Source organism: Genypterus blacodes, unplaced genomic scaffold, assembly GCF_046128005.1.
Source record: "Genypterus blacodes isolate CSIRO-AG114 ecotype Tasmania unplaced genomic scaffold, CSIRO-AGI_Gbla_v1 ptg000156l_1, whole genome shotgun sequence".
NCBI classification, from domain to species: Eukaryota; Metazoa; Chordata; class Actinopteri; order Ophidiiformes; family Ophidiidae; genus Genypterus; species Genypterus blacodes.
In genome coordinates, this window is record NW_027466957.1 from 1,022,011 (window position 1) to 1,094,099 (window position 72,089).

At 42.8% G+C, this 72,089-nt stretch overlaps 1 protein-coding gene across 1 annotated transcript; it reads right to left on the bottom strand.

Moving 5' to 3' along the window:
* Positions 1 to 18,267: 18,267 nt before the first annotated feature.
* zfp64 (zinc finger protein 64 homolog (mouse)) lies at positions 18,268 to 22,071 on the bottom strand. Its single transcript, XM_076166119.1, has 6 exons — positions 21,865 to 22,071; positions 21,170 to 21,328; positions 20,933 to 21,079; positions 20,729 to 20,791; positions 20,389 to 20,640; positions 18,268 to 20,308 (listed from the first exon to the last, which is right to left on the bottom strand). Exons 1-6 carry the CDS (start codon positions 21,893 to 21,895, stop codon positions 18,870 to 18,872), a joined length of 2,091 nt encoding a protein of 696 aa, XP_076022234.1. The 5' UTR covers positions 21,896 to 22,071; the 3' UTR covers positions 18,268 to 18,869.
* Between the last annotated feature and the right edge of the window lie 50,018 nt (positions 22,072 to 72,089).

Below are 72,089 nucleotides of genomic sequence, written 5' to 3' on the forward strand. Positions count from 1 at the left end.
CTTAAAGACTCATGTAATAAATAAAAGATTTTGTATATTGAGAATTATAAGTAGTCCATACCAAATCGTTTCCCCTTTGACACAAAGAATCCATGTATGATGATGTAAAAGAATACAATTCCATCTTGCTGTTCTATGTATCTTCTGAAAAAGCCAATAAACACTTTGATCCTTGGCTTTTTCCAGCCTTTTGTTAAAGAGAGGTCTATTGTCATAGTGTAGATTATGTACTGGCCAATGTCAGTTGTGTCAGTTTTGAAAATAATAAGAGCAAAATATTGTTCAATCACAGCAAAGAAAGCAACGGAAACACAATTCAGTGCCCTTGACCGGGAGATGTTTGTGACAACAGTGAATCCTGTATAGAGTACACAGAGGTCTCTATAGAGCCTCAGAAGAAAGTATAGAGGTCACAGAAGAAAGACCTCAGCATTGAGTAACAGTGCAGATCGCTCATGGTTTTCAACGATAACTTTCTATGTCCTGACCTTTTCTCATTGCCCCTGAAAAAACTGAGATGGAAAGTAAATGCGAGGTTCTCAGATGTGTCATTTACCTTTACGACAACCTTGTAGTGCACAGACAAACAATAACAGTCTAACACTTGCTGAGGAATTGTGAATTGAACATGTGTTTTTTAGGACTCTGTAAAAGATGAAAGGCACAGACCATTTCGGGAAGGACGGGCTATTTCACATCAGTGTGATAATCATAAATGCTGTCTAAGACAAGGCCAAGACTGCTTTACTCGTATTGATTTGTATGAGAAGCTATGGAAACGACGCTGTTTCCTGGCCTGAAGTTATTTAAGCACATTTGTTTTCAGATGTTTTTATCACTGCAATGTTTTTCTTTCATTCAATGTCTGCTGTTGCATTGGACCACACACTTGGAGAAAAAATAACATTGAAGAGACACAATTAAAACAACCTCCCAAATGTCTTATTCTTGACCTTTCCATATTCTGTCATTTTGTCCTCCCTTTAGAGAGTAGCATTACAAAGAGGTTAGGTAGGTCTTTAAATAGTCTCTTGCTCACTGAGTTCTGATTTTGTCTACTTAGATCCTCTTTTATTATATTTCCCTCTTTGTCGCTTTACTTCAGGTGCTCACAGAAAACATTTCCTCCAGGTATTCATACATAACGTAATTAAACTCAGACAAAGGACAAAGGAAAATGTTTTCAATGGGTTGGTTGCTATGGAAAAGCTTGAAGTAATACACGATTACCAATTACTTTGAGTACCTATATCTAGATTTTTATCAGTATTGATCAGCAAAAAGGTCTTTGAAATGCTCTCCATTTCTTGAACACATGCATGGAGTTCTTTTGTTTGGTACCATCAGCTTATAATAGAGACATTGAGCATTGAGCATGCAGTATACTGTATATGCAGTAAAAATATGATTTCCTATTGAATGTTGTTGCTTTGTATCTGACATCAGCATTGAACTGCTTTATATACACATTAGTATACTGGGCCAAAACAGAGCTTATACGTTTAAGCTGCAATGCCTCGTTTGTATATGAGGGTTTCAGTGGCACCAGGGTATAACACCTTGGTGAAACAGGAAGTTTATGTGGCTGTCTTTAAAGTAGTGATGTGAGTCTTTAGAGATAACAAGATGACTGCTTATTTGTCTCACACGTTTGCCGAGAGTCTGGGGGAGGGGGAGTAGGGGTCAGAGGAAATTATGTGCCAAAGCATTCCACAAACAACCTTTGCTCTGAGAAGTGATCGCTCAAATTTTAGATTTGATCATTGTTTTTTGGTTTAAAATTTATTTCCAATTTTTTGTTGTTGATGGTAATATGGAGATCGGAGGAGAAAGTGAATGTGTGTGTCTTGGGTAATGGTGATGGTCACAGCCAAATATCCTGCTCTGTGTGTGTGTGTGAGTGTGTGTTGCAGAGGCAGGCGGGTGAGGGGAGAGATCAGTGGCCCACACATGGCTGTAATTTAATGGAGAATTGCTCAGTGGTTCCTGTGCAGAGGTAAACACACCAATAGTCGAGCTTTTGTTATTGCATGACTATGACAACTGCTTCCATCAATAAACAATAGAGTGTTGAGGGAACAAAGACGCGCTGTATGAAGAGAGCCCCACTGTGCCCACTTCACACTCTCAATCAGCCACACGGCGACTAGACGCTCAAATAATGAATCTATCAAATAAAAGGTCACACTTAAAGTTAAAATGAAATAAAGCTGATTTAATACCAGTGGAGTTCTGTTTTTAGGCACAAAACGTCACAGACATTTACTGTAACCGCTATCGACTAAACTGTTCCTGTAGGTTCATTGAACTAATTGTAGCTCAGGGGATGGAAGGATAAAGAAAACATTCAACTTCAAGATTCTGAGACACAATAAACAGAGAGAGTAAGGTTAGAAAGTAAGAGAGTGAGAGAGCGAGAGAGAGAGAGAGAGAGAGAGCTTGGTAGTGACCATCAAGCTGTGAGTCAACAGGGGGCCAATCCTTCAAATCTAAAGATGCAATCTGGACCAGGGTCATAAACATTTACAGGGTGGGAAGTGCTGAGGAGAGCGGCTGCAGGATATCGGCTCTCTAGCCTCTAATTAGCTTATGAGAATGGCACAAACACACAGTAGTTTACCGTTAACTCCATGTTAAAGTATCAACATGCTCGTCTACACGCTGAAATTATTAACATTGTTTTATCAAACCCGTTTTGAACTGCAAGGTCACTCTGGATTGAGGGGTTCCACAGTGTGCACAACAAGTTCCCTGCAAATAAAATCATAGGGAAATTTTCTCTCAGGAATACAAACATAACCTGAGTACACAGCTATATCTCTTTGTTTTGAATCGCTGCTTTATGCTACTGCAACTGTGAGTCCTTATATCAACAATAACCTTTTGTTCTTTGCGATTGGTCTATTATTCTTTAATAAATTGACAAAGATATCGAAATAATGTAACAGATTGCTGGATGCATCCTGAAATCAGATATGCACCAAAATGTCATGGTAAGTGCCACACCCTTACACAAAGTTGAATCAAAATCAATTCTTAACTTTTTCATTTATTATGGATAATTTTACATTGAATTACAGTTTAGATTAATTCCATGAGATAAAAGTATTCCCAGTTATTGTGACTGAGGTTAACCTAGATATTACAGGACGATTGAAAATAGGAAGTCAAAAACAATGGCAATGTTCAATAAAGGAACCATATCTACAATTACTATATATATAAGTTTAAGTGTTTTATATTATCTTGAACAAAAGCCCTCAAATATGCCCTTGTAGGTGGCAAAGAGGAAAACTGCCCTGAATATAAAAGCAGTACACAGCATAAAGCACTTGACAGTGATTGTGGTCATTCTTCTGAGGCTCCGAGACCATAAGACACCTGGAGGGTTTCAAACTCTTCAATGTAGGTTTACAGCGGCCTGGGACAAAGACGGCTTGGACCTCAGCCGCGCTGAATGACCACTAAAAGAAACTCTTAATCCCCACTGCCACTGTATTCCATAGTATTCTCTCTGAGACACTTAACGTCTGTCCCACATGTCCTGTAATTTGAGTTAAATGTCATGGAGGACTGCAAAACATAGATCCATCTGCTTATTTGTTTCATTATGTGTGAAGAATTATGGTAAACATTTGACGATTTTACACTTAAAATGATTTAAAGCACCCCTGTGATTGTTATTGGCTTCTTGTCATGTCAATGAAGTCTATCAGAGCTCATACTAGCATGTGCGCCATGCAGGGACATGGATAAGAGTGTATTATGGTTGTCATAGCAACCGCAGAAATGGTTTCTATGCTGAACAATGGTCAGATGGGCCTTGGGGAGGCCGGTGGCAACCCCCTCCTCATCCACATCTGCTACCCCCCCCAATTCAGACTTATGGGATGTTCTGCTGATTATATTCTGTCCTGCTTCTCCCTTTCAAAACTGACAGGCTGAGAGAATTAGAATGAAATTAGGAATTCCGCCAACATCTGTCCGGGAACAGTGATGCGGTTTAGCTGCGGTAGTGCAGATTTGAGAGGAAGTGAGGAAGAAAAGACAGAGATATGGGAGACTGTGGATGTTATTCAACTCAGTGGGGGAAAGAGTGTGTGACAAAAGTTCTTATATGCTTTCCAGGTTTACAATGGCAAACTGACGCAGCGGAAGAGCCAGGGCCATTCGGCTGTATAGGCTTTAAATAATAACAGCACATAGCAACCGGAAAGGTATGCAGATGCAGAGGTAGGGAATGGACGACTCCAAGACGTATGGCTTATTTATGCTTCATGCAACACAATACCACTTATTATCTAAACTTGTCATTATGGCTTAGATAAGTTCAGGAAATTCCTGAATGTTATGATGAATTTTAAATATCCACCTGAATTATGAACACAACAACTTTTTCCTCACCCATGGAAAAAGAGAGAGAGAGAGAGGGAGAGAGAGAGACAGAGAGAGAGAGAGAGAGAGAGAGAGAGAGAGAGAGAGAGAGAGAGAGAAAGAGAGAGAGAGAGAGCGTCTTAGGGCTGTGTTACTTTATGGGAGGCCGAACTGTAAATCATGAGCCAGACAAAAAGGGAAATCTCTTCTAGTGTCTTTTGTCCTTTGATTCCTGGTGGACAGCAGCCATGGATGAATTGGATTGGAGCCACCTGCCTGCCTGTGTGCACGGAGCTGATAGACTGAGAGACGGCTGTTGCTTTCCTAAATGATGGAGCACGGATTAAACTTCTTGTGTTTAATGGATTCAGAAAAGCTAAGGAGTTTTATTTTACACAATTGTCATTTCTAGTTTAAAATAAATATCAAAATAAGGACACTAAAGTAGGGAAACAGGAATTTAAGCGCCTCTTTGGATCCCTTCGATGCTTTTTCAAGTCCTCTCCTGATCAATATGCTTTTTTTCTCTTCAGCCTTCAGCCAGTCTTGTATTGAACTCACACACAGAGACGTTTAAAGCCCAGCGTTGGCTCTGAGCTTGGCTAATGCACACAGTGACCACTGGTGAAGTAACAGCAAAGGGGCGAGAGAAAGACTTCTGTTCCAGGAGGTATCTAAACCCCCACATCCATATTGATTAAACTAATTTGCCACAAATCATTTTACAAATGCCCAGTGGGGGGCTATAGAGGTTGGTGGAAATACCCTATTCATGCTCTGTCCTCCCCCGCAGGGCTGAAGCCGCGACTCTTGGCTCGTTTAAGCGTGCTGACAGCCTCTGATCCTCCAGCCATCTGCAGGGTGGGCTGGCCTGCACCCAGGGGCCGGTGTGTCCTCAACTTTAGGGAGTCTAGAGCAGTTTTCAGAGGTGTATTTACAGAAAAAACATATTCTAGGTCTTTTGGGAGGCACAAATCAAGTAGTGATTATTCAACAGGTGTCAAGGGGAAGAAAAGCATTTTACAGCAAATATATTGGAGTGGAAACATACAGGTATTGTGAAAGATTGGTGAGACTAACATGTAACTTCCATTGCTCAGATGCCTAGCCTGTTCTTTCACTGACTCATACAAATTTGGGTCAGCAGCATTAGCTCCGCCCTACCCGGCCCCCCCTTCCCAGGCTTCTCTTTGTGAATGAAAATGGGTGGGGACAGCTATGTGGAGCGTATGTGTGTGTGTGTAAATATTTTTGAGAGCAGGCGCATGTGTGTGTGTGTGTTTGTGTGTGTGTGTGTGTGTGTGTGTGTGTGTGTGTGTGAATGTGGGTGTACATGTGCTGAGCCCAGGAAAAAGCCCTGCAGGGGAAAGTAAACAGATAGCGTGTATTCATGTTTAGCAATATAAACAACGTAAATATGACCACAACTTAGGAGAAAATGTGAAATGTTATATCAACAGTTTCTGTCCTTGTAAGTGTGGATTTGTTTGCAATTTGGACCAATTCTAGTTCTTATAATATGAAGAGCTAGATATGCTACTGAGTCAGCATGGGCTCCTCCATATAAGTGGTTGTTGTATGTTTTGCCCTATTTGCGACTGATCTGCACCAACATGTAACGGTTGTTCCCTTGGGCCATGCCCCACCCTTCTGTCAAGTTTTGTTAAAAATGCTTCCGAATTCTTTTTTGGGAGTAATCCTGTTAACAAACAAACCAACCGTAATAACATATACATGTCGTAAAGCCACCTAGAGCGTTGAGACCTTCCCTGACGGCTATAACTGCTGTTAATCCTCATAACTGATGTTTTCTCTTGATATTTTCTCCAGATTCTTATGATGTTAAGGGAGACTGCAGCAGTTCCCACCGCGGCTGTTTTGGGGTCTGTGTAAGGAGGCCGTCCCGCCCTTTCATATAACCTCAAACACATGGTCAGCTCCTATTATTTTAACTGCTTCCAGTGACTTTAGATCTTGCTCGACCTCTGAGTGCAATCAAGAGAAGGAATGGCCGCATTAAAACTGCCCGGCCCGGGGATAGCTTAAGTTACCTTATTTTTGATGGGTGGAGAAACAAACTAGATATACTTCAAAAGCTACCAACGTACATGAATGATTGATAAGTGTCTTTTTTTGAATATCTGTCTTACAGGAGAATCATCAGCATGGATTTGTTATTCTGTTTTTTGCATTGAAATGACCTCATATGTTCTTTATGCATGTATCTACCTGTGTGTCCTGTTTCACTCATGGAATACATGTCTCCTCTTCATACAGAAGTCAAAAAGCATGATATGCAGCCTCAGAGGGAGCAGCTGAGTTGGATGTAATGCTTACAGCAAACACATAATGCTTACAGCAGCTGTGTGAAGATGCATGCGTGTATTAGAGGGCTTCCACTTCCTGCTCAGTGGGGTCTTCACCGTGACAACACAGAACATTGATGTCATTTAGCTCATACACATGACCAAAGTCTGCTTTATGAACATACGATTCATATGATCTGGGCAATTATACTCCAATCTAAGTGGTCACAGTTGAGGTAACATTTACTGGCTTCTTGAATCTCGTGCTTATGGAGTCTAAATGCTTCTCCAGAAACCTAATCCAACAAAACTGCCCATTGCTCATAAAGACGCCACAAGTGATGTGAGCAGAGCGAGTTATAGTGACCCTGGGACACACAACTCTTCTCTTTCCCAAACACACAAATTCCACTGATTTGCGCTCATGTATGATCCCAGGCAACCATCATATCAGTAACAGGGTGGCATTTGTAAAATCTGTTCAGAAACTGGTTTTACATTACCTGTAAAAAAAAAAGATAAGGAAATGCAGCATTATTTCATGACAGACTGTAAAAACAGTTTTTGTCATTCTGCTTTCTGATAGCCGCTCTTGTCAAGGAGCTGCATTTGACATAAAATCCATATCTTTTGATTGTTTGCTGAGGCTGTTAGTGTCAGCTGGAGATGAAAGACTAAGGGCCTGATGTATGTACATGAATCATGGGCGCAAAATGCATAAAAAGCGTGAAATTAACATCTAATTTTCTATGGCTGCAGCTAATTACGCAGTTAGCACATTTGCCCGCCTACTTATTGCATTTGCCAAAATCTAAGTAATAATTCAAATGCTGATCAATGAAAATTGTCTTAACATTTTAGAGGGGCGCAATTCCACTTAAGCTGCTATAAACCGGATTTGAGCATGACAGAAGAAGACATTTGTGTTTCGTGGAAGTCTTCGCTTTCTATAAACAGAAGACAGAAGAGGGGACAAGTGGTATGGGAGTACAATCTATGGCTCCAGTACCATTGGGAAAATTGAAGAAAAAGATTCTCTCATGGCGTCTTTGAGGCCGATACCAATGCCTGCTGCCATTGTGAGAGGAAACCAAGCCACAAGAACACTCTAATAACGCATATTTGCTAATTTCCACCTGTTCTTAGAATGGGGCGAAGAAATTTCACGCAGAAATATCTAAAAAAAAAAAGAACAGACGTTATTACTTGTTATGAATCCAACATCCAATAATAATGTACACACATAGTGCTATTGGTTGAGCCAGTGGACACACACACACACACACACACACACACACACACACACACACACACACACACACACACACACACACACACACACACGTCTATTTATCCAATCCTTTCTCTATCCACCTCGCCTTTACCGAGACTCCGTCCTCCACACAATGAGATAGATATACTTCTCCACTCTTGCCTGCAGATTTTTCTCATAAAAAAGCCTTTGATAGTTTAGCCATCTGGCCGGAGCCGAAAAAAGTCCTCATAAAAGAGGCCCAAATAAGGTCAGGGGTCACTCCCTCCCTGGGTCAGGGGCCCTGGAAGGTTGTTATAGTGGACTTTACTAAAGTTGTCAGCTCAGATCCCCTTGACAAATTAAAGCACATTCTTCTCATTTTAACAAGTATTCCCTTACAGTGGGACATCTCCAAAAGGAAATGTTGATTGCGGGGAGAGAGGAGAGCAAGGTGGCATAGATATGGAATATGAATTAGGTTTGGAGTCGGACAGGTTGCTAATTCATCAGAAATTATGAGAAGAATGGTTTTGACCACAGTACCAGATCAATCATACAACAAACCAGTGATGTATGTATAAAAATACACATATTTGACTTTATTTTCTGTTATCACACTCCTTTCATGTGTCACGTTTGATGTTTTTGTCTGCTGTGCAAAACCCTGATCCATATGTGGATGAGTAAACGGCCTTTACTCAACACGTAGTACATTAAAGGTGCATTGACAGCCTGTCATTAACCCTGACCTGTCTGTGTCTCTGTCCCAACGTCCACAGGATGAAAGGCTTTGGGAGGACTTATCACACAGACACATTTAGCTGGCTGCTCTCTGTGTCAGCAGATAGAATCTGCTCACTAACACAGTACAGATACTGTGGAGATACGAGCGCCTTTATTTCAGACTCATCATTCCTATTTCCGTGTTTAAAATGATGGACCTGTCTACAATCTGGATGCTGTGGTGGAATGGTTCAAGCTTCCCACACACTGACTTAATTACAGCTGATATCAAACTTTATAGTTTTGTTGACGTCAAGGAGTTGTAGGTGATTAAATGAGAAACCAGCTGGAGCGTGATATGAATTACAATATTACAATTTTAAAGGATTACAATGTCTTATCCAAGGCTGGAGTAGCTACAGTTACAGCAGCAGAGGCAGAATATGTCTTCACACCCTATCTGGCCTTGTCTTTTAACTTTCACACACATAAGAATGTGTTTTGTTCCACCCCACATGCATTCAAAAACCCATCCAAAACAGTCAAACAAATGCTTGGCATATGACAGCCCCTATGCCACTGTGGGGAAGGATCGGACAAAGACCAGCGTTTCCCACCACACAGCTGGTCATTTAGAAATGTGTCTTACGCTCATTGTCTCACTCTTAAAAGAGGTGTTAAAGCTGGCACGCCATGCTCCAGTCGCTTCCTAAGAAAGGTGCTGTTGGGTGATACATGGGCAGACGTGTCCAGTTTCAGAGGAAATGGTGAGAGAATTGGTGGAGGACGATGAGCTTCATTAAGCACCGCTGAAGAAGAGGAGCTCGCTGTGAAGCTTTCGGAAAGCAATCAATACTGCACAAGCTACAGGTGGGGTCAGGAGAGAGCGAGGACACACAATACCAAAAACCAATCTTTTGTCACGATGGAGTGAGATGGAGCATTTTTAATTCCTCCCCAGTTGCTCCCTAAGTTACTCCCAGACTTGAATAACCAAATTTTCAGTTTGAATCCAATTTCTATTTAAAATCTAACATTTCATAAGTCCTGAGTGAAGACGATGAGGTAACTGACCCCCTGTGCTTTCTCATAGAGGAAGACAACTGCAAGAAATTCCATGTGGTGAAGAATGCCACGTCTCCAGTTTCTTATAATCAGCATGACTATGAAGGGCGAAAACAAACAAACACTTATTTTCTCACAGAACTTTGCCTGGGGGTCTCAGTATGAGGAGGGGCTTCATCACAGCACACTGTTATTAATCTTTGTTAATTGCAGGCTTCTCTATTCAAACATCGGGCAGCTGTATTTTTCATCATTAAGCCTGTGAGAGCGGTTCCAGGAAATGATCCACCACATTAATACCAGTAAAGAAAATCGCTTAAACTTCAAGGAAACACATATTTGTTGTGATAGCTCATGGACAGTGATGTGAAGATTTAGTTTATCATCACTAACCATCTGGATATTTATTGCCAAATCTGGGAAAATAGGTTTTAAACAGAAACAAACAAACCCCACAAGCTATTAAGTAGCAAAGATAAGCATTTGCTCATATTTTTGGAATGCATGTGCAGTATCAATTGTTGGTTTTGAATTAAGTTTGTTCTGAAATTCGATTATGAGGAAGATTTCCATCCCGAAGCTTTGGGGAAAACAGTATCATTTACATTTTAGGAACTTCTCCTATACTTTCCTGCGGTGACATATGATGGTTTTGCGAGCACCTGTTTTGATGTTTTGATGCACATTTCTATGTTTTTCTCAGCGGCAGAAAGATGTGACATTCCTCCAATGTCCATAACACGGCATGCATTCCACGTGTTGAGCAGCGATGGTATCCTCTTTTGAAAAGGAATGCATCATGGTGGAATAATTGCCCTTACTCCTCTCTGGCCACTTAGTTAAAAGGGATTCAGATGGTTTGGGATCTCTCTCCACCACCCCTCCTCCCATGGGGCAGAACACGAGGGGGATGGGTGTATTTAACTTAGGAGAGCTGAATTTGGAAGGGGGTGGGGGCATCTACAGAAAAGCCTAAAGGTTTTTTTTTGGCCTCCATGACTCATCCACAGTGAGTAACTGTTTGGCTATGTGACAAACATTGTTCTTAAAAATCTTTTCAATCTAAAAATGCTCCATCAAATATGACAGAACCTCAACTTCCCCATAATCAACTTTACAAGTTGACCCACAGAGCAGACATGGATATTGGATTAAAGTGGCATTGTCGTGGTCACATGATCCTCGTGGATCACGTAACGACCCGGCTTCTTGTCACCTCTTGTTGGCAGAGCTGTGAGCCGGTGGGAGGTCCAAGTGGTCCAAGATACAAGTGTGATGGAGAGACAAGTATTTGCATGCAGCTTGGGCTTATCTGCTAATACACATGCATGTTCTCATACTTGTGTACACAGCAACATACCACGGGTCACGGTCTGACACATCCTGTTCGCTTAGAATGTCAAAAATTGAGTTGGACACATTTGCTAACTGAATCATGGACCAGCAAGTTTAACTGGTTTGGCCGTGAGGGAATATTTGTTTTTGGACTCTGTTTACATTTATGATTTGGAAAGCCATTTATGAGGTATGCACTGTTTATTATTGTTGACTCACACTCCTGCCTAAGGGAGATCTGTGAACAACAAAAAGCTTAAGCTTCATTTCTGAGGACTTCGAAATGGGATGGTGAAGATTCTACATAAAGATAATACAGATCTCCACCAAACTGGGCAACACCAATCCAAAAATCTACATGACATAAAGTTGTTGAGTCTCCTGTGCGTTATGCTAATAAACTTAAGCAAGGCTGAAATACAAGGTTTCACCTGACAAAAGCAATATTTTATCTCATGCTAAATGGAAAGTCAGCAGTTGTCAGATAAATACATTGAAATCTATCAATCTACAAATGTATTCATAAAGGTTGACTCTTTGTCGCTGCCCTTGTTCTTCATTTGTGTGACTATGAGACACTTAGTCCCATACAGACATCACATGTCCAAACCAATCCCGGCCTGTAGTATCATGCTCCTGTCTTTCTGACAATCCTATTGAATCTGTCTTGTGCTCGGGACCCCACCCCCGCTGTGGGGCTAATTAAAACAATTTCAAGGACAAAGGAGGGGAGGCCATTGTATCACACAACCAGCAGTGCAACGGATATGGTGCCAGAGGGGCACAGTTGTCAAGGATTAGCGTCCCGTCATTGGTGCAGATGGATATATCAGCCTCCCACCAACACTGATGAGAGTCTGAACCGGACAACTGCATCATGTCAACCAAGAGCAAGAGAGAGTTGATTAAGTTAAAAGACTTGATTTGAAAAAATGTGGCAGTCCAGTATGAGCATTCCACATGATTACGACTACATTGTTCCAGCTTTTGTGACATTCAACATCCCTTCATCTGAGTACTGCAAATGGATAACCTTCAATACTCAATCAAATCATTCAATCAATCATCGGTAGTTCACAGAATCTGATCATCGCCAAACACACCCAGGTCTTTTTTTCCACATTCCTGAGCAGTGTGCAACCCACCCCCTCCTAAAACACAGAGATCTGCTGGTGACAAATCTTCAAACCAACTTCCTCTCTTTCCTTTCAACTGAAGTAATGGGCCAATGAACTGGATTCTCTGTGTCCTGACTCACATCCTCCACGCCATTATATTTACGCTGCCTATTAAGAGCGTCCCTCATCAAATTAGTGCATGAATCACACCATAGCAACGCTTCACCTCATACTATCCTGACTAATAGTCTGAATGTCATCCTGGGGTGCATTCATATCACAAACAATAGTTGACTGGAGAATCACTTCCTATATATAACATTCATTTTCTCCCCTATGGCCATAAAGACTTTGACTGACTTGAGCGAGCACATTCATTTAGACTATGAATACTCGGAACTGAGGTGTTGACAATGAACGTCTCATCCTTGCTTTTAAGGCATTGTTGTTATCTCTGTTGCCAGGCCATACTTATCTAACAGAAAGGAACTGTATGTGAGCAGAAACAATAGGCTTGATTGAATGCATTCCCCAAAAGGTGTTAGGTTACACTGGCCTGGTCTTTTTAATAGATGATATCTGTGTGAGGAGACCTCTCCATGTGATCTTTATCACTCAGCTTTTGAGAAATGGTGCATCCTTTATAAGCTAATTAATTATGTGACATGAAATGGTGACAAAAGGAAACACCCTGGGCAGTGAGCTGAGAGACAAACCCAAAATATTGGACAAGGGATCTTTGAGCTGATAAATGTTTAATACCAAACATCATTTCTACATTTTTATGTGAAACCCCCTAATCACTCTAAAGTGAGTGTACATTCATACATAGGCCTGCAAACCTCCTGTTGGAGTTTTAAAAGCCACAATAATGATATTAGCCTAACAAAGAAAATGGTAATCCATCAGCCAGTATGAGTGCATGGGTGGGATGCATCTGTAATGACCTGAGAATGACTCTGGGAATGCTCCTGAAGAATTTTCACACCAATAAGCTCCAGGAGAGCCAGACTGAAACTTTGCAAAGTCAAACACACACATTCATACCATGTTAATCTCTCTGTAGTGCAATTGAAGTTTTTGCATACAAAACAAAGCCCAGTGGCTCTGTGCTGATCTCATTATAAATCCACATCCCTGCAGCAAATGGTGCAAAATTTGCCAACAGGTCATTGATGCGGTCTGAATTTACAGATGCCGCTAACAGTATGAAACATTATCAGACCACCAGCAGATTGATAGCTGGGGGTGGAATCACATATGCTAATAAAGCAGATGTCCACAGTCCTCAACACATTCCTGGCAGCCTATAAAAACAATGCGTCTTTCTTCCCTGAGGAGCAGACCCCCCCTCTTCTCTGACTGTCTACAAGTCTCACAAAGCTTCATATAAACATTTAGTGTTATAACCTGATGATCCCTGCATTGCTCACCAACTTGCTGCCCCTGTCAGAAATGTGATCCCCCTCTGAGCTGCCCTCTTCATTTTTTTTGAGTGTCCCATGTTTGGCCAAGGTGTGGATTCTTGTCTAAAACTTTCCATGACACTGGAGGTTTCGGGCCACTTCTCTGTGTCTCTGCAATCCACTGTGCCCCGAACCTCTCCTCTGAATTCATCAGCCATTGTTGTCTCTGCACAGGCATTTATGATGTCACTGCAAACATAAGCTTTGTCCTCAGATGAAGGATCAGCAAGGGTTCATGCCCTGATGGGGTCAAACAAACAGCAAATATGTCTATGACTGAGCTCACGGGGTTGGGTGGACATCATGGTGGCAGAGTGAGAGACTGATTTCAGGAAGTCATTATAAAACAATGGGCAAGTTGATGGGTGAAATTTGAGATATGAGTTATTGTTATAGCTGAAAAACAACAGCCACACTCTTCTCTCTTCTTTAATCTGTATTACCTTCCTGTCACTCTCCACTCTATATCAAAATAAAAACAAAAGCAGACCCTGAGTCTGTCACCAACACTGAGAGCGAGGAGACAAGAAACAAAGCAATGAAATAACATTTTTGTTTCAACTCTTTCTTGGTTTCTGAACTGATATTTTGTAGAATTTCTTTAAACTTTCATGTAGAGTTTAAGATCTTGAGAGAGAATAAGAGTGCACAATTGATCTTTGAACATCATTGCTAATACAGGAATTGTTTTAAACCCAAGATGGATTTTTCCCCCTGTTTGGATTGCATAAGAATGAATTTGGCAGCAGCACTATCTGTGTGCATTAAGAGCACTGAGTGCAGGCAAAGTAAACAAAGATTTAAGCAGGCACACACACACACACACACACACACACACACACACACACACACACACACACACACACACACACACACACACACAGAGAGAGACAACACACAATGGGCTGTATGTGTAAAGATCAGATTTCCATCATGTTTGTTTTCTTAGGATAAGGCATGTGTGAACAAAGAAAATATTTTGCTTGCTCGTCGCCATCTGTTGCAGCCAGCGGAATTTCTAAAATTGTAAATGGGTTTGTTTGGGATGTCTCCTATTATTGTCCAAAGACTTCCATACTGTATCTGAAAAACTTCAAATAATCAATAAAGTTAGTATTCTAAAATAAAAGAAACCAACAACCTAACACTAACTTGAAAAGCAACAGGTCCAACCAAAGCTATGCTACACGACTAATCTGCACTGTTATCATCCGCCTTCCTCCTCCAGTTCTTCACCACAGTACCTTAAAATCAGAAGAGCTTTATTGCCATGTAATTTTTCACTTACAAGGAATTTGTTCTGGTCGTTCAACATCAACGATCAACATATAAGAGCAACAGAAAATCTACAGTAAATAAACATACATTGCTATATATAGAAAGTGTTACTGAATGGGTCGGAGTGCAAAGATAAATATAATATGAACCAAATGTGCAATATTCAAACCGTGCAAAAAATTAAATGAAAACACAGTTAATATTAAAAATATTGATCATCTGACATTCTAATCCCAATGTTGCAGCAGGATGCCAATGAGGACAAATGAGTCACACAAACCTGACCTGTCCAGCCCTGCAAACTATGTGAGCATGAGCAGAAGCGTCATGAAAAACCAAAAAATCATCCTGTGTGTGTGGTGGCTGAGAGTGGAACTTGTATCTCACTAAATATGGAAAAATAAAACAATTGAGCGATTGTTCCTGCAGGCGCCGTGTGCACTGTCAAAACCCATGCATTTGTCCAGGGTTAGTGGCACAGAAACAGGACACTAAAACAATTGCTAAATGTCTTTGTCGCTGAATCACAAAAGGTGTTGGCTGGTTATTTGCATTCACAAAATCACTCTCAGTGCTCGTTGCTAAATAGTGAAACCCATGTCATTATAATGGGCATTGTTAGAAGAAAGCACTGCTTGGGTGTTTGAAAGCAGGAGATACTGTAGCATTCCTTTGTCCATTAAAGGACTTTTATGGGCTTTGGCCTGCTCACTGCAGCCATGCCCATTGGCTTAAAATCATACTTATGTTTCTGCCCCCTGAGGTCTGGTTTGAAACTGCTGCTTTCAATCTTAAAGAAACAACAACAAAGGAGGCTGTCAGGGTAAAGCTTCCTGACAAGCCAAGATAGACAAAAAGGACAAAACACAACCTTAAACACTCAAATGTGGAGTGAATCCCACTGAGAAGGTGACAATCGTGAAAAAAAAGAAAAATGGTTGATTAAATAAGAAACAGCAATGACCACCAATCGAGCAACAGCTTGGTTTCAGCAACAAACAATGTACATGTTCAATGGAAATACAAAACACTCACTGGGGTCAAATAAACTTTCAGCCGGTGAAGTTTTAAATTATAGGTGAGCTTATTGATTCCAGTGTTAGACACCGAAATAGCCGATAATCACGATGCATTCAGAAAGGCAGATTAAGGTGTCTTATTGCTGCCCGGCTGAAACATGCAGATCAAATGGCTCTATCATCTGCATTTCTATCACACTGACAAAATAATTGAACGGAGACGAGATAAAAGCCTCCAGTGTGCGCAGAAATCAAAACTCACTTAAAATGTCAATAGTGTCAGGGCGAAAAAGATGCTTGCATTGGAAAACGAATCCATATTAATACTTGGCCAATCAGTTAATTTCATTAAGGCATTGAAATGCCATTTACTGATGGGATAGCAAATTGTGTGCAAACAAGCCAAAGGTCAGAAATGTATTGTTAAAGCAGCACAAACAGAAAGAGAACGTGACAGACTGTATCTGGGACAGTGCAGGGGATAAGGCTTTGTTCTCATTGGCTGTCTGAACAATTTATAACCACCTCTGATGAAAGATATTCATTAAAGTTCATTTGACGTCTCTATGACATTTTCACACTATTTAAAGTAGTTTTCTTTCGCTGATGTCCAGGTAGAGTCCGGCTCTGGTCATTGTCCCCCCTTGCGTCGCCTTGTCCTTCTCTGGATCTATTTATACCCAGAAGGAATGCACATCAACTTACGATTTCTTTAAGCAGCTGTGAGTGGAAATTGCTTTTTGGGAGAGACATTTATGACCCCATTCAAAGGCTGACATCTCAAACACAGGAAGGAAGGAACTCAGAAGTGCCATACAGTATCAAGAGCTCCGTTGCAAACTGCTACTGCTCACACACAGCAAACAACAAGGATTCTTTATGACAGAATGGATGTGAGGTTTGACGTGAAAACCAACTCATTCAAACGTGCTTCAAACAATTCGACCAGTCGCTGATTTATCTCCCTTTTCTTTCTTGAACTGAAAGCCTTCCAGTTGTACACAAATTGAATTTCTTCACACTACATGTTGATCTGCAGTTCAAACTCTAGGGAGGTAGCACTTATTTGTTATAACCCATAGAGAAAGCACTCAACCCAGCTATGATGTCACATGTCCAACAGGCGAGGGGGGGGGGGGGGGGGGGGGGCGGAAGGTCTCCTCTGCTTAAGGGTGCTTGGGATTAGAGCCTGGAAGTCTGTTAGATAATAGATCAAAGAGATAGACGGCAGAGCCCTTCTTGCTCTTCCCACATTATGTTCATCTTCATACATAATGGAATTTTACAAGGTTCTAGTAATCCCACCTGAAGATCAGACAGAAAGACTTTGGTTCCCAAATCAAACACTCATATCCGAAATGTCATCTGCGACACGGCGGATCATTAGTGTGAGTGTGACATAATGTGAATCTGAGGAGATCTAACTACAACGGAAGAGGAGAATGGACCTACAGCAGTGACATTTATCACGCTGACGTTACGGAGAATATTTCTGTACTTTGATTGGCAATGTGTGTAAAAATGTTGAGATGCAGCTTGTTACAATTATGCTCCTGAACTTTTGAAGGAACTTCCCAAAGATATAACTAGCACATCTAACAGTTAGCTTTAAATTAGACCTTAAACTATATGCTTTTATCAATTTACTCCTCTATTAATTTTGTTTTAAAGAATCTCCCTTTATCTGTATTTAAAAAAAATGAACTTTAAGTTTTCTGCTCATACAGTATGTGACTTTGACCTACATTTATTGGATTAAAAGTGTTATTATTGTTGTCATTATTTACTTTGAAGGTAAGATTTCAATTAGTAATATGAAGCACAAACGCTTAAATAATGATGACATGGAGAAAATGATTTATAAATTAGGCTATTTACTGCCACACACAGGCAATCAAGGGATATAACACAGAGGGGGGGGGGGGGGTTCAGGTTAGGGTGAGTTAGAATGGAATTAGAGCCCACCGACTTGAACACTGTAACAGCAGATCGTGGGTTAGAGCTTCACATTCTCTGCCCAGCTTTTGGTCCGACTGCACACAGTTCCTCTTTTTAAAACGTTAGCCAAAGTCATGGTGCAATTTAACTTCTGGTGGCCATGCGAGTGTGTCTGCATCACTGAGGCCATTAGTACAGAGGGGGGTGGGGAGGAGTGTGTATGTGTGTGTTTGTGGAGGGGGGGGGGGGGGAATCAATGGTCATCTGTTCATGACGGAGACTTCTATTCAGTTGTGGCCTTCATTTTCTCACAAATGCTAAGTGCTGGAGTCTGAGTGTAATACACAGCCAGAATAATAGACAGCAACAAGCAAAACAGGCACTTTATTGAAAAATCTATGGGGCGACTAACTTGGCTTTTAGAAGCTGAGACCTTGGTATGTTTTCTGCACTTTTCTACAAGTTAGTATCTATTTATCAGATTCAGAATGAGCTCGACTGACTGCAACTAGTGAATATGTATCTGCAGCACTACAGAGACAGGCTCCGTCCCATAAACCTCTACTGCCACCATGTGGACACTCGGCAGAACTCACAGGACACGTTTAGAACAAATAGGAACTGAGTCACTATCCACTTTTATTCATTCACATTTCATCATTTCAGACATTGACTGAAAATAAATCTTTTCTTGATTTTGTAGCCTCACAAAATGAGGCTTGAAAATAGAGAGAGTTTGTGTGAGAATCCATCAGAGTTCATTCAGACTCACGCTTCTATACTGGGAATTCATAATTCTAAAATCTGAAAACTAAAACAATGTCTCCAAAGTCTTCACGCCGGCCTTATCGCTTCAGTAGTTGTTGACTGACCTTCCTTCGGCCCAACAGATCGCATGGACAAGGAAATAGCTTATGATGCAGCCGTATATGAAATATAGCTAAAAGGCCAAAAGCCCAGAGAGTTTCCATTTCCAATCTTATTCACTGGATTCATTGCGGGATGCCTTCCAGCGTGTGTGAATCTGAGTAGAGCGTATGAGGGGAGAGCTGCTCTATCACATTGTGCTGAGGCTGAGTGGAGAGGATCAGTGGAAGGCTATGGATGACTACGCCCTGGCCGCCCAGGCTGATGTTTGGCACCAGTAAACTGCCTCCGTCGCATGGAAGTGCACTCTCCTCCGCCGTAACTGTCCCCGCATGCTTGACCATGTCCTCCGACGTGCTGCACACCATGTCCGGTGGCGTCGCCGTGGTCACCATGCCGCCGTTCCCCTCTGTCACCACTGTAACTTCCGTTCCGCCCTCTTGGATCAGGGCGCTGAGGCCTTCCAGGTCGGAGCAGGCGGTGATGAAGGTCTGCGTGCTGCTGTTGCAGTCCTGAGAGGAGATTGCCGTCTGCAGCAGAGCCTGGTGAAGCGGGTTGTTGTGGTCCTCTGGGCTGAGCTGCGTCAAGAGGACGGTCTGTTGTTCAAGTGTGCCCTCGGCAGTCTGGGATGACCCGAGGGCTTGCATAGGTGCCAGGAGATTGACCTGTTGGATCATGGAACTGACTACCAGATCCTGGCTGTCTGGGCTGAGCAGGACCATGTTGGTCTTATTCTGATGGTTATCTATAGCAGACTGGAGTAAGGGCTCCTCCTGGCCTAGAGGGTGAGACACGATGATTTTAAGCTGAGCGTTGCTATAAGGAACCAAAGGATCGGCTGCCATGGGAACTTCCAGCGTGTTGTTGCTGTGCGAGGCTGTGACAGGACTCAAGCTGACCACACCAGGCTGGGAGCAGAGGTGGATCTGCAGTGCATTCTGGGTGTCTCTATGTTGCTTCCTGTGGCTCCGTAGGGAGTCTTCCCTCACAAAGGAGGCGTTGCATGAGTCACAGCGGAAGGCTCGCGTTGCATCTAGCTTGGCTCGATATCGCGAGCTGACAGGCTTGGGTGAGTCGCCTCCTCCGGCTTTCCCTCCCACTCGGCCTCCATTCCCACCGCCGCCTTTCTCTGGTTTATCCGAATGAAACTTCTTCTTGTGGATGACGAGGTTGGAGCGCTGCTTGGAGGCAAAGTTGCAGAATTCACATTTAAAGGGACGCTCCTCAGAGTGGATCCTCTCGTGGACTTTGAGCGCCCCCTTGCTGGAGCAGGAATAAGTGCACTTGGAGCATTGAATGGGCTGAGTGGGTTGGTGTTCTCGCGAGTGTTGCCTCAGAGCCGTTTTGTTGGCACACTTGAAATCGCAGTGAGGGCAGTGGAGGGAGTTCTCCGTCCCATGTTTGATCTGAATGTGAGACTTCAGGTTTCCTTTCATGGCACAGCGATAGTCACAGAAGTCACACTTGTACGGTTTCTCGCCAGAGTGAATGCGAACGTGCCTCTTTAGATCTGAGTTGATCTTGAACTTTGCGTCGCACTCTTGGCACTGGAAAGGAGCGTCCCCTTGGGAAAAAAGTGAATAAATGATAAGGCCCACAGTGGCTGACCTCTGAATCCATACGTTTTTGTTGTGTCTTACCTACCAGTGTGAGAGCGGAGGTGAACGGTGAGCTGGCTGGAGTTGCGGCTGGCGTACGGACAGATCTGACATTTAAACGGCCGCTCGTCGTAGTGGATGCGGAGGTGCTTCTTCAGACTGCTGCTGTCTGCCGCCGCGTACGAGCAGTGTTTACATTTGTGCGGCTTTTCGCCCGTGTGCGAGCGGCTGTGCATGTTGAGCTTGTCCCGGCGACTGAAGCGCTTGTGGCACAGTTCACATTCAAACGGCTTCTCACCTGGACACGTGGTAGGGAAAGGAATTGTTAATATCTGGCAGGAATATTGACATTTTAAGGCAAACACATCTGCAGAACATTGACGTACCAGTGTGGGTTTTAAGATGCCGTTCCATGTCTTTTTGGCCATACTGCGTCTTGAAAGTGCAACCTGTAGATCAGGAGACATTGTGCTTTATAAGTTTGTACTTGTGCAAAGGTGATGCATCTCAAATCTAATGGCTGGGGGCCTTCCAGGAAGTAAATGTTCTCCCAGTCTGGCAGCTGAAAGGAAGGAGTGTGTGGCACCAACCTGAGAAACAGCAGCTGTGTCTCTTTGAAGTCAGGACAGGTTTTAATTTTTTGGAGGGTGTTTTCTGTGCTTTGGTCAGGATCTTTTTCACGCCTCTCATAACACAAGTCTGGTAGGTTTCCTCAAACACAAACTCTGTGCTGGAATCTTAACAGTAAAAGGAACGAGAGTGAGTTTACGCTTTGTAGTTGAACAAATCGATAGTGTGACCACCAGCAGAGTTGTGTGTTGTGTTACCTGTGAGAGCGGGTGGTGCGGTGGTGGCCGACATGTCAGAGGTGGGGATGGAACAGCCATTTTGTTTGTGAGCGAGAAAGACTTCAAAGTTATTGTACTGCTGCTTGCAGAAACCGCAGATGTGAATATCTGGGCTGACCTCCACCACCACAGAATGACCTGCAGAGAGAAATCAGACAAAGGAAACATCAGCAAAGAAAGAAACCGGAGTTGTGTAATGTGTGTCAAGGTAACAAACCTGATGTGTGCCTTAAACATACAGGATGTGCAGTGAGGATGAGATGATTGCAACATAGCCACGCAAAATCAAGAGCTTGATGTTGGAAGTTTGTCTGTGTTTCGTCCTACAAATGCTTATTATTGTGTTTTTGCATTAAAAAAAACTTACTTAAACACCTGCATCTGTGTGAGACTTGAGTGTTATGACTTTTTCTGCACAATGAACAGATGAACTACAAAAGCTGTCTATCAAATATGGCTTCTTCATGTGTTTTTAGACATTTTAAGTGAATCAGTGCGCGCCATTACGTCATATTCTCAATAAAAACACATATCATGTGCACTAATGAATGTAAAATATAACCGACAATGAAATGTTCTTGTTTTGTATATCTTTAACTAGAAACACAGGCTAAAGTCGATGGGGAAACTCGTCAATCGGTGGTTTCAGAGTATGTAGTTGTGTTTTTGTTTACCTTCTGCGTTAAATGCTGCCATTTCGCACATTTGCTTTGGTGATCAACTCATTTTCTCGCTCCCCCAACGGTCACACGACGATCCTGACAATGTTGCACTGTGTCAGTTTAGATCCAGATTCAGCAAGCAGCACAATAATCACACATTTCACCCGCAAATTACAATTCATTCACTACACGGATACACAGCGGCTTTACGACAGACCACTGTCGGTTGACGGCAGCTGGGTTCTCCGATTACGGCAGCGGCAACGTCACATGCTGCCTTTTTGATAATGGGAAATATCATACTTACCATCAGGCAGCACGGCAAAGAACCAATTTAAAGTAGAGGAACAGCATAAAATATTTTGATGTATCTGTTACTTGTTTTTTATTTATTTATTTTTTTTTACATTTACAACTATTGTTACCGTAAACGTATATTTTCCATTTGGTTACAGTTCAGTTGTCAGGGACATATTTAAAGAAAATAATCTATTAATTAAACCTTCGCGGACAGAGGAGATTTTCTATTTTCTAATCTGTAGCTACAATACAGACCAATGCCAGCCCTTTTAACAACAACAACAAAACATTTTAAAAAACGGACGTCTTTCTAATAACAGACACTTTAACACTGATTTGTTGTATTTACAAGTGACGTGAAGGCAACATTTCTAAAGTTGTAGTCAATAGATTGACCGCGATTGGACCAAACCATTACCGCTCCTAAAAATATATTTACAAAGCGGGATTACAAAGAGGGAAAAAAGTGCGGAAAATTCACATTTACAGAATTAAAGTTAATAAAACGAAATACATTTAGTGTTTTCTAGTAAGTGTGTGCTTTTCTTCGCGTCAAAACGCCGTTGTCTTTCTATCATATACATCACTGCCATCTAGAGTGTGGGATGTCCTAAGACAGAAGAAATGCTAAACACGTTGAAAACAAACACTGACGACGCCTGTATAATTAAATTCGAATCATGTTCAATCAGTTGTCGGTCAACATCCCATACTTAAAACAAACTTACTTTATCGTTAACTGAGCTGCTGAACTGATGTTGCCAGTTGCAAAATCATTTGTGCATGCAGTGGTTTTAAACAACCAAGGAGTGCTCCATGAGAGGTAAGCTTTCAGACATCAGCTGTTTGGCACTTAAATACACACTCTGCCATTATCAAGAAAGGGCAGTTTACTGGGTTGTGGGGTGAGGGTATGAGAATGCTTCTTTTTTTTATTTTTATGCCAGAGCAGTTGTGCTTGTGTGAATAAGCCATGAAAGTGACTGACACACAGCTCCATTTTCAGTGGCAGGTCCTTAACTGCCTGATTGCCACTGTGAAGCTCAGGAATTTCCTTACGTCGACTTTCCTGCATGGCAAAGGCACAGGACTGATACCTTCCCTGCTGAAACAGCAAATCCTGGAGAGACAGACAGGAGGTATGTGCACACGCGCACACACACACGCACACACAATGCAGGGTCTTTACATAGCCTGCCTAGTTCATTACCACTGCCTTTGAATTTGATCCTGTCAGAAATCCTCCTGTAGTTTTAGATTATTAATATGGACGTAGTACACTGTGATTTACTCAGTGCTTAAAATAGGACCTTTGGAAATTTGATGACAGGGATCAGGAAGAGAAAGGCGATAATTAAATAAATAATTACATCTGACCGAAGAGCGTGCAAATCATATGCACATAAATCCTCAGCCAAGTCCTATAGTTAAAAGTACATCAAAAGACCACATTAACATGTGACAGACAAATGACTCAGAGATGGGGTAATTAAAGTAAGACTTATGTCATCCTCCCAGGAGTGAAGGGGCCACTATGTTCTTTACTTTGATCTACAATTTATTTTCACAATCAAAAGAACCCATCCAGGACACTTGGCAGCGGCGGCTTTTCCTTCCTCCTATGATTGATCATTTGATAGTTTGACTTGCTTTATTAGAAAAGTCATATATGACTGTTATCATTGTGTACTCCTATATTCTTAAGGCATCTCTCTCTCTCTCTCTCTCTCTCTCTCTCTCTCTCTCTCTCTCTCTCTCTCTCTCTCTCTCTCTCTCTCTCTCTCTCTCTCTCTCTCAAACTCTTATTCAGTGGTTTGTGTTCAGAAACAAAATATCAGTTGGACATCCAGCTGTGCCAGATCTAATTTGTAGACATGCCCCTTTCCCACTCATTGAGACACCGGAGTATGCACTGAGTGATGTAATGTCCCTCTTTTCCCCAGCGAGACAAGGGCAACAATAGGGGGGGAGTGCCTCTGTCACATTATTTTCCCCCACAGAGGCACGCCAGCTGCTTACAGTTGCTTAATGGCTACGAGCTGTCACAAGGCATCACAGCCCACTGCCACACAGGAGCGGCAGATGCTTTAATTGCACAATGACTTGTAGGTTGTCAACAGCAATTATACCAGGCTTCCACCTGAGGGCACCCAAAGAACACCATTTAGTCAGTCTACTGGCAAGAGACAAGCCTCAGAATCTGGCGGATACAAGAAAACTTGATCTTTGGATCTTGATTCTGTCCAGACAAGAGCAGCAAACACTTTCCAAGTCTTGTTTTAGCTTTATGGTGAAGCCATGTGCTGCAAAGACCTGGGCAGGATTGTCAGACAGTGGCTCAGCACCACAAAATCATATTTAGATATAAAATATTTACCTAGCTTTGTCACCTCAGGGCCCACTGCACACTGAGCTGCGGCAGGTCGCAGTGTGCAGAGTTTGAGTAATTTTGCTCATTACTAATTCATGGTATTTTTTTCTGTGCCATTCACGGGAGGCTCATTTGCTGTAGCCAGTCCTCCGATTATTATCATTAAGAGGAGGCAAATAATGGTGGTGAGTTCAAAGCTCCTCTGCGACGACGCTTCAGTCTGCACCGGTTGAAGTGTGTTGATGATTTGTAATATATACAGTTCTAAGAAAACACTGTGTTGTGTGCATAGTTTTGAGGTCTGCTCTATTTATAGACACCCTGAAATTATAATCAAGCAACTCAGAAACCAAATACACACACTGACCTTCTGTTTGTACCATGTCAATTTGAATGGGTGAAAGATGTCAGCGAGTTCCATGTTTGTTTTGAGCCATAAGACAAATTATACACACATGTATGAATTCCTTTGGTCAAACAGCTGCCATCTCAGCATCAGATAAAACAGAGCCAAAGTCTGGGAACTGTCAGAATCCTCCAACAATCCACTTTATCATACATAAAGACAGTGTACACAAGCGCGTGCACACACCACATGCATGTATGCGCAACATGGCTGTGTATGTGTGCACGCACGTACGCAATTGTATCCGTACACATAGAAGACGCACATGCTCGCACACAAATCAGTTGCTTTGCTCTTTGTATCTGCCAAGTGATGCAGATGATAGGGCTGCAGATGAGTGCAGGCTAAGCAGAGACCAGAGGGTTCGTGTGCCTTCATAGACAATAGCAGGTCAAAGCCTTAGAAGGAGACGAGAAGGTTCGTCTAAACTCATGCTCAAATATAAATTAAAATAAAATTGTAACCTTTTAAAGGCCTTTGCTGCTATGTAGTGGAGACATTTCTGTATTGTTATTGTTGAAATTATTGCTGACATAGTCGTTTGCACAAATGTTAATGTAGCTGTTGTGTAAAATGTTAAATAGGGGAAGGAATATAATTGTCCCTGTTTCAGTCCTAATACATCGTTTGTTTTTATGAAATGAAGTGTTTCCTGTGCAGTGGAGGTATGTGCTGTGTATTTTAGTATCGTGTCAGTAGGGGGTGTCCAACTTCAGCCTACAGAAAGAGGCCCTGTGCCTGTTTGAACCAGCTTGCAAGGCAGTGCTCTAGTTTGTAGTAGCTGACATTTTGGAACCAGTGGGTCAGCAAAATGGAGAAGCCACAGAGATCTATCAAAAGCATGTAGTCTTTTGATCAGAGGACAAATGTGTGTTATTTATTGAGGCTCATTTTTGTACAGTGAGACCTAATTATCATCCCTGTGTGCTGACCATTAACAGAAGGTGTTTCTTTCTGTTCAGCAAACCTTTTCAATGTAAAATAGAGGAGGAAATGAGGCCAAGGACTTAGTATTGAGGGTTAGACAGATCTACAAAGCAAAATCTAACAAGAGATGGTGTGCACATGTGCCCGCGCACACGCCTGAATGTGTGTGCGCAACCGTGCAATTTTGTGTGAAATTGTCAATGATGCCATGATATGGAAAGAAATCTTGATCGTCAGACAGATAACAATGAGGCTGGCTTATTCATGGCCCACACACACACACAGACACACACACATACACACATACACACATACACACAGACACACAGACACACACACAGAGCATCATCATCGTCACAGAGGGAGCAAGGCTCATAATTGGACAGAGGTGTCTGTAGATAATGAAGCCAGACCTCACACCTGCCAAACCTTGGGGATTTCACTTGACTGGCCACTTAAATCTTCCTCACTCTGCGGGTCTGGAGGGCAAGAGAGTGAGTAAGGAACTAATGGAAAAAAAGCACGCGCTACAGGGAGGATCCCTGTCAGCATGAGTGTAGTGTGGACCCCCCCCCCCACCCGCCGCCGCCACCCCAGCTAACTCAACCCCCACAGCTCGTTCCATACGGCACCCACCTCACTTCACTTCACTGTAAATCCTCTGGTGTCAAGGATTTCAGACGGAAATGGGGAAATGCTGCACCAGCTATTTTGTTTCAAACTCTCAAAACACTCGCTTCTCCCGAGTTGTCTTTGGTGACAGCGTTGTGTGCGGGAAGCGTATTGTGCCAGCTTTTAGCGGGGTGTCATTCCAGGTGCTTCAACGGAGAAATACTTCTATATGGAAAGTTTACCTGACAGTCATCATTGAAGGCGTGACACTGTATCAGTAGTAGCAAAAGCGACGCCAATTAGGGATTTAGTTTACCTTGGCATAAGCTCAACAATTTATGAGCAACAAAACGGAATTTCACTCAGTCTTTCTTCTTAACTTGATCCACAAATGAAGTTTGGAAATCATGTTTAAATCACCTCAGTGCCATTTTGGATGCAGACGAATCTTCCATTATGTTCTGTTCTCTTCTTTAGGTACACAAACAGCAAAGAAAGACGGAAATTAACTTGTGGATTTAAACCTGACACAATGTCAAACGCATCAGTTTATACTTGGATGTGTCTGCTGTCAAACGGTTGCCGTGGTAAATGGAAAGAATCAATAACTTTGTACCACTAACACACACAGAAATACAGACTGGTGGATTTGCTCGCAGGTTAGCTGGCCTGGGTATACAGTATCTGTCATATTTTATTCTTTCAACTGAAGATATTGGATAAAAAGGATAAACATAACGCTTGTCAAAGGCTGACAGTCTTGTGGAAGTTGTGTTGTGCCTCTGTCACTGCTTACCCCAAGTCATGCATGGAAGTCCCAGTGCTGATGCTGAGGCAAGGTTACCCGCCGAGGCTAAATCATATTTCTCAATACCTATGACGGCTGATGACGATTTACATTTAGATCTGTACATGCTACATCAGCACGGAGGCGCTCAGGAAAGTTTTTAGGAAGCCGCATGCGATGGGAAGTGGCAGTTTTATAGCAGCAGTAATGACAGAATTGCACGCTATTCCATTTGGTAGAAAGTCTGAGTAAGTTCTTAAATCATACTTATGTGACTTGGCTTCCTGATCTTAACGTAAAAGTAGCCAGAGAATCCAGTCCGGGCCGGTTTGTCTCGGGGCCAGGTGGGACGGCAGCTTAGCCCAGGTGGTTCGTCTGGCCTGTTATACACCAGGGGAAGAGGAGGGGGTAAACATCCCAGTGACCAACAAATTCAGTGTCTATGGAGATGGATGGCGTCACATGCCCACCTAGTGTTGGTGCTGTAAGTGGTATTCATGGTGAGGCCATAGCTCACCTCCTCCTCTACAGTGATAGATTATAGATAGACAAAAAGCTGCGTGAGCACGGCCAGTTGGGGGAAATGTGCTGTAACTGTAGACCCTAGATCATCATCTTCCCATCTTTTACCAGCCCAAACTGTCAGAGAATGACACTTTTAGTAGTTGGGCAACATTTGCTAATGTGGATCTTCTTTCCAAATTGCAATGATAAGCAACACTGAAATGTGCCATGAAATGAAATCACACGGAAACCGAAAGCTTATCAAGATGAAACTGTGCAATAATACAAGAATTATCCATCACCATCCATCATGTATTTGTTTGCAGGAAACAGATTACACGGATCTTAATTGAAATATTATTTTACCTTCATTTGAATTATTTATGGGGTTGCTGACTACATTCATACCTCAGAGAAAAACATGAACACATTATGTGATGCAAGAATGTGAGTGTGTGTGTGTGTGTGTGTATTTGTGAGCATCTCTCATATATTATTCAAAGTGTAGAGTCAGAATGGTCTTATGTAGCCATATCAAAGGACCTGTCTTTGATACAATTTACTTGAGATCTACTGGCCAGACCTGAGCTGTCCATTGGCCCACCATTGCTAATGAGATCGGGGGGTAAAATTGAGAGTGGTGGGCTGGCTGTCATCCGCTAGGTGATGGTTTTAAGACTAAGCAGTGATACTTCATTAATTAACCTTCACATTCTATGTAGATCTGCTCATCAAGATGCAGTTAATTAAAGAAAGGTCATTCCAAGGGCTGCTGGGAAGCGGCATTATTACAATGGAGGGATGGCACTGCTTTGAGCGAGATAACACAGGGGAGGAGAGCTTGGGGAGGAGCGCATCGGCGAGTCGCCACTAAAATGGCAGATGACCTGCCAAAGCCAGTTTCTCAACTTCCGACTGCGGACCGTCTTAGTCCAGAAGGAATTATTATTATTTTGTGGTTGTTTGCGTTTTTCTTTCCCTACTCTTACCCTTTTATATTGAAAGATACTGTCAAACGCTCTAATGGAGAAAGCCTCAGTAAAATATTTATTTCAGCATATTTATTTTAGCATCTCAGAATAGTTCTCCCTGCCAATTTCAAGGGTGAATTCTACTTTCTTTGACCTTGCTCACTGCACAGAGAAAATGCCATCTTGAGTAAATAAAAAGCCAGAAACTCAACAGGACATAAAATAGTTATGGTACATCTGTAAGTGAAATCCACTTCTGTGTGGTGACTTATTCATTTTGGTTCAGCCCATCTATCTATATACAGTGTCTCACTTGCCGTCAGCTAAAGCACTGCACAGTATGCAGTCTTGTTTTGAAAAGAGGGTAAATCAAAAGATACTGTATGTTGTCAAAAAAAAACTACCATTATTTTGAAAAGTGAGTATTAGGCTCTTATCGCTCAGGAAGTGAGTGATATTGATACGAGGACACAGGGAAAGCCATCGCCATTACTTAGGTGTCTGTGTGATTGCCTCATGGCCAATTCCATAAAAGTATTTGGACCCACCTGTGTTACAAATGGCTCTCTTTAATGTTTTTGCCAAGCTTTATTTTTTGATAATGGCACCCCCCTCCCCCTCCTTGCTGTCTTGTTTGGATCCTTGGTGTCAGTTTTTCAAAATGTTGCTGCGCTGCAAAATTGTAGCAAGACATCAGCGCCTCCCCTGTGTCCACTCAGTCCTCACATAGTCATCCCTGAGTGTCTTTTGGCATTGCCTTGGATGGCAGGTGCAGAGACAAACGAGAGTAGGTGTACGCGCGTCGTATGTGTGTATGTATGCGTGTGTATATATCCCTCCCACCCTGCTACGATACAGTAACTGCTGACCCCGGACACAGTGCCATTATGGCAGACGAGGCAGGGCTCCCCTGGCAGCGGCTGGGGCTGCTGGTTGCTAGGTGGAGAGACATTACCGCGGGCCTCTGCAATAATTTATCCTAAGAGCGCGGCGAGCCGTCATGTAGCCCCTGACAGAGAGCTGCAGTACTTTATCAGCCTGCCTGTAAATCAGCCATGTGTGGGTGCAGACGGCAACATTGTTTGATCTCTTTCAGACACTCTAATAATCTGCTCCCCTCTGATTGATACCTTCACACAACAAAGCACATTACACCAGCAAAGCACAGCAGCCATCAGTGTGTGTAGATGTGCAAATGTGTGTCTTTAAAAAGTGGTGTGTGTGTGTGTGTGTGCGTGCGTGCGTGTGTGTCTTTCTTGTGGTCATCAGTATTGCCAGTGGCCTGGGGAGGGAGAGGGAGGGGATGAATGAGTCTTCTGCAGAAACACAGGGTCATTTGGAGTCTGTAAACCAATGACAGGCTAACGGGTTCACAAAACGATCACAGGAGAGAGAGAGAGGGAGGGTGAGAGAGAGAGAGAGAGAGGGAGCATAAAGCTAGCAGATATAAGGGAGCTGGTGATGCACTTATTCTTTTCGTAAATGGCGATGGCTTTTGTAAATGTAAATTATCCGCAGAGACTTGAAACAGGAGCATAGTCTGTTCACGCTTGATGTTATAGATGTTATGGATCTTAGGTAAGGGAAACATTTCAGGTTAGATTTTTATGCCAACATTTTGCCCAATAAAAATTCTTGTCCTGGCGCTCGAGTCGTATTTCTGTGAGCAGCGCTACAATTCCTGAAAGAGGAATTTAGCTGTTATTGTTCATATTTCAGGAATTGAAATGTGTTCCTTGCTTTGACAAATAGACAAAACGTGACTGAAAAAAATGAGTGTTTGGATCTTTTCTGTAAAACGCTGATTTTTTTATTTATTTTTTATTCCATTCATGGCTTTCTATCAAATCAAAGTGAATTGCAGCCTTCCAAATTGCCTTCCAACTCCTTGCTTGATATGGCTCATATACAAAGGAGAGCAATGTCCCATCCAACAATACCCACAATACCCATACCATTTGTGCCGCTCAGCTTCAGAATGTCATTGGTTTGAGTGTGACAGTAAAACATAACTCTACCTTTTCTCTGGCTTATATTGGAACATGGATTCCAATTATTCAGCTCCAAATTCAATAGCAATTTTCTGCTCAATGAAATAGTGGTTTCAATCTCTAGAGTGATGTCACTTTAGAGAGATTTTCAAAATGGCACGTCTGTGAGTGAATAGATGGACGCGGGAGGATTCATTTTGCTTGAGGAAATGATACTTGTCTGTTCATGCTTGTCAGAGAGGTCCTCCTTCAGATCCTATAGAATCTACAGGACGGATCAAGATTTATAGTGTTTCGCAAATGTTTCCCTCCAGTCATGGAACGCATAAAAAACAACGTCTAATTCTTAGCTGTTAGTCAGTATTCATAAAAGTATGAGGATGGCAGCCAGATGCAGAACCTTATGATTGTGTTTGGTCAGATGGAGCCCATTTTGCTTCAGTGCAGCATTAAAAGTAGCACTGAACAATAAAAAAATGCAATTATAAGTGTGTTTTTGTGTAATGTATCAGTAGCCCATCCAGGGCCCCATAATGAATGCAATGCAACGTGCGATCACTGAGCCGTGTGCATGCCCCGCTCAATGCATCTCTGAAAATAAACAGAGCAATGGAAATGGTTCTCATTAGTGTTGTTTTCATATTAAGTCCCTCAGACAAGGTTGACAAACCCAGCTCCCTGTGCCAGGCTCCTCAGGGACCATCGCTTCAATACAGCTAGGGCAAACAACACCAGCCGATACCAACACCATTACCACCTCCTATAGTTACTTATCCTCCCCTCCCTCCCTGCGGAGTGCTCTGTCTACACACACACACCAGAGGAAAATGCATTAAGATCTTCCAGGAGCATAGAGAAAGAGTCCTGCTTTCATTTATCACGATTGCTATTGGCCCTAAAAGGGACAAATGTCTGTTCTCCATCTCCGTGCTATTAGAATGCGAGAAATGTATGCCGAGCGCGAGATGGGAAGTTATTTGTGCTCCAGAGACGATCCACTGCGAGGCTGTTTAGCAGGAAGGGAACAGGTGTGCTGAGCTTCTGGCTTACACCATGTGTTCCAGTTGTTTCATCTGCACCTGTTTCCCCGAGTCCTATATACTGTATGAAGATCAAAACACTTTATAAGCCGTAAAGTGTTCCCCTTCATGTGCTACAGTAGCGCTGCCTGGAAATGTTTCGTTTAATAGTCATTTATCACCACAAACTAATTAATTGATGCTGCAGAGATCATTGTGTCAGAAGCAGTGTATATTAAGAGAGAAAATATTTCCACCTTAAACAGTAAGGTTTCATGTTGCCTCCCTCTGTTGCTAATTACTCATGAAAGCTTTGGCTTAAACAATTTCCTGAAATGAACAAGATCTTGATTTAATTATGTGCATTATTATGAGAAGCACTTTCAACTTGCTCTGTTTCAGTTTAAACAGATGCAGTATGTCCATAATCTGACAAAAACCATAATATTAAAACATAAGATTAAACCACCAGTGCTGAAATCTGTAAGTTTCCGTGCGTTGTCACCCTCAAACTAGGGCAAAGATGCTCGGACATTTGGGCTCCACGAGAGAATAATCACCGACTGACCTCTGGATTACTTGAAGGCAGATATAATTGACTTACTTGTCCTGTCAGTAGTGTTGTTGAGTAAACAGAACAGGGTCAAATTGTTTTTAATCCTAATATGCAAATCCACATGTACAATAAATGTTGTTGTAATATTGGCAGGATATGACCTGCATTCCAAAATTTCCTAAAGGTTTGTGACGGTGTTTAATTCGATACGTCTTCTGATCCTGATGAGCCTCTTCCCGCTTAACAGCCGCAACAGTCTTTTGCTTTAAACAAATAGAAGACGATTAACTCATAACTCCACTAAAATAGATCAATAACAGATAAATCAATCAAAAAAAAAAGAAAGAAAAAGGAATCAATCTTAGCCCATTCTCAGCCCTGTATTTTGTGATTATAATCTGTTTTAATAAGACACAGAGTCCGTATAAGCACACTGCTCATGCATTTCCTCACCTGGCGCGCTTCCTCTTCTACGCCAATTTGCAAACGAGTCATGCAGGGTATAATCAGCGAACGCGTACGGCTTACTTCACTTTTTCCTTTTTCTTTTTTGTGCCTTAATCACACTACAGAAACCTAACTGTAACTCGGTTGACAAACAAAGAAACTTCATCATCAACACACAAGATGTATGGGTACAATTACTTGAACCCCGGTTTGCAGATCCGACACCATCTCCTCCCTCTCAGAGGAGCTGCCGGGCCCACCTGAGCTGTGATTTGGCAGGCCACATCACACTGCTGCAGGCTACTGTAAATATCACCTTTCTTGTTATCTCCAAGACCTGCTTTTCCAGTAAATAGGGGAACATGTAATTCAATATACTGTGTCGGGCCATTTGCTTTCAGAGGACATCTAGGTGACATGACTTAGTGGCCCCGGAATGAACATAAAGATTAATAAGTAATGGCCGTATAAAGCTGATATTTGCACTCAGATATCCCCCTTTTTTTAGATTAATGCGTTTGATCACGGTGAAGCTGGTAATACAAAACGAGTATCAGACAGTAGAAGGTACGACGTCTCGACAGAATCTTGCACATTTACGATTCCGGTCCATTTTTCTGGAGCGTCCTCTCTTGTTGACTGCTGAGACTTGCTGACTTCTTCCTTTGTTGTAATCAGTGATTTTTTTGCCGGTGTTGCACTGCGTTTCTCACAACACAGAATCATGAATTATGAAACCTGATGAATAGATTGAGGGAGTTGATAATGCAGCCCGGTGATGTAATATATAGCACTAGTGGCGATAATTCCAAGTATCTTGCATGCTACAATTTATAGACAATAACGATGATATTGAAGCGCATGTCCCACTTCCTGAAATGAAATGGTATTTTGTCCTCCATCTGTAATACTGCGGTGGGTCCCCCTGGCATTTTGTTATTTGTTGCAGTGTTTGTGTTCTCTTTCACACTTTAATATCATGGTATTGCTTCAATTTGAGCAGCAAGATAAAGTTCTATTTCATTTTGCGGGATTAACTTAGTGGGTAGCACATGTCTCAAGGTATTTGTTGTGTTTTGTTTTATCTATGAATTATTTAGGAGCTTCAAAAATAGAGAATGGGTTGGGAAGAGTGTGTGTGTGTGTCCACGTCTTTTTTTTCGCAGCAATCTCAGTCAGATGTTTAATTTGGTCGGCTACGGTGGAATAGCGCTCACCACGACTGGGATTAGGTGGTCGGCTGTGTAATTTCCCTGAAGGAGGAGCATGCTGAATCGGAGCGTAATGATAAAGAAGGAACTGAACGTTTGAAGCAAATAAATATGAACCCATCATCGCTACGTGCGGTTGAAGTTGTCACGGATTTTTTAGATTTAATACGGCTTAAAAATAAAAATAAGAAAAAGCGACAGTGTTGTTGTGCGTTCTAAAATGAAACCGCACAATCAACTCGCCGGTGAGTGATCAGTGCGATAATCCGTCTTTATCAGGTCATCATTTATCTCCCGTGTTAAAGTTCACTGTGTCTATTAATGAAAGATTTCCTGTTTTCTTTACACTCTGTAGCGCTTTTTAAAAATGCTAATGGACTCCAACAAGCACCTGAGCAAGGATGAAAGTGCCCTAATTCCTGCTCAAAAGGTCACAGAGATGAGTTATAGTGGTATAAGCACCTGAAAGCTATTCCCTTGTTAGATTTGACAAAGGGAGGCTGCCATTTTCCCCTTTAAAAATAGTGTTGGGTAATAAATGATCATTTGTGGAATGTGGTTGCTAGCGGCAGTGACTTTTCCTCTGACATAACTTTACTGCTGGCTGATTTACATCCAGAAAGTTGTCCCCAAAATATTTAAAATGAGCGTTTTATTCATGATGCACAGCAGACGGCAGTGACAAACGCACAAGAGCTCTTGTTGTGCTACTTGGGGGGAAATGGCTAATTAGTTGGCCATGAAAAATGCAGGCGAGCCCATTTTACTATCATCCCCTGTTTGACTCAAACACATTGAAGGCTTTTGTCACAGATATGCATTTGTGCACCTAATATCAGCAGAATGTGAGCGGATCTGCTGCACGCCTACACTTTTGCTTTTATATCAGTATCACGAACGGTTAAACCTGCTATCGGTCATGAAACATTGTTGGTCTGCGGGGTAGCTGTGCCTTCTGTGCCGCGCCTGCTGTGTTCACCTCAGCGCATGTGATAGTCCTTCTCGGCAGCCCTTCACAGGTCCCTGAAAGGTGCTGCCGGTGTGGATGCGGGGCCGTAGAGCAGGGATCACAGTGACAGTTTCAGGTGGAGGAGTCTATTAATAGTTTACCTCTCAGCCAAAGCTTTTCATCATTTTTGGTGTCTGAGGGCTTCCTGCTTCAAAAAAAGCAGGTGAAGTTATGCATCTCAATCTACCCCTTCATATTTCATGCTGTTGAAGATTATAAATAAAAGGACAGACATTGACCTGGGCTATTAGTTACCCTGGATCCTGTGGGTGGAGGGTGCTTTGTCTTCTGTCAGAATCCGGTGCTTATCCTTCTGAAAGCTGCAGGATTACAATCAAAGTCTTCAGGATACAGCGTGAGATATGAGCCCGGGTGCCGAGACGTGAAAAGGGGTGAAGACAGTGGATCTGAAGCGAGAACAAACAAAAGCAATCAGTCAAAATCAGCCAGAAGGGAGCGTCAGAATGGAAGAAGGTGGGAATTGGACAGTGGGTCAAGCTATGGGTCAGTCTAAAGTACCACTCTGGTGATTGCTGTTTTCCCTTATGTGTGACTTTCTTGTTTTGACCACACAGACTGGCCAAAACTCTCCGGAGATCAGCCTTGCTGACAGAGTGATGAGGAAAATAGTAAGCTGGAAAGCTCTCACTCTCTCACCTTCCCCACGGTCTGATAGACGGGCCCAGCATATGCCAAAGCAGCCTGTCAGTGCTGCATGTTGTTGGACAGACCTTTGATCTTGAACAAATAGAGAGAAGAGTGTCAGAGCTGTTGCCTCAGGGCGTAGGGAAATATGGGCATCACAAAGGGTCAAATTCTGGTGGAAGGCAGTAAAATTAAAGCCTTTATTGCCATTTTATGGCTTCACTCCCAATGGCAATTACATTATCCATGGAAAATGACAGAGCTTTGTTCCCATTATCAGTGAAATCTCCACCAAGGAGTGGCTGATGTGCTGACAATCTAAGTGATGTCTGTCAGTGTGAAGGGAGAGCTGTCGTATCATATCCAGGTGATTGTGTTCAGCACTTTTCACAGCGTCAAACGCTCAGATTTAGTTACAGTAATACAACTTTTTGCACTTCAGAGTGTTTGTATCAAATCCAGATTGACAGCTCTCGTTTGAAATTAACGATTTTATTTTTCTGAGATCACTCAGTCGCTAACCACCCGAAACCCCACGCATTGACCTTCCTGCACAGATTGCAACTCATCCATTTTTTAATTGTGTTCATTTTTACCTGGGTCCCACTGGACCCACAGCAGCGGTGGTCGTTGTCATCCGTCTGCTCTGACAGGAAGGGAGAGCGAGAGAGTGGCGCCACGCCACTTTCCACCCCAAGCTGATGTGTCAGGCTTATCACACAGCCGAGCGATCCTGAGGTGACATCCTCCACTGAATCAGTGACATTTCACGGACGGTGCAAATCTATCCATCTTTGTCAAGCAAACGCCTCGATTTTAGCATTCCTCGAGTTAGCATATTGATCACCAAGAAACGCATGAGTGAGGACTTCTTGTTTTCTGTTCCTTAAAATGGGCATTGTGAGCCCGCTGGACTCTTCCGTCAAAGTCCACTGCTGTGAGCCTTAATCTGCACTCCTGAAAGTTACATGAAAAATGGAGGTGTTTTGTCATGCAGGACCAAGACTTTGCTCCAGACTTACTTTGCCACTTATTTTCTTTTGTTTAAAAAGTGCTCAAGCTTGAACAAATATCAGCAACGGTTATTGCAACAACATATTGTTCTTGCATAAAAAGCTGCATTATTCCGTAACGACACATTGTACCAATGTTAAACAGTTGAAAAAAAAACCTAAACTTGCTTCAGGAGTTTGCTGCAAGCTCCTTTCCCCCACTTTGCTTTAATAGGTTCATCACGGAACGAGCATTTTACTGTGCGACCATATCAAAGACTGGTTTTGCTAACTTGTCAAAATGGTCTGGGTGTTTGGGCACATATGTGTTCAATAAACCAAGGAGCTATGCTTCCCCGAGCTGCCTTACCTCACAACAATGAGGCTTTGTTTCCATCGGTTAAATTGCTGTGACGCATTACCAAAACGCATTTACTAAACGAACCCAATTTATGATAGAGAAAGTCCTCGCCACCTGGGTCCAGCCGCGTGTGAAACCATAGCAACGTCTGTTATTTGTGTAAGGGTGTGCGATGTAATAATTGATTAATAATGCGGAGCTTTAGGGAAAACTATAACCCCTAAAATGAGGCGATGATTGCGCTTGTGCCGAAGCAAATCAACAACGACAGAATGGCACCGGGGATTACAACATCTGCAGTCTGTGGTGTCGAGGTTAACTTGTCCTGTGATTACAAAACGCATTTCCCGGGAGCAGGTGTTGCATTGACACCATTGCAATCATGTATGTGCAAATGCTACCGCGACTCACATACACACGCGCACTCACGCACACACACACACACACAAAATGGTGCACCCGGTTGCAGAAAGAGGTTTATAGAGCAGAAAGAAAAGAATGGCTGCTTCCCCAACCATATGCTTTTGGCCTCTCTGCCTGTGAGACCCGTGTGAAAACATGAATGAGCAGCCTGCAAATCGATAGGGACAAGAGATCTAGTGTCTAGCAAATCCAGTGCAGACTGACATGTTCGCCGTGTAATCTCCTGCATTGTGCTGCGAGGGGAAAGATTATCCTTCTCTGACTGGCTGGTAAAAGGTTGCTTTGCTGTAGTTCATGTCTGTGTGAAGGGAGGGAGCATATGCCTCTCTGTAAACGATGCTGGATCCCCTCCTCCTCTGTCAGCGCCTGGATTACGGCCGACATTATCCACCCCCCCCCCCCCCCCCCCCCAAACACACACACACACCAACTCTCAAATAAAGGGCTTTCTCTCCTCTCTTCCCCCTTTCAGAAATCATCGGATTTATGACAGTGGATTTTCGGAAAAAGTTCTGCGCCAATTTTGACGCCTGCTAAGTATCCCAGCAGGATTAGAGGAGGGCCTCTTGATGTGTTGCACTCCACTGTCGAGAACTGCTCTGTGGTCAGGGTTATCAACAGAGGGGAAAAAGAAATAGGAAGAGCAGCGGTACATCGTGCATAATGATAAGGCTCGTTATACACATCAAGAGCTGAGAGCAGAGAGTGAGAAGGAGCTCGTGTGTTTGTTTAGAATCAATAGAGACCACGATCACGTTTGATTTATCTCGCGCCGCCTTTGCCATCCCTTTGCTTCACGTCCATAAAGAGCAGATTGGAGGAAATGGCTAGCTAGCACTGTAGCAGGACCATTAGGGCAGAGGCAGGGGGAAACAGCGTATACAGGACGCGCTCTTGTATTGCCTGAACGGAATGACCGCTCCCATTGACAGTAAATTGAAACGTAACACTGCGGCACAATTTACAAAGGCATAATAAAAGGCAGCGACTGGCTCAGGATATACTAAACTATAAAGCGCTACCTGTTGTAAATTGTAATGAAATACAGCGATGACTTTGTTTCCGATCTGGAAATAAACAGCGAAACAGTCGTCCGATATGTGATGCAAAAATTTATTGTGGCACGTCTGTTTTAGCATGTGTGTCGATGTGTGTGTGTGTGTGTTCTTGAAGTCCAGACGCCAGAGGCAGACAATCACCTTCTCAGCCAAAGCTATCGTTCCAGAACATTCCGTCCGAGTTTGTGTTGGTGCTGTTCGGTGGCCCGCACTCGCAGCTGTAAAGTCTGAGTCGCTGAAGCGGCGTTGAGCTGGGGGGGCGCCGGCGGCCTCCAGCGTCTGACTACTAGAACGTCTGGCTCTGTGGCAGGTGCGAGGAACTGGGAAGAGTCGGGTTGGACTCGGTTAATAAAGCCTCAACCAGTTCCTCCGACTGCCCTTGGAGATCACTTACATCAAAGCACCAATCAAAAACTGGTGCAGATATAATTTGTCATCAGGGATTTCCTGCTGGAGAATTATAGAGAAGATACAGGCCGATCAATACTATGGATTTTCACTGCAGTGGCTGATTGTCCAATTGCCGTGAAACATGTACCGAGATAAAAGGGCACGCCTGCCATTTTGTAACAGACTGCAGAGTCAGCATAGGGCTTGTCAGATACTTATAGGCTGCTGTGATAGAAAATTATCATGCTGCAGTGTCCAAGTACTATTTAACACGTTCAACATCCACCGGACGCCATTCATCACAGATCCCCTCTCTCCTCTGGCTTCTGAGGGGACATCACTCTGCGTCATTGTCAAGTGTAGTTTTGGCCACACACGCATGCCACTTCAATGAATCGATCAGATTGATGACGTCGTCCGGAATTAGTAAAGACAGGAGGGGCTCAGTCTGGTCAATCGTCCAAACACGCCACGCAGTAATTTGTAACGGTCCCCCAAAATACATGCGCTATTATCACATATTGTTGGTTTATTGTCTTAACTGCACTTGTTGGAACTCTTGTACCCTCCAGCTCTGGCCTCTAGGCTGCACTGTTTGTAGGTACCACACATTTAGGCAGAACAAGACACACTGAGAAGCCTTTTTAAGGACATTAATAAAGGCATATTGGAGCACTTTATTAAGGGGGGGGTTCTGTCTTTATTCTTTACTCTGCTCTGATTTGACACTGAGCATACAAAGTTACACCCTTATGCACAGTCCAAAAAGAAGGCCAGCAGGGCGGTGTTATGACAGGAATCACCCAACTGCTCATCTGTTGCGGGAAAGGTCAGAAAGGTCAAAAGTTTCTTTTCTGACTACATGATGGCTGTTTTTCACATTTGGTAGATATTTGCCTGGCAGTCGTCAACGTCTCGGTGACACGTCTTCCTTTCATCGCTGTGAAAAGTAATTACTTGTTTTTGTGCGTTTAGTTCATGCAGAAAAGTGAAGGAGATGTTTATTAAATTATGACTCAGCGGGGGAAAGAAGGAATAGAACAACGTGCTTATGTCATTGAGGCAAAGCAGTGTGGGCTGGGTGGGCTCTCAACACGCAGCACTGAATGAAGCCTGAACATGTCTGTCTTTGTTGTGTATGCCAAGCCAGTGTTCAGGCGGAGGGCACTGACTTAAAGGGCTGGATGCCAGGCAGGGGAAATGAGAAGCTGCAGCGCCGTGACAGAAGCAATGACCCTCAACTCAGCCATCTTTTACTGTTTACAGATGTACTACCAGCATCGTCTGCCAGTTTAGGACAGGATATTTTATGCACGAAGGAAGATGTTTTTTTTCTGTTTCCTGTTACATTTACAGTAATGTGTAGTGGGAAGCATTATTTACAGTTTAAATCTAGAAATGCACACGGAGAGATTCTACATTGGCGCGGAAAGTTCTGTGAGTTTATTGTGGTATAATAAATGAGTGTTTCTGCTCCAGTGCTTTTACAACTTACCTACACTTAAAACAAAGGCACAGGTGCAGGGGTGGGGAGTACGATGCGCCTAGGTGGTAGGTACCCCCTCCCACACACACACACAAACACACACACACATGGATAAACAACAGCTGATCCAATCCCGCTCTGGACATGCACATATTTTTCCATTATTTTCTGATTTGCAGACATTCTACATGTAAATCTTGTGACAAACGCTGCCTACATGAAACAGATGAATCCAAGCTCTATGACGTGCAGTTCTAAAGTTCTAACGTTGTGAATTTCTAAGTGGTTTCCACAGCGCCACCATCAGGCTGAATGAAAAAAGAAATATTCACGAGGGTCCTGCTCTCTGTCAACCCTGCCAAATTGGATTCAAACTGTAAAAGTTCACCAAAAAAGGGGACAGACGTCAGTGATTACAGTTCGCCCACTCAGCAGAAACACTCAAACATCCCAAACTTTCCCACACCATCCCCCCGGAAACAGATCGCATGGCACGAAATAAGGATTGGATGGCACATGTTGGATTTTATGTGTAGATTCGGAGCACAGCGTCCTAACTCTATCCCACATTTATGCCACCCCACCTGCTTTACTGCGATTGCCAGAGAGCCTGAAAATGTTGCCCTACATCTCTGACTTTCACGAGAAAGGAAACATCTTTGGAAACCTACGCTGTGTGAAATAAGCGTCCGGCACATTTGGGGACAGAAAGTCCTGCCTCAAAGGTTCAGGTTTCTGACACACTCGGTTTGCCCTCTCTCATTTTCATAAATATAGAATCTGATTTATTTTATTGACGTCGCTCTTAAGAAGCGTGACTTTAACCGTGAATGTAACAGTGAATATACAGCGGTTTTCAAGTGAATAGATTTATTTATCGCTGTCTTACTCCGCTGAAATGCAGTTGTTCTGCGACACCAACTAAAGCATCTGTGCCATAAAACGCTTGAAAGCTCTGATTTTGCTATATTTTGTCGAGCTAGTATCCTTTTAATGACTGGCAAGAGCTCAACTGCACCTGCCTCCAAAGACATTAGCGGGATTAGATCCTTAAAAGCCCAAACAGTTATACGAGTAACCGGAGTGATTCAGGGCCCGGATCCTCGGCGGACCGACCGACTCTGTCTCCCGAACACGCGCAACACTTAAGGTCGACCAAAACAAAGTTTGCTTTGTCGCTTTTCTGACCTCTGTTGTCCTAGATGCTGCTTGTCTCGGGTGATGGACGCAGAGATGAGCGTTTTGGGAAATATGCACGGCAAAATGAATTCCTACTGTAAGGTAATGAGGACTTGCATGAGCTGTAATTGTTATTATTGCCAGACACAAATTGAAAAGCATAACCTGTCTGACACAAGCTATCAGTTGTCATTATGTGGGAAAACATGCCCTCATTGCAGATAGCTGTCTGTTGACACCCAAAGTAATTGAGGAGGTAGTGGAGCTGTTGAAGGCTCTCAAAGGGGAGGACGAACACTTGATCAGAGCATTTTTATGTCTTTGGAGATGATTTGATTTCACATAATGTCTATTTTACAGCCAGATATGCCATTAATTTGCATGATAGCGAGCCAAAATGTGACATTTTTATTTAGACGTACCCACAATGTTTGGAGAACAATTGGGTGGTGTTTTTTCTTCTGTCAGTCTTTCAGAGAGCTAGCGTCTCATTATATCATATCTAACAGAGCAGTGAATAGCTGCCTCGCTCCTCACATTGCTGTGTCAGGTCAATGTGCCATTTTTTAAGTGGTGACGGGAAAGAGGAGGTGGGGGTATATTGTTGACAGCAAGCTGATGATTTCATATTTAACTCTTTGTTGTTGTTTACCAGCCGCAGAAACAAATATGAGAAACAAAGAAATTACCTTAGTTTGCACATTACGCTACATCGTTTGCCTAAACAATTGATTTCTAATTGCGGCATGAGGAGTATAGAAGACGGAAATCCTCACAAAACCAATAGGAGGTGATTAGACGTGATCCACTTTCAATGTAGCAACAACAGTAGCTTAGCCGCGTAGCTCCAGCACAAGGCAGCGCTCTCTCTCTCTCCTGTTAGCCCAGGCTGGCACACTGGCAAGTCAGTGCTTGGTTCCTGAAGCGCTGAAGCGAGAACAAGGGCCCTCTTTCCCATGAACTGGAGCCAAGTGCCAGCACTTAAGGTGAAGGGCCGAGGCGCTGGAGAAGTAATTTAATCTGAGGCTCTGCCCAATTCCCTGGGCGGCCGAGTTTAAGAAAGGTCACACAGAGAAACAGGCACTGGTGACCCCTTCCCAATTACGGGCGCTACAGCAGAACATATCACAGCACCGTCCAAAGTGACAGTCATTTAGCAGCAACTCATCTGAGGGGAGGAAGTGGGAGATGGATGATAAGGAAATAAAAAATGATTTGCCAGGACCTGTTAGCCACTTCTCTACACAGGCCTGCTGCTCCCCCCCCACCCAGCCCCTCCCCGTCTTATTCACACACACACACACACACACACACACAAACGCACACACACAGACACACACACGCACACACACACACTCCTACACTCTCTCTCCCTCACTCACTCTCTTTCCTCCCTCGTTCTGTCTCTTCCCACCCCCTGCCACCCCTGCTGCCCATCTCCCTCCTGCTCCACAGACACGTGACGACTCCGCATGATTATTGGCGCAATCACTCATGTAACAGCCTGCCCAGCTTTCCGTGGGGGCTCCAGTATTTGTCACTGTCACTTCCCCAAGTGCTCCGCCATTGTCTTGGAAATTGTATGTGTAAGGCAAGAGATGCCTGTGACCCACTTCGACAAGGGAGCCAGCGATGTGAGGGCGCTCATCACACAAAAAAACAGCAGTTTGATGTGTCCTATTATGTGTCCCAGCAAGAGCCATAAATAATTGTGACAAGTTTTTTGTTGCGCGTGAAAGTCCTTGACTCTGCCTCCTGTTCCAGCACCTCCTCTCTCGTATGGAGACGCTGCCAAGCACCCCCGATGATAGATGGCACGGTGCAGCAAATGACAACGGGATAGATTTTTAGTTTGTGCTTTGGAAGGGATCAGTAATGGTGCTTTGCTGTACAAAGCAATAAAAGAGAAGGACAAGAGACAGAGGGGGGAGAGGGGGAGAGAGAGAGAGAGGGGGCGAAACAAAAAAAGATCCATCGATGGCGGGGAGGGAAGAATGATGGTCAGTGACGCATGATATTTGGGCCTTTGAGCACTTATATATATGAAATCAGAGTTGATCAAAATGGGATTTGGTATTTGGATATTCAAAACAAACTACATACAAATCCAGCTCATATTATATAATCCACTGCCACCGCAAAGAATTCTAAGAATAGGAGACAAAATTGATGGCCTCCAGTGCGACTGCATTGTTTCTGTTGTGTTTTATCTCCACCGCGTACAGACAGAATCTGTATGCAGTTGTTCGTCTAAGCACATTGTTTTTGTTATGTGTCTTTTTGTTCTTTGCTAAGTTGAGGATTCCGACTGCTTAGCGGGGGAACATTTTCTGTGAAAAATCGACACGGACGTTAGATAAAGTACCACCTGCAGGTCCTGGGTGCCAGGCGGGCAGGATACTGGTAGACAGTATGATCAGTCATGGTAATGAGCACGTGGCTGACATACATGCTTTGAATTATATGACTTTGAGGGCCAGGCACCCTCAAACCAGGCCTGAGCCATTAGTTACTACTCTCTTCTTATCACAGAGTCAAGCTGTGAAGTTTTAACAGTGCCATCATTCCCCTTTTTCACTCGGAATTGTTTTACCTCCACTGCAGTGCCGAGTGGGAATGCACAGGAGAGCCAAATGAAGATTTTCTATGCACTAAAACATAATGCGGACCTTATTTAAATGATACAGGGTTGTTCTTTCCCCTAAATTGCTCAGTTCAGTGAACCAAAGGTTGTCCTTTTTTTAACGACACAGAAAGAATCAAATGATGAATTGATATCAGTGGTATAACATAAGTGATACAACACTATGTAAGCCTGTTTGTGTTCCTGTTTGTCTTCTTTAGCTGACCGCGGACGTGTGCGCTAATCGTATTCAGCTTCCTCAATCACAATTATTAATTTATCTCTTAAGACCACTGCAGCAGTGATGATCATTCATGTCGCCGCATCCGATAGTTAAGAAGCTCGCTTCCGTAAAAATCCATCATGTACATCAACGCACATTACTGAGGTAATTAAACAGGAGGTAATACCAGCAGCTATCGTAAAATATCAAGGGGTGATCAAACGCCCCTTAACACCGCACAGCCTCAGCACATGGAAATGATGCAGTAGACGAGAGTTCAGCTTAAAAAAAAAACCAACCTAACGCACAAATGTAAATGTAATTTGTCTATTTTAGAGTATCTGTACCTTTACCCGTGAAAAATACTAATTATTTGAAATATACTGATTACAACTAGCTGAGAAAGTGGCGTTAAAATAATTACTTGTGAGCCCTCTCAGAGTTTGTACATTTAGCACTGTACCACCATTAGGAATAATCTGTCCAATTAAAGGTTGTGTAATTAATTAAGTGCACATTCTGTGAAGAGGAGAGGGGAGAAAATTTATCAACCTGCTGAAATATGACCTATCTTGTCCAAAAGACTAATATGTTTAAACAAAAGATGAAAATTGATGACAACATTATTTGTAACAAAATGCTCACTGTGCAACTATGATGCATCTGTACTTGGATTCGGCTTGGTAGCATTGTCCTCACAAAAGCTGTGATGTATTACCCCTGGCTGCCTGGCAATAACTTTCAATGAAGGGCGCTTTTCCTATGTGGCCAAACAGTCTGTTACTTTATCCCACTTCAAATCCGGCGGCAGACATGTACAAATATTGTATGTACGTCTCACAAAACATGTATTCTATTGAAGCCCCCCCCCCCCTCCGCCCCCCCCCGGAAATGGGAGATACAGCAGCAGATTATTTTGTTGGGGGGAGAGGAACTGAGGCAATGTTGGCGCTGAGTGGACATCCTGATACCACCACCCAAAAGTGTAGTAGAGCAGAAAACATCTTGCTGTGCAAACCTGTCGGGTCATTTCTGTTATAGCAAGAGAATCTGAGCCAATGTCCTTTGTGTGTGTGTGTGACTGTGTGCAGAGATGCCAAGTGCACATTCTTTCACCTGCCATTGCAATTTGTTGCCAACTCTACATATGGCCTAGATCAACACTTCAGGGAACAGACTTCATATCCCAACATTTAGTAAAGTACATGTACAAACACGTGTCTAATGCTATCCTGACCAAGACACGTATACACTATGGACATTCTACCAACATATTTATCTAACAGTCACGTTTGATTTACATGCCAAAGTGGAGAGGTGAGAACAATTACAAAATTACTTGAAGAGCGTAAAGGCGTGTGTTTGTTCAGAGCAGTAACTTATAATGACATTGAGATATAGATCACGTCTTAGGTGGCTCAGCCTGCATTAGAGTGTGTTCTTTACACCGCCTATATCCAGACGGAGAGGACTTATATCACCCTCTAATCTGCCCTGGTACACAGATATATGTATCGCCCTATAGAGGCCGAACTTGAAAAGTTGGACAAGGTGACTTTTAGAGCACCCTGGGTAGTTTTTGTGGGAATGAGTGTACTTTCTGGTTCACACAGCTACAATGATGTAAAGCTTCTATGTAAAAATCACGACAAAGGACAGTCATTAGAGCACATGCCTCCATCAAGGCTGAACAACCTTACACAACATCTGTTCTTGTTCTAATAATATACTGGCCCAAAGAGACAGAAATGCCTTTAACAAACCTGATGTTTTTTTATCGTTGCAGAAACACATATCTGGTTTTTGCATGTCTCCATTAATTAAGTTTGTCAAATCAAGATTCGGATTTGTAATTGCGATCACCCTTGAAGAAAGTCTGGATCAAAACCAACACTGAACCCCACCCGACCACCACGTCTGTTTCCAAAGCGGTTAATACAATTTTCAAGTAATCCTGCGAAACAAACAAGCAAACACACCTCTGTTCTCAAAGGTACTAATGAATCCAAAAAAGTCTGTCACCTATCTATTGTGGAGTGGCGCCGATCGAGGCTGTCACTGAGGTCCTTTCACAGTTTAGAGTCATTGATTTCCAGAGAAAGAAAGAAATGGCTTTAAAGTGATAATAAGAAATTTTCAGGGACATTTCTATTCTGCCGCGCCGTGTCACAGATCAATACAACACGGTCCTGATTGAGTCTGCAGCTTGAGTTTGTTTCAAAGCTGGAAACAACGCTGCTGTTTGTGTCCTTTGCTGTTGTTCCAGGTGACACTCGGTGTAAGAAGAGACAGGGCTGTATTGGGGAGGGGGGCGGCAGATTTCACAAAGGCAGATTATGGTTTGAGTCTATGAGCCCCTTGGCGCCGGGGGGTAGGGGGACTGGAGAGGGGGCGGAGGGCAGCAGCACCACCACCGCACCTTTCCCAAACTGTCGTCACGGCGAGCTCGGCTGACAGCTCCCAGCCAAGGGAGAGAGCGGGAGAGGCTGAGAGAGGAGAGGGAGACATAAATCCTATGTCCTATATAAAAAGAAATACTATCCGTGTCAGGGAGAGGTGGGATGCCCTAAAATGAATGATAACAGACTCATTAAAAATAACGGCCGCCTAAATGATAAATAGCTTGCCTCCTGAAAAGAGCACAGGACAATGGCCTCAACAAATTAAGACTGCAGTGCTCGGCTTAAAGGTGTTATTACCCCTCTCCTCTTCGCCCAAATATCAGCCTGCGAAGACTTTGTGTCCAGTTCATTATCACACCAGTCATGGCTCCCTATGTGCCTGGATAACTTCAACCAATAACATAGCACCAGCCGGTTCATTGTGTTGTATCTTAATTCTACCGGGCTATACTGGGGTTTGTCGCAGCAAAAAAAAAAAAAAACTAAACAAAAATCTACTTTAATAAATCTGTTCACACGTGGAATAAAAACCCATAAACATCTAATTTATTCTGCAGCAGTTGGCATTTGCAAATAAGAAGCTAACAAGACCGCGGCTGGGGTCGGCGCCGCACGCAGACCGCAGGTAAATCTGGCACCAGGAGCCCAGAGTCTGAGGCACATCTCACATACCTAATGATGACAGTAAATTAGGCTAAACTATCTGCACGCAGTCAGAACTCCGCACGTCTTTTTGGACTGTAAAAAGTCAGCCAGCATTCGTCAAGGATAAATATTTACATCTGCGTGACATCAACAGATTCCACCTCTGTAAATACTGCAGAGGAGAGACAGAGCCCGGGCCTGTCAGCGGGAATGGAAATGAGAAATGTGCGACTCGTACAAAGTCACTGACTTTTGAACTGATAGACGTCGGCTCCGGAGCGGGCCGTGATGCGGGCAGACGTGTCGGCGAGCTCTCCCTCTCCCCGTCTCTTCTGTAAACAGACGCATTCCCCGCGCATGAGAACATCATTTGGCAAAACCTTAGTCAAGAATTCAAAGACCTGCAATAAGAGTTATGAAGCTCACCCGGAACGTGTGTGTTCTTCAGCCACACCATGAATCACAAGCGCTCCTCTGTTTACAACATGGGACTGTGCAGTCAGGCTGGACGGTGGGCAGGGTTTTTGGTTGAGCTTTATTTAGATCATAATTTATCCAAACAAGTTTCAAAATACACAAGGTAGCAGATTAGTTCAGGAGAAGGCCGCTGTTGATCTAAGTTTGCCATGGCAACTCCCAGTTCTCATTTTATCAATGCCCAACACTGCCTGATGTCTGTAGATAAATACAAGTTGGCCTATGTAAATGAATGTAAACATCTAAATATGCTTTGATAATTCATTCACACTTCATCTCTTCACATCTTATCACCTTTAAATCTCATCACATTCCATTCTCATTTAAAGTGGAGCTGCGCTATTATCAGCTGCTCCAGGCGTTAAAAAAAAAAAAGACGCTCGAGAAATCAGCTGGTCGATCCATCTGCTGTGTGTGTGCAGGCAACATTAGTTAATGGCAGGTGCTCCTCGAACCTCCAACGCTACACACTCACAAACCAGCAGGGTTGAGTTTGAGCGAAATCTCTCGCCGGTTTGTTCGAAGCTCCTGCTGGTTCCCAGTTTTTGTCGACTGCTCGACCGGCAGAAGGTCTTGGAGCTGGTGACGTGTGGGTGCCAGTCCCTGCTATCTCCCATGTGTCTGCTCCAGCCAAGCTCGTGAAGTTGATGCTGCAGAAAATAGCAAGATCTTGTGTGATCGCAGCCCCGACTGTGCGAGAGTCTGTGGAGTCTGGGGTTAGCGTGTTCAGGAGTCACTCCGCTAGTGAAAGCTACTTTGTGAGGAATCTGATTTTGGAAGGATTCATTTTCCTTTCCAGTTTTGCTGAAGGTTTCGCAAAACTGGAAACACCGAACTTGTCAGACGTTCTGGCACGAGTCAGACTCTGACAGGTCGGGATTCAAGCTCCGGTTCACATGCCGCATCAACTTTCCTGACTCAGTTGTTACCTCATTGTTGTGTCGCTGCTGCTTTCAGAGTAAGATAACGTTTACATCTTGATGGGGAAAGATGAATTTAATCTGTCCTTCAGGAGCTCATTCAGTGTCTGTTCAGAGAGAGGAGTCAACAGGGGCTTTAGTCACAAAACCAACAAACAACATCCAGCTGAAGTAGGCCATTGCCTCTGGGCTCTGAGCAGGGTAAAAAAATAAACATAAACAGGGTTTATGCAGCGCACATGGAAATGTGAAGTTGTCCTATGTTTCTAAGAAGTCACATCTGATTGTCAGCAGCTTGTTAGTACTTGATTTACACCACAGTGTTGTTAGTGTAGCCTCATTATGGTGATATCAGGTTGCACCTTAAGCACATTTCTGCAGGTTCCATTGAGCGTTGTCATCTGAAACCAGAACGTTGTTGCTAAGTTGACATGGTGAACTTGTGATGTCAGGTATTATGTCAGGCGGTACATTTTGCAGCTAAACGCGGCTGCTTTGAGAACAAAGAGTGACCCTGTAATCTCTGTAACGATCTGAAACAAAGCCGATTAAGGAAAATGATACCTGGAGTGAAGGTGTCGACAAGAGTTGCGAGGGAAGATGGTGCTGCTTTCTGGGTAATTCAAGCACTTGTACTGCTTGATTATACGTAGCAACGCTGTGATAAGGCTTCATTGAAATTTACAACAAGCAATCTCTACCATATGGACTCACCAAATGGAGATCACAGACTGGCAAAAGCAATCAGCTTTTTAATTAACAGAATTAACAGTGCGATGTTAAACCATAATGACAGCAATAAAAACAGTTGATGTGACAATCAAAGTGCACAAAAAACATTCATAACCATTATTTTCATTAGTGTGAGAAAGAGACAATAGCAGCGAGGGGGGTGGGGGGGTGCAGCGGGATCTCAGACCCCCCTGTAATCACACTTAGCATTAGCTGCAGATACTCAGGCTACTCCAATAGGCTATAAAACAAGGGGTCAGAGACAACACTCATTTGGGTTTATCTTGGACACGCCATTTGATGTTGGTCCATTCTGTGTAGGAGGTGGTGCAGTGTTGTCGGAGGCAATAAACATCCAGCATTTTGCAACACTTCTGAATGTGAGACGAGGCCCCTGAATCTGTGAAGCCGGCTGATCTAGAGCGCTCCATCTTCCAAAGTGCCACCGGTTCAGTACAACAAGAGATCTGATCAGCCCGCTGAAAGACTTTGGCAGAAAATAGCTGTTTATTGACCATAAAACATGTGTGTCTTCACATAAAAGCACAACCACACGCCCACACACACGCGCATACACATATTATACACACCGGCGCGCACACAAATGCAAGTACACACATACACCTACACACACACACACACACACACACAGGGAGAGATAAACCGTGGCTCCACAGCAAGGGCCATACCCCCGGCAACAGCGCACAAAAGAAAGTCAAATTATTAGAAATAATGAAAAGCCATCAATAAGAATTCAGCAGAGACTCATTTCATTCTGTTTTCAACAGCGCTTTTCAGCCCATTATTTTCTGTAAATGTTAACATCGCCAAGCCTTCCTATTGATTCTATTATTTTTGACCTTGCATTAGTGTCGGCTAATCTCGCATGCTATAAAATTTCATTTCATAGTGAAAAATACTCCAAGGCCCTAAGGGTGAGTTATACACAGGTTGCGGCACCCCTGGGATTCATAAGTGCACATGCGGGTAAACAAACCGTACATTTAATGTTTCTTAGATGAGTGAGCAGCGCTGGGGGTTTCATTTCCTAAACCTTAGGATTTTTTCCTGCCTTTTTTGTGGGGTGGCTCAAAGTGTGGGTGAGGCAGAGAGAGAGGCTCGTTCAAAGATGAATGCTAGCGTCTTCCAAACGGATATTGTATTTTCACTCCCGTACACAGAGGGCCTGAGAAGAATGCTGATCCATACAAGCCAAATACTTTTTTCCCACTGCATGTATGAGGCGTCAGTGCAGATTGCTATATTTTTCAGATCATATTCAGGGATGACCCAAGCTTGACCCAGATGGGAGAACAATGAAGCAGCACACTGGCTGTTATTCAGAAGCTATTCCGCAGTGGAAATATCCAGCACATTATTATTAAAGGCAGAAATACCTGCAACCTGTTTTATTCACTCTGACATATGTTTTTAAATTCATTGAAAACGCGTTCTAATATGAAGAGTAAATTATGAGGCCTCCTCCCTTCATTTTATCATGGTAAGGAAATAGGAATGTTTTTTCCCCCCTATTATGCTTTGTAAAAGAACACAGCCACTGGCATTTTGAACTCATAAATGTTAAAAAATACAAAATAGGGAAAGGAAGGCGAAGCGGTCGCCGCATGGCCGTGTCAATATAAGGTATAAATCCAGATGACAGCATCAATCACAAACATGAAATGAGTCGAATCAGGGTCAAGTACAAACAAAGATGCAGCCCATAAAATATATATTTACAATTATCCCCGTGTTCAGTATTAGTCAATAATATTGGCCTGAGGGTTTATTAGTTTAAATATAAGTAGTAGTGTAAGTATAAATTTATCCAGCATTCCAGCAGAATGAGTAATTGATTTACAAAAGCATCATTTTGTGGTGAACATACTCATCACTCTAATATTTTGTCTCCGAAGACGACAGACTCGACCTAAAGTCAAACCGAACAGCCCAGTCGGATCTGCTCACTTTAGAAAGGGGAGAGAAAGAAATCAAAACATGAAAGGAGCAAAATGAATAATGAATAAAGATGTTCATAAATACCAACAACGCACTGGTGTTCCTTTGTTGCAAAGCCAAAAACAGTTTGTTGTTGTAAAAAGGAGCATAGTAAACTCTAGTGAATTATAAAAAGAAAATGAAAAATGGACACTTAAAAGAATCTATATGATGTACTGTATATTCATTCACATGTAGTCAAAGTCTGTAAATGTTATAATGTTATAAATACAGATAATGTGGTTCCTGGCTGTGTTAGTTTATACCAGAGCGACTCGGGCTTCTGTCTAGCTTAATTTAGAAATCATTAAGTCAAATCATGACAACTATTGAACCAATCACAGAGCTCTAATGTAATCTGTGTTTCTGTTCTGGAATCACTCGATAAGCAGAAACATTATCATTAACCCATCTTGTTCATTGTTTCGTCACAGATTAATCCACTGATGGATTTTTATGTTCCTCCCACCTTATCGCACTTTCAAAACATTTCAAGCACAAACATACCGAAGCGCTTTGCCGCAGCATCAAAAGTAGAGAGAAGAGTGAGAGAGAGCGTGTGATTTTCTAACTGCGGGTGCCTGCGTTCTGGGTGTCACTTTGGTTAATAATCTCCTACCAATCCTTCAACTTGGGTGTACATACAGGACGCTTCAAACCATGAAAACAGCTGGCTTTGTGCAGCCCAACTGTCAGAGTCTCCTTTGCTGTCGATGATGGAAATATCAAACCAGTGAGCCGTGAGTGGACATCTCAATCTGAATCTCTTCAGCTCAGCTAAACCACAGCCGTCCTCCCACTGATAATTCATGCAACATACACCCACATTAGGAACACACTGACGCTGAGCCATTCTTTCCTGCTGGAAATGAACAGAGCCTGGTCAGAGAGTACACAGCGCATTCCATCTTGCAATAATACACGGACAATATCAAGCTGGGTAATTCTGTTAAAGTTGAAATGAAATGGATTTTTGTCATTTCTTAGACTTGGCCATCACTTTGAAATACAATTGTCCAATGAGCATCAATTCAATCTCCATTCAGGGCCTGGCATGAGTTTGTGCTCTTTTCAAATATTGAACAAAATAGTGCTTTTAATGGAAAGCCCGGAGTAAAGTGATATAAATAAGAAAAAGCTTTTCCCGCAGAGTAAGATGTTTCAGGAAGGATCTCCATTCAGGGAATGTACAGTTGCCATTGATGCCATCAATTCGGTCCTTTTCCTTTCAGGAAGAAGGCGGTTGCTCTCAGTTGCTTTGCCAGCATGCATTCACGCTAAAGCCCAAGCAGTAACAGCTACAGCTTCCCTCATCAGGAGCATAATCATCATGCGTGTCTAAACATTTCCCAGGTAATTCATCAAATCAAAGGCATTTAATAAGACTAACCGCATTTCAGAGGTACTAATAAATCGATATGGTGGAAATTAAAATATAGCAGTGACTCCCCAGAGAGCAGATTGTAGTCAGCTTTCAGACAGGAGAGGGAAGGAATGCGCTGTTTGTTTTTCTTCTCCAGACCACCATATTGTGTTTTCAAAATGATGCAAGTTGGAGATAGAATTATAGGAATCCCTGGGGCTCATCCAAGTTTAACAAAGCGCCTCATAAGGACAGACAACCTTAAGCCCACACAGTACTACATTCCCCCTCTCTCATGGAGAATGTAATAAATAAATGAGCAGATGAGTTGTGGTTCTGACAAGTGAGGGACATGGCGCTCCCTGTGCATTTTTGATAGTGATCTAATTCATCTGGCAGGCGTGGATGTTGATTAAATCAGAATGTCAGCCACTTGACAAGACAAGACACAAACCGACGTGGAACCTGTTTGAACAGTGCAAGATGGCCAGGGAGATTTGCAATGCTGCGTGGCCGCTGAACTCCACACGCCACCCTGTTATCATCACTTTCCAAAACATGTCCGGGGAGACAGACAGACAGACAAAGACAGGGAGGAATCCGCTGAGACCTCCACACTCTGTTCTCTCTCAGGGTGACATCAGCCCTCTGACACCTCTGGTAAACAGATGGGTATGATGGCACGGCCATGTTCCCTTTCACTCACATGTGCTTGATGCCTCCATCAAATTTTCCCTGACAATCACAGAGCTGGAGGCAAGACATACGTACGAGCTGAAATCACAGGCCCTGTAATTATGGGGAACAAAGCTTCTCTGAGCAGACTCACTGTATGAAAGACCAGCAGAAGGAAATCAGAGCAAAGAATGCTTGGGGTTGGCCTGTTGGTAGCAGCACACAATAGGACTTTGATAAAGGGGGAGTTTCACAGATAGAAATCATTGCGGCAGGTTGCTATTTAACTGATGAGTGCCTCTTCAGAATCACTATATCTGTGGAAAACTATTGCTTTCCCCCAAATTCAACACAATGCCCTTACCATCTGACAAAATATGACAGATATAAACACAGTTTTGGAAACACTTCTTTTGATACTCCTCACATACTGAAGACATGAGTGACATTTTTTCAAGTTCACTGGCATCAGATCACTGTTGTCTAATCACTGTCTTTACATATTTTCAGGCATTTCTTTTTTTTGTGTGCCTCAACCAGAGGACTTAGCAAACATTTTCAGTGTTCAAGTGTAAGTCGTGACTCTCTCGCGCCTCGAGTTGTGCTTTTGACATAGAAGATCTCCTCGGCTGTCTCCCCTCCGCCTCCCGTTCACCTTCCTGCATGCACAGCTCCAAGGAGGTCAAAGTTACATGTACAAAGTCACTCTACTAATCTCCTTTGTCACTCATAAAATTTACACAACATCTCCCTGTTGGAGGGCTGTCAGTTTGCTCCTGCCCGTGGCTGTCAGAGAACACAGATAATTACTCAGAGGGATCGGAGGCCTTGATTATTTATAGGGTTGGATGTGTGGAAAAAAAGGAAAACTAGTACTACTACTTTTAAATGATTTCCTATAGGTAATTATACCAGACTGTTATTGTTTATGTAAGAAGAATCCAAATCGTGAAGCCTGGAGTCGTTTGGCTTATTCATTAGTCATAAAATGAGTGTAGAAGTCCAAAGTATTTCTTGAATCTAAGAAAATAAAAATAGCATCGCACAATCCCACATACGTGTCATCTAAGTGAGGGTCGCATGACTTGGTGTATGACAACGTAACTCCTGCTCATCCATGTGATGATCCATGTGGTCAGACGTAGAAGACCTGAGAGGATCACAGGCTCACGGCTTCCTGCTGTTTGGTTTCACCGTGTTATTGTTGTGACCTCATCGCCAGTTTAAATGAGTAATTCTCCCTCATAACAACACGAGCGATGATAAGCCTCATTTGAGACAGAAGAGAAAAACAAGCACTTCTTCTAGGAGTAACGACTATCGCATTACAATGACGCGTCCTTGCCATTCGCTTCGAGAGCATGGGAAGTTCATTTGATGTTGTAAACAAGAAGGAAATGCACTATAACATTGTAATCATCCATTAGTTTTCTGGGGGTTTTTTTTGTGTGTGCGAAAAAATCAATAACGTCCATCATCTGCACATGTGCCTATTTAAATCTAATGTGCTACTTAAATGCCAGTGTAATAAGATCTGGCAATTCCATGTGCAAATCAATTTGATATCTATAGGGACTGAAAAGTGCACAGCAGGCTTTACGAGCCAAGACGGAGCCCGGGCAGGTGCCTCTCCTCTCAGAATTACAAGGAGGTTTCAGACAGATTTGAATTTACAATTAGTTTCATCCTGGCGACTTCTTAAGGTTTGTGACAGTGTCTGGGGTTCCACTAAAGGCCATGTGTGTGAAGCCATGAATTTCTTGCGACAGCCTATGATACCAGAGAGGCTATACTTAGGGAGGATAACTAGTACTGCACGGTATAATCTGACATTTGTACCACAAGGGAGTCATACTGCATTGCTCACAAATGACAGTGTCACTGTTGGTTTGTGTCCCCGGTGGAATAGGTTAAAGAGAACAAAACATGTTTTTGCAGTGGAGTGCCGCTCTGCAAGACAGATCTAATAAAACTGTATTTGATTGTGGGGGTATGATCTGACTGTGCCTGTCACTGGTGAGTGAGCCCCCTGAGCGCGGAGACAGCAGCAGTCTGGTTGAAAAAGGAACAAAGAGTCCCTGGGAGCGGTCTCAGTAGACTCCGAAACAGGAGTCTGCATGACTGGCCTGCTTTTGATGGCTGACTTCAGCAGGGCATTTCAACTTCCCCCTGTACTTCTCTGGCCTTCAAAGCAGGGATGAAGGAGAGTAAGCGCCGGCCACGGTTCTTCGAGGATTATTAGCCGTAGACTTGGCAAAGTGTCACATGTGGCATATGGTGTATCTACGTGAGCTTCTCGTGAATTAATGTAGTGTTTCTTTCTCCTTTCTACATTTTATCAATCTACAGTTACATTTTCGAGCTGTTGCCCCATGTGGTTTCTTTGTTAAAATTACAACATCAACCAGCATATTTGAGTGCCTGTCAAATCCTTTTAAAGAAAACAAGCATGATGTAATTCTGTTCAACCAGGCAATTCATTAGCCCAAGTCAAACACTCGTCCTTCTCCACTTGGCTGCTGTTGTCCTCCCCGCGGACACACACAGAAGCCACTTAGGTCCACATTCACCAAGGTGATCAAGCCTGCGTCAGCCTACACCTGCCTCCCCTCTCAGGAGGAACCAGGACAGGTTGCACAACAAAGCTCCTGCAGCACACTCGGGGAGCTCAACTAACTGCGTCTTCAATCACGGCATCTCAGAGCCATCCAAGGATTCCAGGCATTTAGAGAAGTAGCATGACTGCACATGAGGGAGTTAGTTTAGGATGCATGCGGCACCAGCTGATGGATGCATGGAGAATATTCCAGCCACTTAGCCGGCGTATTGCTTTAGCAGTTATATTACACCTAGTATTTTCTCTCAGAAACCTTGAGAAGGAAACACTATTGCCAATAAATAGACATATGGCCTATGGAATTTCCAGACATCTTTACTATCAGACAGTAAAGCCACGTTAGCAGAGGTTATGGAAAATTATACTAGCTAGATGCTCAGTGGAGATTTGGGGATCAGCAATGGGCTGGCTGTTTTTTTCAATGATATGTTTGAATTATTTCTTATGGGTGTGCATAATGGCAATATAAATCTTTCTGGGTGTGCAATTACAAAGACTGGCATGGTCTATTCCCCGCTGGGTGATCGCCTGCGAACAATGACATATTACCGGCTGGCCGGCAGTGGTCATTAAGAACTGATATGGGATTTATGGCCAGTCTTTAAACATGAGATGGCATTAAAGAGATTTGAATACAGTCAAAACGGCACAAAGAATCCTGCCTGAGCAAGATGGAGCTAATGAACTGTGGTTGAAAAGCAGGGGGATATAAAGTTATTTTGGGCAAAGCCAATTCCTCATCAAGCAAAATGAGTCTGATTATAATCACGGGTTGTCATAGTCCATAACAGGGCGGCTATGTTATTATTGTTTTGTTCTACTGAGGTTTTATGTGCTTGTAATGAGAAAAGTTTAACAATTAATACATTAGCTCGCTATTAAATATGTAATATTTATGCACGTTGACGTATGAAATGTTGATGTGAAACAGGGAAAGCACTGTGTGACTGCATTACAAGAATGCAGTGTGATGCAGAGCCGGAGACATAAGCAAGGTGGCAATATCATAATGCATCTCAGCCAGTAATGCTGCATCTTTACAAAGCTCTCTATAAGACCATCCTGCTAATTTCCAGTGGCAATTAAGGAGTCTTACATTTCACACGATACCTGCTGAGTGAGTATAAGCAGCTTAAGCATCAGATGTGTTCATTGGAAAGTGAGAAATAAAGACTTTGCCTCATCATATTAGTGCCAACCCTTAAAGTGACTGTTTATCATGAGGTAGTGCTCAAGGTTTTAATGAGCTCCCTGCCTGTTCTAGTATAATTCCAATTAGTCCCTTCGTCTCGTATAATGGCATGATTACCTTGTGAAGCCTCCATTGTTTTCTGTACAAGGCTTGAAAGGAACCCTGACTATTTTAATCTGTTTCCCAGTGGCAGCACACCTGCCAAGCCAGTTACACCTCCTGCAGAATGATCACAGCTATTGGTTCATTAATACAGAGAATGGCAGTGTATGAATCCCCCTCGGTCACACCTAGTGGATAGATGAGAAAGTGAACGTTAAAATCAGATGTTGACTGCTCTCCCCTTTCAAAATAATATTCGCACCATTCTGATTCAGGATTGTATTGAATAGAACGCCAGCCGGAGTTTCTGCACGTGCGCGTCGCAGCAACAGGATACTGCTAAGGCTTTAGTTTTAGCTAGATTCAAACTAATTATTTGTTACAATTGCAGGTAATTTATGATAAAGTGAGGCTGATCTCTGTGAATCACGCGGCTGTGTCAGTCTGGAAAGAAAGAAAAGGCCATTACCTCAATTTTGGTCGCTGCCATTTCAAGAAGGAGAAAGGGGAAGGAGCTATTTTTGATCAAAACCCGGGCAAAAAGGAGAATCAGTCATTAGCAGCAGCCATTTGCACTGTCATCTTGTTTGGACAGCCTGTGGTTTCCACTTGAAGACAGCTGAGGTTCTGAAGGAGACGCACCCCGGCTCCCCGCTCACATCCTCCACGCCGGCTTGATTTACCAGGAGACTCGCGGTGCCGTCGTAATGACTATTACTCACATCTTTTTTTGTCGTGGTGAAACGTATAACGGGAGAGTGTGCATCAACTTTATCTGAGCAAATAATGGAGCTAATGTGTTGATTCAATAACGTTTGCATCCGCGAGGGGTTGGTGCGCTCCAACCGCAGACGCATTGTCCTGGTAATTGATTCGGAGCTGTAAGAAGCGTTTCATTCAAATCATAATTCAACACAGTATCAGCAACAATGAGTGGAATCAGGGGGAATGATAATAGCCACAACCTAAAACTGAATTTAGATTCCCTCTAAGGTTTGACACGTGCGGAAAGACGAGACAGGAGGGAAGAAATGGTAATCTGCAAGAAAACCCTTAAAAGAATCAATTTGGCAAGGTGTCTGAGAATGTGACTTTATCCGGCACTGTGATTCCGACTGTCTCCCGGAAGAGTGGGATGACTGTCTTTCTTCCCCACTGACAGGCAGACCCAGGCCAAATTGACAGTTCTTTAAAGCGCCTGACAGAAAGCCGCATTAATTAAGTCATTGCTGGACTTTAATTGTGTTAAGAAGTTGAAAAAAAAAATCTAATATGAGAAAAGGTTACCAAGTCCTCCGTGGTGTCAGATTTTCTACTTTCTATGAATATTAATGTGCCTAATGAAGACAATCTTCGCTTCATCTCCCCATTGTTCTGTATTCAGGTGCCAAGCTTTCACAGCCATTGATTTGTTGTTAAAGAACAAATATGTCACGGGAGAAAATGACTGTCACGTCTTTTATCTTAAACGTATCAAGAAAAACGCCTCTCTTTCCAAATGAAGTGTGGATTTTTTTCCTCCTATTCTAAAAAGATTTCTCTGAGTGAGTGTCAAGCAAAAGTTGTCAAGGTGTGTTTGGGTGTTAATTAGATGTGGAAAGCCAATTTTGCTTTTCCCTCCATGAAAAGGGAACAAAAGGAAATTCAGATTTTATGAGGTGCATTGGACAACAAACAAAGAAACAGGAAAGTAAGCTGTGTCTTTGTCTCTCGTCTGTGACATTTTGTTGATTTCTATATGGGAAATACAACTTGATCACGTCCATTGTAAAGGACTCCACAAACCTGGGCAGGTTGTGGTCGAAAATGTGAGTTTTCCGTGAAAATCCTGGAAATATTATGGAACTCGGCTTGGAAACGCTTTGGTAAACGATGAAATATCCCAAATATTATGAAAAAGTCATGGAAAATACTAATAATGATGGGAATCTTGACAAGTCGAGGTGGAACCCGAGGAAGGGACAACAATTAGGATATTTTTATGTCCTCTAAATCCGCTCTCGTATTACCTCAGAGAGAGTGATGGTTACCTTTTTATTCTATTCCTATTCTCGCGCGATTACTGATATTGCTTAGCTAAAATAGAGCCGGCTGGCAGCTACTCGCTTGAGTCATCATCCAAATGCCATGCGGGCTGATGCACTTTTAATAATGGCCGTTATCTGACAAAAAATAACTTCTGGCGAATAAAAAAAACAGGTTTGGTGTTCGTCAAGATGCCTGATAGACTCTCTGCTGCTGCTGTGGCGGGGAGATGAAATCACGCCATTACATGTTGGAGCCAAGGTGCCACGATACATATTTAGCTCTGATTTTACCTCCGGTGTTCCAGTTTCAGACAACCCCTTCGACAAATAAGCTTTTGTTGTTTGGGTCCATATTGGCAGAATCGCAGTGACTTCTTTCAGTGTTCTTACTTGTTCTGCTCACGTGAGGCTTTGTTAATACCGAGTCTAGACTCCTTCTCCTCCTCCTCCTCCTCCTCCAGGTGACACATCTTGAAGTTTCTGCACATCATTGATGGACTTGTCCTGACACGCAATTGGGGGAAATATGGTTGTGTAATTTGAGCACTCGACCAATTGGGGATTTGTGAAGCTGTGCAGGCTGAATTGGCCGTAGGTGTACTTTTGGCACGCCGCTGTGCCTGAGGGAGAACAACACCAAGCACTCCCCATACTTCAATACAAACTGGGCATCATGAATGCCGGGCATATTAAAGAGACAGAAAATTCAAATGAAGCTCTCTCCCCGTGATAATACGACCTGAGTCCTTGTGAAAGATGAGCTATGGCTATTTCTGGAGAACGAAGTGCTCGCTTTCGCCACAGGGCAAACCCTGAATAGCCAGGGTTGGAATTACTTGAAAAGGAGGACTGGCTGATGTACTTGGCACTTGTCATTGAGGGAGTGTCTTTTGTTCACAATGCCATAGATCTCCATCCCAGGAAACGGTACAAAAGGACTCATGTATTTGTGAATCCTTATGTGAAAAATTAACAGACAGGAGAGAAAAAAGGCCTCCTGTCACCAAAGAAATTTTACAATATCTCATCTGAATCTCTTGTTCAGATGTTGGGGAAACTTGGCCAGCAACCCGCCTGCCGCCTGTCTTTTTTCTTCTTCTCGTCTCCGCGGTTATTGAGGCGAGAGTCGTCACCTTAGCTAATTTATGTTGTGGGCTGGGTGCACGCAAAGTGTGAAGGATGGGAGAGTGCGCGCATGTGGACGCCCCTTTATTGCATCTGACAGAGACGACTTTTTGATGTCGTCCCTCCGCACCGTGAGAGTGGGAGTTTGAAGTTTGCATTCCTTTCCAGCAGAGGAGAGATAACACACAGGAGGAATCAATCAAAGCTCGGGTGGAGATCAAGTCTCTGACATCAACAATTCAATACTTCCTTCTATTGGAGCTGTGCTTTTTTTTAATCTATTAAAGGCCTAAATAATCATATTCAATGAATGTGATGAATTTGTAAGCAATCAGTGGAAACTTTTTTGGTTGAGGTTCTATAAAATGAACTTTTTGTCACTTCCACTTCACAATTTGTGCTCCTGGAAGTTGTCAGGAAGTTTTGGAGTCCACAATATTTTTAACATTGGGAGAAATTTCCTTCATATTCCTTCAAAAGTAATACACCAATTTAGATAAAATGGCATATTTATCCGATAATAGACCGTTAATGGGATCGAAAGCTGGTGGACTGAAATATAGATGAGATATAGATGGATATATCATCATTATTATTATTATTATTTATCTTGTTTCAGTCTGAAATGTGACCGCACTGACCCAAAAAAGCCAAAGGAGAAGAAATGAATCAGAGAGGGGAAGTAATGAAACGTCTTTCAACAACACTTTGTCTCTCTTCCTTTAGCCATGTCTGGGATACCTATTAACACTCCCTTTAAATTATTCATTCTGATGGATAAAACACCTCCACAATTAATTGCATGTGAGCTGCCCATCCCCCTTAAATCCACCGAAGAGGCTGAAATCCGCAGCGTGCTCTCGTTACACGGATCATTTTGTGAAACCGCTTTTTAGTGAAATTTAAATATGGAACCGTGCAAAACAACGTCCAGTCTGAAACCCCTTGTAGATAAGTACAGTAGAGCAGATACTTATTAATGGGCAGGTGCAGAATGACTTTCTTCATCAAACCCCGCTCTATAATAATAATGATAATAATAATAAAACGCCTTGAGGAGGAGGAAAAAGTGAGAAACCCTCCTGATATGAATCTTTTCTATCGTTTGTATATTCTGTTTCATGCACATAACTTCAGAGCAAATGAGCACCACACGACTGGCACACTCATGTAAATTACATCAGATTCCAAACCTTGCACCATCCACTGTACAAACGACATTCAGCGTTATATATTAATCATAAAATCATCAGTGTATGCAGTATTAATTGTCCTACTTCTTTAAAAACTGGAGATTTGGGGGATTTTGCTCCGTGAAGGGAAAGCTGCTCCTGAAATATATCCTGTAACATAACTCTAATCTGTGCTGCAGGACGGATATTCATTTGTATATAACCTAACATGATTTCATTGACTGGTCCTTCATATTTGATTTCACATAAACTCTTGATTTTTTAATGTTTTCTTGCTGAACCACCCTTGGCCGTGGGCTTGATAATACATTTGTAACATGCATACAAGGATTAAGTGTCCAGATGCTGCAGTATTGATGCAGGATACACACATAAAGGCAGATTGATGGCTGCTACTAAACTGATGTTAGTGTCAGTATTGACGTTTTTTGGACAAAGCCATTTTAAAATTGCAAACTCAGAAGCGAAAAAAAAAAAGTTGTTTAAAAAAAAGTCATGCTGTAAGCATAGATGGAAAATAAGCATTGTGTTTTTGTGAAAGTCTGCTGTGCAGAAGCTCATCCAGGAAGAAGAGAGTGCTGCTGCCCGGCTATTTATTGCTTTGCTGCTGAATGCAACGCCAGCTCAAAAGGCTTCAAATCATTGGGGAGATTGTTAGGCTTCTGTGGAAATTACGAAAATGCAGGGGAAATGGATGAGCAACACTTCATAACAATTAATCAGAGGCCGCTGATTAATAAAGTTCATTTTTTATTCTCGATGATTCAGGGGATTATCAAAAGGACACTGTCCTTGTCATTTTGATTAACAAACCCATCCTCGCTCTGGAAGAGGACGCGCTGAAGGGAGACGCTTTCTTTCGCCCATAAAATAAATATTGAATGAGAATATTAACTCGTTAACCTTGACAAGTATTTGTAATTTTCATAAGGGGGTAAACTAGCAGATTCAGCACAAAAAATGCTGTGGGGGTTTGAGAAAAGGCACGGGAAGAGGGGCGGGGGGACGACAACACACAACAAATTAGAGAGAATGAAGAATGCTACTGCATGAATCCTGTCATTTTTATGGGCTGCAATGATTAATTTGTTTGTTCAAATTCTCAATTAAGCCAGGAGGAACTGGCAGAATTAGAAAACCAGAGCAGTGCAGTGTTGTCTTGGCTTTGCAAGCGCCCTGGGGAGATATAGCCTACCTGATCTCAGGTCATCAGGCGATTGTGCAGACGGCACACACACACAGTCTGGAGCAGGGCTGTGCCGCAGATTCATTTCAAACACATTACAGCAGAGGAAAATGTAAATCAAAATATTTCGTCTGCCCCCCTGATAAATCACTCTGCCTTTTGTATTCATTTGTCCAGGTCGCCTTGTCAAGGGTAATGCCCTTAAAATGTCAATTGTCAGCGTGAGCGTGCATTGCATTAGATATAAAGTACAGTTCACCACACACAAAACAGCAGTCAGTCGCAGCATTGCACAGAAAAAAATAAAATATGGAGCTTGCACTTCCCTTCTCCCTGGAGGCCCTGTGCACTTATTATTTGTCAGAGTGACAGATGTTTTTCAAATGATGGTGTCTCATGTGTGCTGAACTTCTACCAAAGCCCTACCGTGAGAGACTGCGGGACGTTATACACCATCTGATGGCACAAACCTCCATGGGATGAGTCTCTGAGCGATAGTGAGGCTTCTGGAGGGAAGTGGAACAGCAGAGGAGGAGGTTGGCAGGGTGGTCTGAAAAAGGCAGACCGGAAGCAGGCCGGAGGGGAGGGGAGGGGAGGGGAGGGGGGCACCAATATCACCAAACCTGGCATCCAGTGTGAGAGTTTGTCAAGTGCTTTTGGTTTTTAGCGGCTGCTCCAAATCTTACAGTACACACATGAATATTAATATCCGTGACTGTTGAGTTCCGCAAACTGTGCAGAAAGAAAGAAAGATATAAATATGCAGCGTCTAAGAGGTGTTTTCCAACTCTCACCTTCAAATCAAATCTTAAAGAATTGACAGTAATCAGGTCTTTGCTGTGTTTGATGGAATCACACAGCAGACAGTCGACTTGTTAATATTTATTCTTCACTACAGAGATTGATTTAAATGCTTCCACAGCCAATTTTAGTAAAATATTTAGCACATGCACTATTTTTATTCATGTAACATTGGTGTGGCTTATAAAAAATGTAACTGTAAGCCAACAAGCATAGAGAGGCATGTTGGAACTGTGACCCACTAAGGTAAATATAAAGACACACAGTATAAAGACTTCATTGTGTTTATCTTTACTTACTTTACTTTACGTTAGGCTGCTTCAACTTTGACCATTTTGTCATATTGAAATCAAAGACACAGATATATTTTGTGCATTCTAGTATAATTTTGAGGAGAACAAACCCATGTAGAGAGCGAGCTGTTTCTGTTCTACACACGCTGCAGAATCTCCAAGCAAAAGTGCAACTTTGTTATTGTGTTTACGACCATTATATGATTTTTGTAATGAAATTACAGTGTGTTTTCCGGACCAGTGGGTGCTTTTAATAGCCACCTTTCTTTTTTTCCAATTCAAGGTGTCCTCTATACGGTATGTATATCCAGAGCAGCAGCGTTGACTAGAGCCAGCACTTGTGAAGCGAAAATGCTTATTAGTCAAACAGTCCCCATCGGAATAATGCCACGGTCAGCCGGTGGTGAGGGATAACTCCATGTGGATGACACTCCGGAGCCTATTCTGTAGGGGATCTGCCTTAGTGCAGCGCTCACAAACATGATGTATGGACACACATGCACAGACCAGCATCATGGGACCGCACAATGGAGCTAGCTCTGAATGAGTTACCGTATAGAACACAGCTAGCATTGAACACACCCCTCAAAACAATGACAGTATGTTCTACTTTCTGTTTAACGATCCGTTGCCCCCGCAACCTTGATTAAAACCTGTCGGCCAAAATAAAGCAGTTAAAAATAAATACGTAGCGATAAGATCTCCGACCGCATGCAGGTGAACGCCTACAGGCTCCCGAGTCTTGGAATCCCCAAATAAACAAATATACAAAGTCATTTTGGCTTAGTAATTACATATGGAGGCTGGCCTGTGCGATGAGAATAATTATAGACTTTTCAGTGATTAAATATAATCAATTAATTAACTGATGCATTTAAAAACAATTAATGATGCTCTTAATTAAATGTACGTCAACACAGCGCTCCGCATCTGCTGCTGTTTCAACAAAAGCTTGAAAGTTGACGGTTACAAGTGCCAAAGAAGTGAGACGGTTGTTTTAAAGAAGGCTGTTTGAAGCTCAAGTTGGAGTATTTAAAGACATGACATTCTTGATTAAAAGCAAATAATTCAACTTAAAAGTATGACCCCCATAACAGAAGTTCCATGGGTTGTTGTTGTTTGTGACACAAGGGCCGCAGTTTGAGAACCACTGAAATACATCTTTCAATGATAAATAAATGGATTAGCAATAACGCCTCGAACTGTGGGAGGCATTCTGATTGGCTGACTACTGAAGGAGGAACACGGACTGGCCAATAAGAAGCTGCAGTTATTCCTCTGTGGGGGGGACTACCTTTAATTTCTGTCTGCCTGCCTGCCTGTCTGCCTGCCTTCCTGTCTCTCTGTGTGTCTGATCTAATCACACATCTGTCAAAGAAGAACCTTAAGCAGGGTGAATTGTATACTTAACTGATTTAATTCCTTTTTTCCTCCACTCACCTCCTCCCCTTCCTCCGCCTCCTCCTCCTCCTCCTCTTTCTTCCCCTCATCAGCAACTAAACCTTCTCAAAATAAGCCCAATCCCATAAATCTACCTCTGAAGGAACCTGATACTTTTAAAAAGTGACAGCGGCTGACCTTGAGATTTATTTTTGTCACACCAGAAACTGTCTCCCTCAGCAACGAGAGACGTGCCTGTCCAGATGGTTTTGTGTGGCATCGTCTTCCTAATTGTCAGTGATGCCATCAAAGGGCTGTAGCGGACCTGACAACTTAGCTGATGAGCAATAAGACGAGCATGAGAGGGGAAATTAGAGCCAAAAACACGTGACAGCTATTTTGCGCAGCACACATATACTTTAAGCACTTTAAATCACTTGGTTCCCTTTGTTTCCTGCAGAGTAGAACAGAAAGGAAGCTTGGAAATAGTAACTAGTGTGTAATTATAAAGAATAATTACATTACAGAAGCTATAAATAACCCTCAATCTACAATATTGCAGAATTTAATATGGTGTTGGATTAAATAGGCCTTTCCAAACGAGTCTCTATGGTAATACAGTGAGATTTTCCTGGCTATCACCTGTCTACATTCACTTTCAAGTTGAATAAGTCGCAGCACAAAGCCTCCGCCGCGCTGCCGCCTCCGCCGCTGCAGCAGCACGTCCCTGCTGACTGTACAACAAGCAAGACAAAACATATGACACAGGGGATGATCCTGACCTGAGACTGACACGTGCTAAAGTACATTACAGTCACTGGCGGGGGGATAAAGGTCACATTGACTCCTGTTATAAATTGGATAGGACAGCTCGAGCATACATGGAGTGTCAAGTATGAGGAGGTCTGAAAGAAAATCCCCTCAGATGTTTTAGGACACACACATGCAGACGGATAAAAGTGTCCGCGTCTCGCTCACTTGTGATTAGCAGAGCGGATCGTCAAATTAAAGCAGCGGTTCATCGTATCATGGAGTGTGCTCGCCGTTTGGTTTTCCTCTTCATCCAAGGCTTTAAAATACACTCGCGGTCATCACAGTTTGGGGGTTGAATATTTCCCTCACTTATTATGTAGTAATGAGTCAATTCGGAGAGTTTCCGGGAAAACATATTTACATGTTCTTTCTGGCGGTAATCGTCTTTTGACTAAGAATACCATCTTTAGAATGATAGTTAGCGCCAAAGCAGACTTTTGCTCTGCGATACAAAGGGAAACGACTTGAAAGGAAATAAGCAAATGAATGCGATGCCTCATTAGGCGGGTTTTATTTGACCGTGGCCAATTAGAGAGCATCTGTAATTTAAAACAGTCAACCTAAAAAAAGACTGAGCCAAGAACACGTTTCTCTCATGGGACTCCAATCCTTTGCCTTGTTTTCATTCAAATGATGTTTTACCAGTGACATTTCCTATTTGAATGAATAAAAGTAATTCACCAGAGGACAGTCAAGTGGAGAAATATGCAGATAGCAGAGAGTTTAAGGTTGTAAGCTGAGATCAAAGCAGGCAGACTGAGGAATGTTCCACTTTACGAGGTCAAGGTTATGTGCTGATGTCTGTCCTTGCTCTTGGCTAAGGCCGCGCCGACTCGTTTTGCCCGTCGCTCTCTGTGATCAATACTTCTCTCGCTCCGTCTTAATCAACGACCCGCTGAGGTATTTGCGGGCTGTTACCTTAACGACACAATGGTGCAGTTTGAGAACGGAGCTGCAGTCAGAGAGACTGACAGCTAGTTTAGCAATGAATCACACCTGAGTGCAGATTAACGCTGCACTCCTCACAAACAGAGACGGCATTGAAATATTGATGGGGGAGAAGTCGAATCAGAGGAGCGTGTGAGTGATCTGCATCAAAAGATATGACCAAAACAAGATCCTGACTGCTTACTCTGCAGACGAGCCACGTGAAAAATAGTAACACCTGTATTGCTTATACTGGTTGTTAAGCATTGGAATAAAATTTTGTGCAATATGCATAACCAAATGCTGGAATAATGAGCCATCTGTATGTGTGGTCCCTTCCATGGAGATGCCAAGAACGGCACCATCTGTGATGCAGCTACCAGCTGTTTTCCTTCTTATTACATGTTTATTAAAAGCTGAAGTTGTCCTCTTCAAGAAGAAGGAGAGAGAGAGAGCACGGGTGGCAGTGTCGGTTATCTGATTGCCTCGATCTCCATTAGAAACAGACTTGAGCGCGGGGTTCGTACAAAAACGTTACTCTTTCAATAGAACAGAAGGAGTGCTAATTAAATACTGCTTCTTTTTCATCAGCAACACTGAGGAAATTAAGAGAACAAACACGCGATTGACTGGCAGCAAAGAAATAGACATAAAAGAGGACGGCTGAATATAATCTGGGAGGACTGGAAATAAATAAAGAAATGACTCTGCCCACCTTCACTTACCCTTTGGGTTTGTGTTTCAGAATCCCTCAGCGGGGTTTACACATCTTTTCTATTTGCATTGTTTTCAATTTTCAAAACCTATTAGCAACATATCGATCGACCACAATTGAGCATTTATGCACAGCAGGCAACCTACATCCCTCAAGTCAGAATCAGATCACATCTCCCATAATTGAGGGTGGCAGAACTGCAGACCACCCTCTGCAACTGTCAACAAATTTCAGGGGCTCAAACTAAGATGCGTCAGGGATGCATCCTCCACAGAGTGATGGACACTGAGAAGGAGAACTGGAAATGTCCATCAGCATTCTCCGCCATGAGCTGAACGAGACAGGTCAGGTCTGAATAGACGCTGACAAACCCGAGGTGGACACACTGTCGACGCAGACTAAAGCAATACCAAGGGACATGTGACAGGCTGCTCTGATGCCTTACCTAACTGCAGCACATGCACAAGCACAGACCAACAACAAAAAAAAGAGGTGCATGTCGGGTCGGTCAGACGTCCACGCACGCACGCTCATCCATATGGAGAGAGAGAGAGAGAGAGAGGGAGGGCACATGAAACGCAAAGTCTGTGCACGATATTAAAGGTGCCATTTACACCTTGCATAGGTGATCTATACCCAGATGTTTCTTAGATAAGGGGGAAAAATGCGCGTTGGTGTAAATGAACTCTGAATGCAATCTGATCTGACATCCATATGTGGTCTGGCTTGAGTTGAGATTGGATCTCAGTTGAAACTGGCCAGGTGTACTGTAGTTGCAATCCAGTCAGCTGGCACACATTTGTGGGACGCATTCCACGCCCAAGTTGAAAATGTCTTGTCTGCTCACTCTCATTAATAAAGTTATTTTGAATAGGAGGTTGACAGAGAGTGTAAGATAGCAAAGCGGGTCACTGAGTAAATTCATTGACTCCCTCCTCCTCTTCCTCCTCCTCCTTCTACCTGCTGCACCCCCAGTCGAGCCTTCACAACTCCTCCCACCTCAGATGTGAGACATGATTGACAGTTGAGGTAGTGATCCGCCTCGCCTTGTTTTCTTTACAAATCATCAGTGGGCGGCGCTGCAGAGACGTGATATTTTCACAGCGCACAATTTGTGGATTTGTAAAACGTGTATTAAATGAGTTACATCCTGTAGCTTTAATAGCGTCGGGGTGTAGCATATTGCACGGAATATCGTCCAAAGCAGCAAATTGATATTTGTGACAGTGCATCCATTTTTGAGGTTAGTGTGTTCACTCTGCTCAATGCTCAATAAAACAAACAAAATGCCCTCTATTTCTGTATAAACAATTACCTGCCATAGATTGTAACCTCACTGGATCGAGTGAAATGTTTGAAATAAATCATTAAAGGCGCTGACAGGGTATTTATCTTCACTCGTGCTTTAATGTGCTGTGCACAACACACTGGATGAAGTCAGTCAAGGGTGTGTGGCGGTTTTTTTTTGTGTTTTTTTTTTTTTTTTTTGAGTAAGCCAGGCCCCAGTGTGGCTCAGTGTGTGTGCTTGTAAGAGCACCGTTGCGTGTGTCAATCCTCCTGTGGAGCCATGTTCTCAAAGCTCTTCATTTTGAAATCAAGCATGAATAATTAAGCCATTTCACAAGGCTGCTTTAACGATATATTACATGGGAGGAAATAGGTCAAGCAGCAATGTTAGAAAGATTGTTTGCATGGATTATATTGGGTTAAAAAGGCGTCTTTAAGATGAGGAATAATACACCGCCCCCCTCCCTCTTACGCCCCATATAGCTTTACACTGTAGAATGACTGACAGCTCCGGCTTGAAATTCATTTCCTTAAAGATATGAAAAGCATTTGTGATAAGTCGCATATTTGCAGTGAAGGTTGGGGTTACATCTGGGTCATTGTGCCATTCCACCTGAGGTAATGCGTCAACATTAACCCCACCACTGGAGATTAGGTTCGGCAACGCACACTCACACGCACAAAGCTGTGACAAGCAAAGCAGGAAATGATTTGAATGTTTGATTCTCAGCACTCACAGTCAACATCTATGCAACATTTATACTTTTCATGTGCGTACAGTCTATTTAGGTCATTATATCCATGGGTTCATCTGTGTTTTGTCCCAATTCACAAAAGACCAAGGAATAATTAATTGGTAAATGCTGACTTGCAATGTAAAGACATGTCTACTGGTGATGATAGGAGAGAATGATAGAAGTGTGTTTGCACCAATACCATAAGTTAATAATAGATTTAATTGGACATGTTTTCTTCTTGTGAATCTGTTTGGAAATGTATAAGATATGAATATAATTCTTCTGAGGATCAAATATATTGTAAAGATTCCTTTTGGAAGTCATAGTAACAACTTATTTCACTTCCTGTATTTTTACAGCAGGTGTTACTTTGTGAAATGCTTTGATTTTAACTTTTTTCACTTTATTATCATTTCAAGAAAAGTCAGCAAAAAATAGACAAAGAAGAGCAATCAGGTCTGTCAGGAGGTCTGTTTGGCCTTGGTGGAGGTATATACGCTGTCTGAGTACCCTGTAGTTTGTTGTGTACATTTTCCGACGCAGTCCTGAATCCAAAGTAGCTCCCAAAATTACAGAAAAGAGAGAAGAAATGTGAGGCATTAACACCTGTCAAGAAAGGAACGACACGTCCCCACATGTCAACCACTAATATGAGGTACAAACAACATCACAGTGTGTCTGTCTATAAAATACACTATAAATTTGTGAAAAAGGAGTGAGCAGTGAGTGATGTGAAAAAAAGCTCCAATGATCTCTGTCATCTGTTACATTCAGCCCCGAGGACAAATACGCCGAGTCCCACAAAGCTCCTTCAACAACAACACACACATCAGCTTGTTCAACCTCACCTACTTTCAATTTAAGACCACATGCTATAGAGTGTGTGTGCGTGTGCGTGCGTGTGTGTATATAATCACGGATACCATTTGCTGCAGAGTGAATCATAACATTAGGAAGGTTCTTTAAAAGTCTGTTCCACTGTCGGTAACATTGAACCTTCATCGACAATCTGCAACCGCTGCATCATTCCAGGACACGTTAAGTGATGTTTGTATCTGTTTATATGACCACAGATTACTCTGATCCTGTTTCATGTAATTCCTTATTCCCCATCCTTGAAATGAATACTGCTATGCTACAATTTCATATTAGGCGTGTGTTATTATGTTGCTGCAATGTAGACCAGCTCTGATTTTTTTCTCCCCCCCTCCTCAGAGTCACTTGTCAATCATGTAACCGGAAACTTCTACCTCTTCTGCGATCCTCTGAATTCACAACAGCTCTTTGTTGTAAGTTTTCATAAGAATTAAATGTATTACATCTGCTTTTGACTGCGTGCATATGTTGTTGTTCTGCTTTGAACATGATGAATGCAGACTTCAATCACACAGCTTCTATTCTACGTGAAATTTCATCGTCGAAATCAAAGACAGGTTCAGATTTCCCACACTGTCCTCCTTTATAATAGCCGGAGCGTTATAATTAGACTGCCTATTGTTAAAAGGCAGCGTAACTAAATAGTTCTACCGCAAAATATGAACGAGGCCATGTGTTGTGATATTGGAAACAATACTCAGGGTTGAGTCCGGATTCTTCTTGCTGACCTGTGCACATCTACAAAAAGCCTGGAGAGTGTTCTGTATGTTGCAAGTGTGGGAATCTCAGAATGTGGGTGGGTGAAACCTCCGTGAAGTGTGTGAGCCTCTGCTTGTTTGGCTCCACTTTCAACTCATTCTGTCAGACACTTACTGACAGACTACACTGTCAGAAGACGTTTAATTGATATGAAAAGATGAACCTTCTCACCCGGCTAAAGATTTTGTTTGACAGAGCTGCGTCATTATCTGGACTCACTTTCCAGTGTTCTGATTGCAAAATTGTGCTTAAACATCATCTGAGCACACAGGCAACACTGGATTCAAATATCTACTCGATAACTCTTAAAGGTCTTGACTTCCGATGCTCTCTGGGTTTCTTTAAATACATGAACTCTGTGCTCGGCTCTATCTAATTAAACATGTTTGAAATGCAGCAGGAGACAGACACAAAATGGCAGAGATGAGAAAAAGATTAATTGCACCATTGTGCTTCATCTCATTGCAGTGGCTGAAACCAAAGCTAAGAGCCGGAGCTCCTTTT

Excerpts from the sequence above, each read along its gene's own strand:
- zfp64 (XM_076166119.1), bottom strand. The coding sequence starts at position 21,895 with ATGTGCGAAATGGCAGCATTTAACGCAGAAG. Across the intron at positions 21,329-21,864 it reads GGCAGCATTTAACGCAGAAG|GTCATTCTGTGGTGGTGGAG; the intron begins GTAAACAAAAAC and ends TTCTCTCTGCAG. Across the intron at positions 21,080-21,169 it reads CGCACCACCCGCTCTCACAG|ATTCCAGCACAGAGTTTGTG; the intron begins GTAACACAACAC and ends TTTACTGTTAAG.